General features: G+C 41.0%; 3 protein-coding genes, 1 non-coding gene and 1 pseudogene across 4 annotated transcripts; 3 read left to right on the plus strand and 2 right to left on the minus strand.

Moving 5' to 3' along the window:
• The first annotated feature begins 3,791 nt into the window (after positions 1-3,791).
• On the plus strand, positions 3,792-3,889 carry LOC142447490 (U6 spliceosomal RNA; annotated as a pseudogene).
• A 1,467-nt stretch (positions 3,890-5,356) lies between these two features.
• TRIM68 (tripartite motif containing 68) lies at positions 5,357-30,088 on the plus strand. The gene is made up of 7 exons (XM_075546170.1): positions 5,357-5,529; positions 9,940-10,409; positions 20,797-20,892; positions 22,972-23,232; positions 24,265-24,287; positions 25,149-25,249; positions 25,444-30,088. The coding sequence occupies exons 2-7, from the start codon at positions 9,984-9,986 to the stop codon at positions 25,992-25,994; spliced, it is 1,458 nt and encodes a 485-aa protein (XP_075402285.1). The 5' UTR covers positions 5,357-5,529; positions 9,940-9,983; the 3' UTR covers positions 25,995-30,088.
• A 717-nt stretch (positions 30,089-30,805) lies between these two features.
• Positions 30,806-31,780, minus strand: LOC142446902 (olfactory receptor 52I2-like). Its single transcript, XM_075548635.1, has one exon. It carries the CDS (start codon positions 31,778-31,780, stop codon positions 30,806-30,808), a length of 975 nt encoding a protein of 324 aa, XP_075404750.1.
• Positions 31,781-35,375: 3,595 nt separating this feature from the next.
• LOC142447732 (small nucleolar RNA SNORA33) lies at positions 35,376-35,507 on the plus strand. The gene has a single exon (XR_012784390.1). It is a non-coding gene; the product is annotated as a small nucleolar RNA SNORA33 (small nucleolar RNA).
• Positions 35,508-57,585: 22,078 nt separating this feature from the next.
• On the minus strand, positions 57,586-58,539 carry OR52M1 (olfactory receptor family 52 subfamily M member 1). The gene has a single exon (XM_075548636.1). It carries the CDS (start codon positions 58,537-58,539, stop codon positions 57,586-57,588), a length of 954 nt encoding a protein of 317 aa, XP_075404751.1.
• Between the last annotated feature and the right edge of the window lie 13,550 nt (positions 58,540-72,089).

Here is a 72,089-nt window from a genome sequence, read left to right on the forward strand (position 1 = left end):
CCTCTGCAGACCCACAGTGCCCAATGAAGAGATTTTCCTCAACTCTGCTTTCTAAGCTGTCCCTGTCACACTCACCACCAGCGCCTCGGCTCCAGGCTGCCTCCCTATATAGCCTCTCTGGGTGCCCTAGGGAGTATGAGGCGCCTTGGAGAGTGAACAATTTGGGGCTCCCTGGGACTCGAGGTGCCTAGAGGAAGCTGAGCCGGGTCACCTACCCAAAGGAGTTGCGCTCTGTGACTATCCTGAGGCAAACGCCGCGGGGAGGAATGGCCAGGGTTGGGAAAGAGAAGCTACCAACTAAAACGGAGATTGGGTACTCACAGAACTGCATCAAGGAGGATACCCAGCCTCCTAGCTGCAACTAGTCAAGATGCTTCCAGGAGGGCCTGCCCCTTGTTGGTGCTGCCCCCTTGCGGTCTCGCGGAGGATCGTGGCTGCTGCATGGGCCCGCAGCCATCACTGCAAGGATGATGCTTCCAGGGCCAAGCACCTGATGATTCCTGTCTGAGTGCCCGCATGACTCGACCCCTTAGCGAGTCGTCCTTCCTTCTATACCAGCTTTTTATTCCCTGGGCTGCTAACAATAGCGATCCTGCCTCTCCAAAAATACAGTTTAAAAGACACGTTGAGCTGCAGGGCTCTGCCTGGATACAGGCGCAACTCCCAGCCCAACCACTTACTAAAGGAATGACCCCATACCTGATGCTTCATTTTAAAAAGTAAAATTAGATCATGTGAATTTTTACATTTACTATGACTAGTCAAAATCAATGGCAGAGCCAATGGAGTGGAAGAAAATCCAGTTGTGAGCTGGCTATAGCCTTCGGAGGCAGACTATGTGGGGAAGGGAAGCAACAATGGAGAGCAGCACAGAAAGTCCCCGAGAGGGGCACAGCCAACACCAAACCAAACCCACTGCCATCGAGGTCATTCCCACTCAAAGGGCAGAGTAGACGTGCCTCTGTGGGCTTCCCAAGCTGGGCATCTTCACAGGAACAAAGAGCTTCCTCTTTCTCCCGCAGAGCGGCAGGTGGTTTCAAACTGCTGACCTTGTGGTTAGCAGCTCAAACTCATGACCCACTACACCACCCGGGCTCCTTTGAAAAGGGTATAAGCACGGGAAATAAAATGCTACAGGCTTCCTTCAAAAGAATTCGTGAGGTGGATTGATGAGCCACCCTGAACACAGCTGAGTGAGGAGTGCATTGGGGTTAATGAATACTTACCCCCAAAATAAATGGGGTAAATGAATATCAGGGGGCATTCAAGAATGTGTATGGCCTCAGAAGGAGAGAAGTGAGCATTATGAACTGACGAAGCTATAAGAGTCTGAACACAATTAAATGCTCACAGGACGAAGTTAAGAGAAGGACTCCAGGTCTCTGACGTCCCACAGTTCTAGAGGCATTATTCAAGGCTAACCTGGCAAGAGTCTCCATCCTGCCCCGCTACACAGTATCCATGAGAAATCTTATCTATTCCCAGAAACCAGGCCAGATCAAGATTCTAAGCTGCAGACATACTAATGTTCACTTTATGTCACTATATGACCCTCAACCCAAATACAGAAACTCTGTATACCAAAGGTATGTACGAAAATAAACTGGTCAGTATTCAACCCTTTCAAGAGACAGCCTATGATCAAGAACCATGGTATTAAAGGAGGAAGTCCAATTAGCACTCAAAGCCCTGGAAGCATTCTCTCATCAATTCCAAGCAATTGAGAAAACAACTATCTGGCCAACCAACTGGAAGAAATCCATATTCCAAATAAAGAGACTCAACACAATAGAGAAATTATTGAGCAATATTATTAATGTCACATGCACATGAACCTTTGCTGAAGATGATCAAAAATGCCTGCAGCAGTATACAGACATGGGGATGCCGGGACTTTAAGCCAGCATCAGAAGAGGACATGGCATGAAGGATGTCCTTTCAAAGTCAGAAGTATCTTGGCTGAAAGGAGAGAATACCAGAAAGACTTTAACTTGTGTTTTATTGAGTATGCAAAGAGATTCAACGGACTGTGTGGATCATAATGAACTAGGGATAACATTTTGGAAGAGCAGGAATTCCAGAACACTTCACTGTGGTCCTGAGAAACCTACACATGGAACAGGAGGCTGTCTTGGACCAGAACAAGTGGATATTGTGTGTTTTAAAATCAGGAAAATTGTACATCATGGATGTATCCTGTCATCAGACAGAATTTTCTAAAGAAACAAAGCCAGCGACAAACATATTTGTCTAAGGCAGAACTTGCTATCAAGAAATAAGTTTATATCGAGAAAGCAACACAGCCCAGTCCCTCATAAGTCCATGGGTTCAATGCCAGCTGGGGCCCTCTTCAGACTCATGCTGCTGCTGAGTGATGAGCAGGAAGGGGAAGCCAGAAGCTGGGAAATCACAGGCCAAGGTGCAGGCTCACAGGGTTCCCAGGTCCACAGGAGCATGGCAGCACCAGATGTGAAACGCAGGGCCCCATAAGCAGGAAGGCAAAGAACCACAGAGAGTTCTCAATGTCTTCCATAAAAAGGCGATACTCCCAAGGAAGTATCATCAGGTTGGACACCACCCCTACCTTCAGCCAAGTACATTGTCTAACCATCACAACACAGATCACCAATGACAGGCCTCCCTGTTTACCTGAGTTTTGGGTTCTTGAAGGGGCTCAGATCTGGAAGCTATTGTGATTTTCTAGCTTGTATGAATGTGGGAAGTAATAGGAAACTTCTCTTGGAAAACAAGATTAAGGAACCTCAGGGGAGCTGTGTCAGCCACCTTAGCAAAACGCTAAGGAAACTTTTGAATCCTGCTATAGAAACAGAAGCTAAGTACAGAGTAGACCGGCAAATCAGAATGTAGAAAATGTTGATGTTGAATATAACACATCTCGTTCAAAAGAGAGTAGAGGCTGTATCCCTAAACCAAGCATACTGTCAATTCTGCATGGGGTGCTTTAAACATAGGAGACAAAGAGGTGGAAAGGAAAATCCAGAGGGGTCGTAATATGCATAATAAATTTAGAGGGAGAATGATACTTCAAGAAATATCTAGTAGTACTAAACGGCAAATTTCTAAATTGTCCAAGAAAACAGACATATTTTATATGCCATTTCTTTAGAGAAGATTATCTGGGTGGGTGTTTTCCTCATTTAATTTGGGACTAATTGCATTACTCCTCATATTAGAGATTTACCCATGTTTTCGTTCCTAGACTCTAGAAAATAAACAATGGGTACAGATTGACAAAATGGGCACGTTCTGAAAACTTGAAACCATCAATCTCTCTCTCGCTCTCTCTCTCTGGCCCCCACCCCCCTCCACCCACTGGATAATATAGCATTTGTCATGAATGTCTTTATAGCTAGGGATAATAACGTGAAAATCTGGAGGTTCACATTTTGAACTTCTACTAAGGAAACGTTTTGTACTACGTACTATATACATCTTGTTGTAGGACTTAGTCAGGTTTTCTAAACTTGATGAATGTAGGGTTGACATTCATGGTGCGTGTCTGTCCTTCATTGTGGACACCCAGCATGTTGGTGTCCATAGACTGCCCAAAGAATCCTTCTTAGGTTTAGAAATTCATTTTCCTGCCTAATTAATAAATTTTGCTACCATAATAAATGCAATGTGTCATGTGATCTCTTGACTGCAACTTCCACAAGCATTGATAGTGGATCCAAACAAGATTATCTGCTACACAAGACCTCTTTAAAGGGTTGGCAAGCAAAGATCAGCAGACTAAGGTACACCGACCCAAGCATGGTATTTTTAATCACCTCATATGTATATGAAAGTTGTTGGAACGATACAGAGAAGATTAGCATGGCCCCTGCGCAAGGATGACACGCAAATTCGTGAAGCGTTCCATATTTTTCTGTACATAATACCAACCCTTTCATATTGGGAATATAATTTTTTGTTTTTCTAAATTAAATAAAATGTGCTCAAAACAAAAAATTATTAAAAATTTAAAATTTAAAAAAATTTATTAAAAAAAAAAGTTGGACACTGAATAAGGAAGACACAAGACAAAATGATACGTGCCAACTATGGTGTTGGCAAAGAACACTGAAAGTATCATGGACTGCCAGAAGAACAAACACATCTGTCTTGGAATTTTTCATCACTCAAAAATAACCGAACCAAACTCAGCGACCTGTTCAGACTTCCCAGACTGGTAAGCTTTACTCCAGCGGAAAGCCTCCTCTTTCTCACTCGGGAGTAGCTGGTGGTTTCCAACTGCTACCTTTATGGTTCGTAGCACAACTCATCACCCACCAGGCCACCTGGGGTCCTTTCTCAATTGCTGTGGTGGTTCTGAGGTAAAATCGAGTGGGTTCTGACTCATAGCGACCCTGTAACCAAAGAAGGGATCACCACCGGTCCCGCGCCATGCTCACAATCGTGTGCAAGTTTGAGCCCAGTGCTGCAAATGTTTGCTATTTTCATAGACTTTACCCTATAATTCAAATTGTACAAAGCAGCTAAACTTATTTTAAGATAGGAAACTGACTAGGGCATATTAGCTAATCTGAAGGGAAAGACCAAGATTTAAGGTTTTAAGAAGTTGACATTTTCTGGTCAAGATACCTATCATGCCTTAATCTTGCCTTAGCCCAAAGACCTCTCCTGTTTGTGGAATTGCTTCCTTGTCTTTCCAGACACTTACACTATAATGGACACTCGAAATGTGCATCACACACTTGCACCACCCCCACGCCCGGCCCCCAACCTCCTCCTTCGCCCACCATTCTCTGACTTCTTGTTTCCACTGGCCTCTGAACGCAATGGCCCGAGCGGAAAAGCTCTCCAACTCCATGAATTCTGGGTCTGAGCTTCTGAACAAATTAGAAGGGGCGAAAAACAAGGCATATTAACTGCCATTGTAAAGCGAAGTTGCGTAACAGAACTAGATCTGGCAAACCACAAGGAAAATGGGTTTAAAAAACGCATTCGCTCAAGCGCTACCGCCTGGAAGGCACAAGCTGAGCATCTAGGGAACAACTGTCTGCGGGAGAGGAAGCAGACGAGCACAGGGCTCTCTCCTAACCCGGGGCTAGGGCGCCTCCGGCGGGAATCTCCACCCTCCCACTGGTCCCTCGGAGGGCCGCCCCCGCTAACTACTGGGCCACTTCAACGCTGGAGGCGGCTCGGCGTGGAGAAAGGGACGGAGGAAGTGGCTGAAAGGAAGTCCAGCCCTGGGGCCCACGTCCAATTGGCTGGGCTTAGTCAGATCGCTCTCTCTGATTGGCTACTCCCCAAAGACGCCCCGATCCGGGGAATCTGGCGCCCGGGCGCTACCCGCTGCTCATTGGCTCCGGCTCAGTGGGCGGGGCCTCGGAGCCCCGCGGGAGTGGCCTGGCAGCGGTAAGCTGCGTCGCCGCGAGATCCCAGCTGATAGATTAAGGGTTTACGGGAGCCGTCGCTCGGGAAGCTGCCAAATTCGACCGTAGGCACCGAGGGTTTCTACTTTCGGTTTCCGCCGCGGATCGCTAGACCAGGCCGAGGAAAGAGGTAGGTAGACAGAGGTGCTTCTTCAGTGAGAGATCCAGCAAGCTCACCTACCCAGCCAGCCGGCCTGGGGCCCTGCGGCCCTGCCCCACGCCTCTCAGTAGCTTCTCATCCCTCCAACTCCTGTACCGCTCGCACCCCCTGACCTTTCCCCGTCCCCCCATCCCAATCAGTCTCTCTCTCTCTCTCTCTCTCTCTCTCTCTCTCTCTCTCTCTCTCTCTCTCTCTCTCTCTCTCTCTCTTTCCCCCTTTTCCCCCCCTCCCCCCTCTCTCTCTCTCTCACTTCTCTCTCTCTCTCCCCTATCTCTCTCGTCTCTCCTCTGAGATCATTTCCCTGTCCCACCACTCTAAGGTCTTTCCTGGACTGGCTCCCTACCCTTGCAAAAAGACAGTGGACGACTGCTTTCAGGTTTAACGTAATTTAACTGAGGAACTTACAACGTTTAATTCCTCTAAATGTGACCAAAGAATTTACGTATAATAAGCAATAAAACTGTAACTCAATGTGTTTCCAAGACTGTACGTGACTCAAAACCCAAACTCGCTGCCATGGAGTCAATGGTGACTCATGGTGAGTCCCGGTGGTGGTCTGGGACTGTAATAGTGACTCCCTGTTCTGGCTTCTAAGGAGAAAGGCCAGTCTCTCCGAGGAGCTCCTGGTGGTTTCAAACTGCTGACCATGGGGATCGCAGCTTAACATATAATCACTACACAATCAGGCCTCCTGTTGTAAAACAAACCTTATATTGAAGAGCTGCAGCTATTGGTGCCCAAATCTTCCGTGCAGAGCCATCGTTTTTAAGGATTATATGTTTATATTGCCTTTTTGTAATGGCTTTAGATCCAAATGGAGATGCCTAGGTTGTGCAAGTAAGTTTGCCATCTGTTGCTAACCCACAGGTTGGCAGTTTGAATTCGCCAATTGGCTTTGCAGAGGAAAGATCTGGTGTACTTCTTCCATAAAGATTGTTGCCAGGTCCGGTAGGATGAATGAACATTGCGCTGTACAGGGAAGCTAAGCTACCTTTGCTTAGCTGAGCACAAGTGCTGTTAAGTGTAAAGGGAGTGATTTTTGTGGGACTCCTCCAGTACAGAAGGTGTAGCGTGTGGGCTGACCACACAGGATAGGTTAGTGATTTATAAAACTAGGATGGGATATCCCACAGTTGGGTAGTGAAGATAGGAACAGGAGAAGCAGGACACAGGGAGGCCAGCTGAGTACGCATGGCCTGTAGATACCCTGCCACAGAGAGTTAGTTACTGCCCCATATAATTCAAGTAACCTCACCAGATGACTCTAAATCGGTGACTGCTCTCTCCTCCTGAATTTTTATCCCACCTTGACACCTAAAGGTTCCTAAGATAAAATGGTAGAACCCAGGCCCAAGTATCTGTAATAAGAATAATGGTATCTTCTTAGGGTTGTGAAACTGAGTTAAACTATATAGAAAGAGCTTGGATCACAATTAAATTGCTTGAGGGATGATAACTATTAGTATTAATGTAGAAAAATGTATTAATGTAGAAAAATTTCAAACCAAACTCGCTACGATTCCCACTCATGGTAACCCTATAGGACAGAGTAGAATTGCACCTGTGGGTACCCAAAGCTGGAACTCTTGACAAGAGGAAAAAGCCTCATATTTCTCTGAAGGACCAGCTGTCGATTTTCAACTGCTGAACCAACAGTTCAAGAGCCCAACACATAATCCATTCTGCCACATACTATTGTATGTTGTCATTGTTAAATGCCATCACATCGATTTCAATTCAAGGTGACCTTATGTACAATAGAATGAAGCACTGGCCTGGTTTACTCAAAATTGTTCTGCCTGAGCTAGTTGTTGCAGGCACTGTGTCATTCCATCTCCTGCAGGGACTTCCTCTTATGCTGCCCCTCTACCTTAGCAAGCACGCTGTGCTTTGCCAAGAATTGGTCTCTCCTGACAATATGGCCAAAGTACGCAAGACAGAGTCTAACCATCCTTGTCCCTAAGGAGCATTCTGGCTGCCCTTTCAGTACAGATACGGATGTTCTTCTGACAGGGCGTGGTACTTTGAATATTCTTTACCAGCACAATAATTCAAGTGCTTCAGTTATTCTTCAGACTTCCTAATCTAGTATCCAACTTTCTTTGTATATGAAGTGATTGAAAATAGCATGACTTGGGTCAGGCATACGTTAGTCCTGAGAGTCACCTCCTTGCGCTTCAGCATTTTAAAAAGGTCTCTGTGCCTGATTGACTCAATGCCGTGCTTCTGACCTCTGGATTGCCGTTTCCATGAGCACTGATTGTGGGTCCAAGCAAGATGAAATACATGGCCATTGCAATAAATGGAGAATACTAGATCAAGGAATTCCCTGGGCTCCTGTCTCTCAAAAAACGAAACAAAGCAAAACCCAAGCTTGACCCATGGCAACCCTAGGGGGTGGCCAGGTGCCATTGAGTTGGTTTGTGCACAGCCACCGGATGAGCTAACAGAGCGAAGCACTGCGTGCGTGGCCCTGGGCAGTCCTCACAATTATTGTTGTTTGAGCCCATTGTTTCAGCCACCATGCCAATTACGTAGCAAATTATAAAAACATTTTTGTTATCTAGAGCCTACGTCACAGGTTTAGTTGGTTTATTCACTAGATAAATGTTCACCACTTGAAAGCAGGTTTTTTGTAGGCATTAAGGGTGTAGCAGTGCTTATGCTGCTCATCCAGACGCTAGTTGGTAAGACAAACTTGCAAAGTGCATAAATAAATATTGATAGGTGAGCCATGAGTCAACCATTAACCACTCAAGTCTTTTATATATATCTAGAGAGAGAGAGAGAGAATGAGAGAGAGAGCGCGCGTGCGCTTTGGGGGAAAACTTCGGTGTCTTGTTAAGTAGTGACATCATCATTATGGGTTTGATCATCAGATATACTTTTGTTGCTGTTTATTTTTTCTTGTAAAAGTGTTGCTTCATCTCTATACCTAACATAGCACTGAAGGCTGAGTATATAATGGTATCTTGGTGAAAATGCAAATAATAGCTCTAATGATGCTGGACAGAGCTTTGGTGACATAGTGGTTTACGTGTTGGGCTCCTCACTGGCAGGTCCGCAGTTTGAACCTGCCAGCCACTGCAGGAGAAAAGTGAGGCTCTCTACTCCCGTATGGAGTTACGGGAGGGAGGTATAAAATGAAAAAAGAATCTAAGACAAAAAAAAACCCACATTATTCAATATCAATTCTAGATATGTTACTTATTACTTCTGTGAGATTGTTTTCTTACATTCAGAATCATTTTATTTTTTATATTAAAATAGGATAGAATTCCCTCTTCTTTGATGAAAAAGGTGATATAAGGCATTATTATACATTCCAAAATTTGCCAGTCAGAAAAAAAATTAGTTTTATAATAAACTTTAGCCAACAGATACTTATTAAATATCTACTCTGTTTAATAAAAGAAAAAGAAAATCCAGGCATTAATTCGATTACAAATAAAAAACAAACAAAAGTGTTATAGTCTCAAAAAGCCGCAGAGACCGCTCTGTCCTGTCCTATAGGCCGTATGAGTTGGAATCAACTGAATGCAAATGCATTTGGTTTGGAATCTTGGTGCTGAAGAAGTGAGTAGGAAGTCATGGATGAGAAGAAAGTACTACTGTTTCCTTTACTGTTCTGTGCAACACAAGGAAAGCATGCTCAGACAGCTTCTTATGTAGTGTCCTGCACCTTGTAGTGTACATAGAAACATACCGGAGAGAGTGACTGGTGCCATGCCTGCCCTTCTTTAGAATACTGAAAGTGACATTGGATGTGACCATGCCCAAATTCAAGAGAGACAATTCTGATTTGCAGAATGTGGCTGAGGTAGATGGGAATGAATAAATTCAAGAGAGACAATTCTGATTTGCAGAGTATGGCTGAGGTAGGTGGGAATGAGTTGGCAGAGTAAACCCTGAGGCAGGAGCATCAGAGATGTCCACATGAATGAACACTGGAAACAGCTGACTTCAGCTCATTGAGGTTTCCCCAAGATGTCCCTTATCTGGTATGAGTCACTTGGCCCCGTCAGAATTTCAGTTCAGCATTCCATTGCTTATTAAAGTGGGTTAATACAGGATCCTAAAAAAGAACTTGTTTCTCTAGAACAGTGGTTCTCAGCCTTCCTAATACCGTGACCCTTTAATACAGTTCCTCATGTTGTGGTGACCCCCCCCCAACCATAAAATTATTTCATTGCTACTTAACTGTCATTTTGCTACTGTTATGAATCAGGTGGCCCCTGTGAAAGGTTTGTTTGACACACACACACACACACCCAAGGAGTTGCGACCCACAGGTTGAGAACCGCTGCTGTGGACGCTGTACCTTTAACGGATCTCTCCGTTAGGTTTTTCTCTTACTTGTTTTCCTTTTTCTCTTCTCAGCCTCCACGACCTCTCCCTGGTTTTACTTGTTCTGAGAAGGCGCCATGGATTCGGCAGCTTTGGTGGAAGCTATTGTGGAAGAAGTGGCCTGTCCGATCTGCATGACCTTCCTGAAGGAGCCTGTGAACATCGACTGTGGCCACAGTTTCTGCCACAGCTGTATCGCTGGACTCTGGAAGGTCCCAGGAGAAGCCCACCACTGGGGTTACACCTGCCCACTCTGCCGGGCTCCTGTGCAACCTAGGAACCTGCGGCCCAACTGGCAGCTGGCCAATGTGGTGGAAAAGGTTCGCCTGTTGGGTTTTCACCCAGGAATGGGATCGAAGGGTGATATGTGTGAGCCCCACGAACAGTGGCTGAAGTTGTTCTGCAAAGAAGACGGTATGATGGTGTGTGAGGCCTGCAGCCAGTCCCCAGAGCACAAGACCCACACTATTGTGCCCATGGAGGAGGTCGCCTGGGAGTATAAGGTGAGAGAAGGACCCTGGGTGCCCCGGGCTCGCCTCTGTCCCTCCCTCCCTTGTCTGTCTCCAGATCAAAAACTTGACCAGGGACCCCAGAAGCAAAACATGCCTGGCATACTGAGCTCTGCTTTGCCTGGCCATCATGACATCCTCTGGATCCCTTCTCCACTCTCCTTCCCCGACTTCATCATGTTACTGCCTAACCCAAGGCTGGTTTCGGTACTGGGGATTTCAGAGAGGCCAGTTTGGTCTCAGCTAGGATTGTAGGTGCTCTGGATATGTTTGACGGTTGTACAGGTTGCCAACGCTGAATGTACTGGAACTTCCAGGTTCTTCTTCACAGTGCTAAAAGAGCGTCATCTGATACTGGATTGGTTGATTTACTTTAAGACGTTCATTTTCTGGTTAAAATGGAGGCTCAAAACTTGAAATCATTGTAATTGATTTTAGAACTGGAAAGGACTTAGGATCAGTTACTTAAGATCACGTGAGTTCAATTTAATGTTCTAAGGTTTTCCTAACGTGCAGGTGAGTTGGTTAGAAGAAAGGAGCCCTAGAGAAACAGCAATTAAGTACTCAACTGCTAACTGAAAAGTTTGTGGTTCGAAACTCCCCCACTGTTCCACCAGGAAAAAGATGTAGCAGCCTGCTTCCATAACCTCTCTGCTCTATTCATAGGGGCACTCGAAATCAGAATCAGCTAAACAGCAATGGGTTTGAGTTTGGAGGTTCTTTAGCATATGACCAAAGGCTGAAACTAGGGTCTTTTTTTTCCTTTGACAAGTGATTTACGAATCATCTTCTGCCTCATAGAGAACATGAATCACCTGGTGAACATCTTCCCTTGAGATACCTAGGTCATTTTCATAGTTACTCTCGTCATCTTCCAGACCTCTTCTTGCTCTGTCTTCAGGTAGGTACAATGGCATGTCTGTATCAGAACCATTACCCACACGATTCTCTAACCCAGTGATGGACTACTAATGTTAGTTCTTTCTTGGAGTATCACATAAATTACCTGAGTTATTCTTTCCTATAAAAGAAGAATTTCTAAGGAATTTAAAGCATTACTTAGCATACTTGTAAATAACATGGGGATCAAGTCTCAAGAAGTTTTTTATTGTTTTAAGCTAGTGTAAAGAGGAAATACAACTTAACAGAAGTTTTGAACAAAAACAAGGCTTAGGGGGAAGTAAACAATATTAAATGTATATATGAGAAAAAAATTCAGTAATCTGACATTCCATTTTGGGAAACAAGAATAAAAGCAAACGGAAGCCAAAGAAAGTAAATGGATAAAGAGAATGAAATTTATTCTGGACATCAATGAATTAAAAACCAGGATATTAGCAGAGGAAACCAATGAAACCAAAAGGTAGTTCTTTGAAAAGATCGGTAAAGTTGGGGAACTTCTAGCCAAGATGAGGACACCTCTTTGAACTCACACTGGACCTTCTAGCCAAGACGAGGACGCCTCTTTGAACTCACACTGGACCTTCTAGCCAAGACGAGGACGCCTCTTTGAACTCACACTGCACCTTCTAGCCAAGACGAGGACGCCTCTTTGAACTCACACTGGAAGTCATAGCTCTTTAAAAAAATCCAGGAAATAAAAGACATTCAAATTGAGAAGGAAAACTCTGTTTCCAGGTGACATGATTGTTCGTGTAGATCACAAATAATCAACAAGAGCTGTAAAAGAAAAAAAAGCGCAGGAACTAATAAGGTCATAGTATGTAAGATTAATAGACCAAAATCATTTTGTATACAAAAGTGCTTACTAAACTACCAGGAAAGAACAATTGGATTTTTAAATGACACGCATCAGACCATTTTAACCATATTAACATTAAAAAGACAAAACTAATAAAATATGTACAAGAGCTATAAAAGGAAAACAAAAATGCAAATGAAAAATAACAAAACTAAGTAAATGGATAGAACGACTCAACATTGCCTCGGCTTGATTATAAGTTCAATGCAATTCCAGTTAAAAGCATAGCAGACTGTTTTTGTTTGATGACTACTGATATGTTGATTTTAGCACTTATATGGAAAAATCAAAAGATCCAAAATAGTCAACACAGTATGATGAATACAAAGTTGGAGCACTAGCACAACATGATTTAAAGTTTTCAATAAAACTACAATGACCAATGCAGTATGGTATTGGTAAAATAATAGGTTAAAGGAGAACAAAACAGAGAACTAGAAATAGACCCACACAAATATATTCTGACCTTTGACAATGGCAATTCAATAGAAAAATGATAGTCTTATCAGCAAATGTGCCATATGCCTGTCAGGGGCTTGTTGTGATGCCGGAAGCTGTGTCACTTTTATTTTAAATTCCAGCTGGGCCACCCAAGGTGAGCAGGTTTCAGCAGAGCCTCCAGACTATGAGTAAACTATGAAGAAGGAGTAGGGTGCCCTCCGCTGAAGAATTGGCACTGAAAACCTTCTGAGTAGCGCCAGAACATTGCCAAAAACTGAAAACCTCGTGAGTAGCGGCAGAACTTGTCAGATACAGTGCCAGAGGTTGAGCCCTCAGGTCAGAAGGCATTCAAAATGCAACTGAGGAAGAGCTGCCTTCTCAAAATAGAGCAGACCATAATAATATGAATAGAGCAAAGGACCCTCATTTATCGATGGAACACTACTCAAAATGAGAAGAAAAGGATGCAAACATCTTTTACTATTTGGAGCTTGGAATGCATTCTGTATGAATCTAAGAAAATTGAAGGTCATCAGAAATGAAATGAAACACATAAAGATCGATATCATAGGCATTAGTGAGGTGAAATGGACTGGTATCGTCCATTTTTTATTAAATAATCGTCTGATTCACTATACCAGGAATGACACGGTCATGAGGAATGGCTTTACATTCATTGTCAAAAAGGACTTCTCAAGATCTATGTTGAAGTAAAATACCGACTGTGATAGCATAGTCTCTATTGACATTTAAGGAAATCCAGTCAGTACACTGGTTCAGATTTATGTACCAACCACTAAAGTAGTGATACAAAAATTGAAAAATTCTACCATCTTCAGTCTGAAATTAGTCAAATAGTAAATCAAGATGCATTGATAATTATTGGCTATTGGAAACAGGAAGGAAAAGTAGTTGGAAAATATGATTTTGGTAATAGAAACAAAGCTGAAAATCTCATTATAGAATTTTGCAAGACCAAGGACACCTTCGTCACATGCACCTTTTTTCAACAGTACAAATGGTGGCTATGCATGTTGATTCTCCTGGTAGAGTATGCAGAAATCAAACTAAAATGAGGCCGGGGGAAACTGAAACAAACCATCAGTTGCTTATGTGTAAGTGCAGGTTGAAACTAAATAAAATGAAAACAAGTTCCTGGGAGCCAAAATAAGACCTTGAGTATCCCACCTGAGTCTCTAGAACATCTCAAGAGCAGATTTAATGAATTAACATTAATAACAGATGACCTGATGAGCTGTGGGTTGACATCAAGAACATCATTCATGAAGAAAGCAGGGGTCATTAAAAAGATAGGTAAGAAAGAAAAACACAAAGTGGATGTTAGAAGAGACTCTGAAATGTGTTCTTAATTGTAGAGTAGCTCATGCAAATGGGAGGAATGATGAAGGCAGAGGGCTGAAGAGAAAATCTCAAAAGACAAGTGGAGAAAACAAAGTAGTAATGGAATGTACAGAAACCTAGATTTAGAAATCCAAGAAAGGAAGACATGCTCAGTATATCTTAAGCTGAGAGAACTAGACCAAAAGTTCAAGACTCAAGTTGCAGTTTTGAAAGAGTCAATGGGCAAAATATTGACTGATGTCGAAGCATCAAAAGAAGATGGAAACAATACACAGAATCCCTATACCAAAAAGTACTAATTGACATCCAATGGTAGCATCTGATCAAGAACTGATGATGCTGAAGGAAGAAGTCCAAGCTGCACTGAAAGCATCAGCCAAAAACAAGGCACCAGGAGTAAATGGAATGAATACCAATAGAAATGTTTCGACAAGCTGAGGAAGCACTGAAAGTTCTCATTTGGCTATTTCAAGAAATTTGAAAGACCACTACCTGGACAATTGACTGGAAAAGATCCAGATCTGTTCCCATTCTGAAGAAAGGTGACCCAACAAAATGTTAAAATTGTAGAAAAATACTATTGATACCATAAGCAAGTCAAATTTTGCTGAAGATCATCCAACAGCCATATTGACAAGAAGCTGCCAGAAGCGCATACCAGAAAAGGAAATGGAACAAGGGATATCTATGCTAATGTTACATAGATTCTGACTGAAGTTTGAGAATCCCAAAATGCTGTTTACTTGTGTTTTATTGACTATGCCAAGGCATTCTGTGTAGATCATGACACATTATGTATAGCCTTGGGACTCCAGAACACGTCATCATAATCGTGCAGAACTTGTGTCTGGAAGCATTGGTACAAACAACAAGGGAATACCTGATGGCTGAAAATGAGGAGAAGTGTGTGCCGGAGGCGCATCCCCTCACCACACTTACTCAGTCTGTAATGCTGAGCAAATAACCGGAGAAGCCAGGCTATATGGAGAACCGTGCAACAGGATTGAAAGAAGGCTTATTGACCAGTGATAGGCGGATGCCATAACCTTGCTTGTTAAAAGTAGGACTTGAAGCACTGCTAATGAAGACTGAGGACTGCAGCCTCCGATATGTATTACAACTTAATGTAAAGAAAAAAAAATCTTCACAACTGGGTGAACAGGTCATATCCTGATGAACAGAAATGACTGAAGTTGTCAAGGACTTCATATTGCTTGAATCCACAACCAGTGCTTATTGATCAAGTGATCCAAAGATGCATGGAATTGGGTAAATCTGTTGCACAAGACATGTTTAAAGTGTTAAAAAGCCAGGGTGCTACTTCAAGGACTAAGGTACACCTGAGTGAAGCAGTGGTATTTTTAATTGCTTCATATGCATGTGGAAGTTGGACATTGAATAAGGAAAACCATGGGGAGGTGGGGGAGCAGGGATCTATGCATTTGAATTATGGTGCTGGATAAGAATATTGAAAATACCTTGGACTGCCAGATGAACACACAAATCTGTCTTAGAAAAAGTACAGCTAGAATGCTCCTTTGAAGCAAGGATATCAAGACCTTGTCTCACCTACTTTGACCATATTAAAAGAAATCCCTGGGAAAAAGACATACTTGGTACAGTAGAGGAAGACCATCAACAAGATGGATTGGCACGGTAACTGGAACAATGGCTCAGATTAACAGTCATGAAGATGGCATAGGACTGGGCAGGGTTTTGTTCTGTTGTAGAGTCACAGGTCAGGACCAACTCAGTGGCACCTAACAGTGACACGGTGCTGAAACAGCTGCTCTCGCTGTTGTTGCTCAGAGCCATCGAGTTGCCTGTGCCCATAGTACAACAGAGGGAAACACTGCATTGCCCTGCACCATCCTCACGATTGTTTCAATGCTTGAGCCCATTGGTGCAACCACAGTGCCCATCTGGCTGCCCCTCCACTTTACCAAACACGATGTCATCCTCCAGGGACCGGGCTCTCCTGACAACATGTCCAAAGTATGTAAGATGAAATCTCACCATCCTCACCTCTAAGGAGCACTCTGGCCTCAACTTCTTCCAAGACAGATTCATTTTTCATGTTAACCGTCCATGGTACTTTCAGTATTCTTCCCTAGCACCACAGTGCGGATGCATCGATTCTTTTCGGTCTTCTTTAATTCGATATCTCATTTTCCCATGCATATGAGACCATTGAAACTACCATGGCTGGGGTCATGCCTTCCATGAGCATTGATTGTAGATCAAGCAACAACCTTTCTCCATATATCATGATGCTACCTATTGGTCCAGGTGTGGGAATTTTGGTCTTCTTGACATTGAGTTGCAATCCATACCGAAGGCTGAAATATCCTTGCTCTTCATCAAGTGCTGCAAGTCCTCTTCACTGTCAACAGGCTAGGTTGTGTTACCTGCTTATGGCAGTGTGGTAGTTACATAATCTGGTGTCAGTTTGAGAGGATTATGAGTGAAGGGGTGGAGTCTAGTCTGTCAGTCGGTTCAGAGCCAATGAGGCTTTTGTGTGGGCATGGCCTTCTGAGAATTCTGGGAAATCTGGTTCTTCCTTCTTGTAGCCAGGAGACACTATCTCTCTCGGTGCACTCCCTTGGAGACTACTGACAAGACTGACTTTCCGGGGAGACATTGCAGCTGACAAGACACATGGAACTACCCTAGAGCCCTGAGCTGGAAAAGCCACATGGACCTGCCCTGATGCAACCAGACCTCTCAAGGCGGAGAAACCACAGAGAGACCCCTGCCAGCGCTGAGATGCTTACAACACCACTGGATTCAAAGACTTTCTACCCACTGGCATGTGCTCATTCTGCATTTGGCATCATTGCATGTGTTTCGTGAGTCTGAAAGCATTTATAGATTGGTATCGGACATATGAGCTAATATCAGACTTATTACCTTGGACTGGGTTGGGATGTTTTCATAATGTACCATTACCCTTATACAAAACTCATATATACATATGCGCATTTATGAATTTGTTTCTCTAATCTACCCAGACTAACACAGCTTCCTTCCAATCTGTGTGCCTTGGTCTTCTTCATAGAATCCAACTTCTCTGATGATTTTCTCAGCATTATGGATTGATAGGTACGGTGAGAGGATACAACCCTGGAGCACACCTTTCCTGGTTTTCAACCATCATTTTAAACTTGATTTTAAAGCGTTCCCTGATTCCAGTGACGCATCTGCCTCTTGATCCGTGTACACATTCTTCATGGACACAATGAAGTGTTCTGGAAGTCCCATTCTTGTTAAAGTTATCCATAGTTTGTTATGCTCTGCACAGTCAAATGCCTTGGTATGGACAATAAAACACAAATAAACATCTTTCGGGTATTATCTGCTTTCAGCCAAGATCTTTTATCTCTTATTCCACATCCTTTTCTGAATTGGTCCTGAAGCTCTGTCAGCCTCCTGTCAATGTACTGCTGCAACTGTTGTTGGATGGCTGTCAGCAAAATGTTACTGGCATGTGGTCTTTTCCCATCGTTTGAGTATTCTCTTGGTTGAGTATTGCTCATTGGAATGAGCACAAATAAGGATCTCCACCAGTCAGTTGGCTGGGTAACTGTCTTCCAAATTTCCTGACATAGACAAACGAGTGCTACCAGTCCTTCTGAGCTTGTTAAGAGTCTTGTTTTGGGCTAATGCTTTCAGTGCATCCTGAACATCTTCCTTCCTACATTCTCATATGCTACATCCTGAAATGGTTTTGGTAGAGTGACTGTTTATTCTTTCCATCTTTATATTTCTTGCATCATTCAGTATTTTTCCCATAGAATGTTTCAATGTTACATCTCGGGGCTTGGATTGTGTTCTTGAGTTCTTTCCGTTTCAGTTATGTTGAGTGTGTCTTCCCTTTGGGTTTTCTAATCCTAGATCTTTGTGTATGTCATTATCATAATTGGCTTTGTCTTCTTAAGCTGCCCTTTGAAATTTCTGTTCATCTCTTTGACTTCATCATTTCTCCCAATCCTTAAGTACTCCACTATTAAGAGCAAGTGTCAGAGTCTCCTCTGACATCCACTTTGATCTTTTCTTTCTTTCTTGTCTTTTTAAGGACCTTTTATTTTCTTAAATGGTGTTCTTGATATCCTCCCACAGCTCATCAGGTCTTCTGTCATTCATGTTCAGTGCATCAAATCTGTTCTTGAGATGTTCTCAAAACTCAGGTGGGATCGACTTAAGGTCTCATTTGGCTCTAGTGGACTTGTTCTCTTTTCCTCTGCTTCTACCTGAACTTAACATAAGCATTTGGTGGTCTGTTCCACATGTTCACATGTTATCAGCTGCTAACATTGAGCTTCTCCATCGTCTCTAGATAGAAAACACAAATCAAATTAACAACATCTGTGTGACTAGAATATGGAGAAGGTAGACTCAGTGGAGAGTTAAAAAACTCACTGCCCTTGAGTCAATTTCTACTAATAGCAACCCCATAGGGTAGGGTAGAACTGACCCTTTGACTTTCGGAGACTTTAACTCTTTACAGGAGCAGAAAGCCTAGCCTGTGTCCCAAAGAGTGGCTGGTAGTTTGAACTGTGGACCTATGCTACTAAGGCTCCCCAAACTAGACATAGCTCATGTTCATTAGCCATTGGAAAGATGCAAGTAAAATTTAAAAGGAATTCCATCTCACCCCAGCTAAAATGGCACTGAGGAAAAAGAAGACAGCAAATTCTGGCAAGGATATGGGGAGCTTGGAACGCTTACCCACTGCTGGTGGGATTGTCAGCTTATACAACCGCGATGGGAAATGGAAGGCTCCCCAGAGGCACAATACTTACATCTTGGCTTTTAACGTAAACATGACAGTTTGAACCCAGCAGCAACTCAGTGGAAGAAAGGGATGACGGTAGACAATCATATGACGGGCTTGCAGGCTTTCTGGGGAAGCTCTGCTCTGGCTGCGAGAGCACTGTGAGTCTGAATCTGCTCAGTGGCAGTGGGCTCACACGTAAGAGCAATCATGAGGATGGCACAGGACCGGGCAGTGTTTCCTTTTTCACAGAGTCACTCAGTCAGAACTGACTTGAGGACATCTAAGAACAGGGTGTGCATGCGTTAGACTGAGCCCTGCACCATATGGGATTTTGTCAGAAGGAGGCGTTGAAGGAGTAGGACCATAGTCTTGTGGAGCAACCTGAGTCATTGCCGTAATATAGCTCCTGAAGCTTCTTTTGTACTTCCTGGTTTTTGATTAGTGCCTGGGGTCTTAAAAGGTTGCAAGCAGCCATTTGAGATACAGCTCTTGAGTTCTTCTCATGTGGAGCAAATCAGAAGGAAGGAAATCAGACTCAGAGAAGACTCTAGTCCACAGGGCTAATTATCTACATGAATCATGGCCTCTTGGATTTTGAGACCAGAAGAACAAAGTTAGCACCCAGCTACCCCTACTAACCAACCATTCTTGTCTGGGGCACAATAGATGGATCCTGATAAAATGGAAGAAAACCTGCAACAGAACTCAAATTTTTATAAAAAGTAACCTTACTGGACCAGATGCGACTACAGGATACCCCGGGTCTTCACTTTGAAATACTTTTTAAACCTTGCACCAAATCTATGGCCTTAGGTCACCTTTTAGCTAAATAACAGATTGGCTTATAGAATAAAGAATATCACCTGAGTACTGCACTTGCTTTAAAAATCATCTCTACTCATATTTCCCTAAGTGGGAAATTCTGCTTCCTGAGGGGAACTGTGAGCATCCAGGGAGGCTACAACGGCAGGTCTGATCCGTACACCATATCTTGGCTTCTGGGCTGCGGTACCAACATTTTTAACTCCCTGGAAGTACTGAGTGGGTTGGGTTGGGTTTGGTTTGAATTTCTGGACAAGGGCTGGGAGGCCAAATCAATGTGAGAACCTCTGATTTATGTGATAAAACCAAAAGGTCAACAATCAGTAAAACAAAGGTAAGAAGGAAAGGAAATATAGGAACTACTTTATTAAAAACAATCAGAAGTAATGAGAACACTGATACATTGCGGGGGGGGGTATGTTACTAATGTCACTGAACACGTGTACAGAAATCTTTAATCCTTACACACTTTTAGATGACTAAAATCCAGAATTCTGAGAAAAATATAAATACAAGTGAGGCAGTAGAGCAGCAGGTACTTTTGCTGTTTGCTGTTGGGGATGCAAAATGGTTTGGCTGTTTGGAAGATGTTTGGCAGTTAAATACAAACTTTCCATAAAATCCAGCAATTGCGTTCTTGGATATTTATCTGATTTGAAAAATGTTTGTCAATTAAAAAACCTGCACAGGGATGTTTACACCAGCTCTATTCAGAGTTTCTTCAGTTCTGATAAGCTCCCAGGAGATGTTGATGCTGCCTGATCCCCTTGGATCTCATTTTGAACAGCAGTGTTCTGAGAGACCTTGTGGCATCATGGTCTCGGCATTGAGCTGTGAAACTCAGTGGTCAGGTCTACTCGCCTGCGGGGTCCAAGCCTATGAGTCAGTATCTACTGTGAGTCGGAGTCGACTTGATGACAGTGAGTGTGGTTCTTTAGAGAAGGCCTTGGTCTGTAAGGATGTCTAAAAGCATGGATAGGAAAGTCCGCAGTGTTTTTCTGGCAAAGTGTGGAAATGGCCTTTTTCTTTTTACTTTCCAGACACTTAGAGATGGTGAAAAGTTGCTCTCAACAGTGAGCTCCCGTGGACGGGGGCAGTCGGAGCCTGAGTAGGAATCCTCTGATATTCCTGTTTCTCCCAGCTGTCAGACACTGGTTTTCTCCTCGTCTCTGCCAGCACTGGGAAGGTAGCCTCATGGGGTTTTTTGTCTCTTGCAGTGGAAACTCCATGAGGCTCTGGAAGATCTGAGACAAAAGCAAGAAGAGGCTTGGAAACTGGAAGTTGCTGAAAGAAAAAGAACTGCCAACTGGAAGGTAGATTTCCCTGTGGGGGAAAGCGTTTGTGTCATCTCTGTGTTGCCCTGGAACTAACTGTGAGACAAAAGATGAAGTTGGAAGTTAGCGAGCCAAACGTTCTAATAGCATCTTTGTCAGGTGTGTTGCTTTAGACCACATAACCTCTCAACTCCACCTTTCTCAGGGATGGAGGGCTAGCCTCTGGTTTTATGTCCTTATATGTGAGAAAGGAAAGGTACACATTTCCTATATATTAGCTCATAGTAGATTGTTTCCTAGAGCACAATTTCCAATCTGTTGCCTCCAGCAGGTCTATATTTGATGACAGTTTAATTCTTAAAGTGGTATTAGCAATGGGGAAGGAAGGAGGGAAGGGTGGTATTGGAAAATCATCTCTGAACAATAAAATAAAGATCAAAAAATATGACCAAGGCAAAGGGGCTCACAGGAGGTGCCCAAGAGTGAGAGGCCACGAAAGTGGATAGTGTTATATTCACAGCCTTGCATTAACAGTAGTGATAAGCAGTAATCTGAGCAGATACTCAGATAGGTGGACTTGCAAGCTGAACAAGAGTGGGAAGATGAATAGAGCTGTACCCACAACTATATGTACCAGGAACTTTAAAAAATTTGTGGGGAAAATGGCATTATCTTTAATTCCATTTTCCATTAATTTTTTGAAGCCCTCATATATAAGTTTGGCAGGAGATATTTCTACATATGCATTTGTATGACATGCAAATATATCCTTATCTATGGTAGAGTATACAGGGGGTACAATTATGAAAACTTCTTAGCAATAACCAATCACCTGAGGGAATAACTCACTGAGCATGTGAGCTTAGCACCGTCGTCTCAGGAGATATCCAGGTCAATCAGTCTACCTGTGTTAGAACAAAGACAACGTTCTTCATCTACTCTGGTGACCAGCAACTAGTCTTAAAAGCTTGGAAACAGCCATCTGAGGTACAGCAATTGCTCTCCCCCCTGTCCAGAGCAAACCAAAGACTCAAAGAAATAATTAGTCAAAAGAATGAATGGACCATATACACCTTGGCCTCTACTACCCTAAGGCCAAAAGAACTAGATGGCACCCAAGGACCACAGCCAACTGTTCTGATCTGGATCACAATAAAAGGTCCTGGACAGAGTGGAAAGCACATGTAGAAAACATTTAAAAACCACAAAGACCAGATTGACTGGTTTCGCAGAGACTTGTAGAAACTCTGAGACTATGAAACTGTGACACACTTCAAACCTGGAGCTGAACTCACCCCCAGAAATCACTTTTCAACTAATCAATAGACAGACCTATAAAATGAACTAATACCCAGGTGGAATAAAATCCTCAAAGTTGTCCATCATAGCAGACCAAAACAATAGCAATTTGCCCCAAAACAAAGCTCAGCAGGCAGAAAGGGGCAGGAAAGAAGGAAAAATGGAAATGAAAAACCCAAGGAGGAAATGGGAAGAATGCTATTATGTTGAGAGATTTACAACTAATTTCATAAGACTATATACACCCAAGGGGATACCCCAAAAAAACGGGGAAAATGTGTACCGTGAAAGCTTTACCCAGCAGAGCTTTTTTCCTGTTTGTTTTGTTTTGTTTTGGGGGTACCCCATCATACATACACACATATATGGAGATACACACACACACAAACTAAATGAATAATTAATGCAATTACCTCTGAAATAAATTTTTGGCCTATTACCAGATCATCAGAATTTTTTCATAGACAGTAACATTGAACTAACCTAAAAAGCACAATGAATTGATATAATATTATCAAGAAGCAAAACCACATAATGGTGTAAAGTTACAGCTATGACACATCGAGTGATTATTTTAAAAAAGGAAAATAGTCTGTAGAATACAGTACCCAAATAAGATCCTGGTTGGATCCTGCTGGGGCCCAGAAGCACGCATTGTGGCTGTGAGAACAGAAGGCTAAGAAAACTGTACCCTGTCTGTTGTCTCTACATCGCCTGGCACGTGATTGGTACCGAAGCCTTCCAGAGCAGTATGTGTAGTATGTGCGCGAATCCGACATTAACAGCATGAGGACTGATTTCCTGATGTTGCCTCTGCAGGTCCAAATGGAAACTCGAAAGCAGAGTATCATTTGGGAGTTTGAGAAATACCATCGATTACTAAAGGAAAACCAGACCCCAAGTCAGCAGCCACAGGTGGAAGCAGCTGCAGCTCTGGCCAGCCTAGAACAGGAGGAGAGGGAGACGATGCAGAAAGTGAGGCTGAACCATGATAAGCTGGTCCAGCAGAGCCAGGTCCTGTGGAGGATGATTACAGAACTGGAGGAGAGGTCGCAGAGGCCTCTCCGGTGGATGCTGCAGGTGAGTAGCAGGCTTTCATGGAACCCCACGTGGGAGCTGAAACTAGCCTTGGGCTTGAGGAGAGAAGATTAGTTAGTCGTCAGTAGGGTCTAGCACTGTGGTCCATCAGGCATGAGACCTCTATCCCAAGCTGACACCTACGGCTCCCCTAGGTCTCTTTGGCTGGATGAGCAAGCCCATTGTAGCTCACTAAGCAGTGTGCTCAGGCAGCTCTTCCATCACACCTGTCTCCTCTGGCCTTACAATTTTGAAATGAACCTAAAAGCTGCCAGTCTAGAGAAGTTTAGCCTACTTAGCTACCCTCCTGTGAGTTTCTCCTCTGTACACCTTCTTTCTAGCTTGAGCATCTGCTTCGCTTTTCTTTGAACAAAGTCCTTCTCGGAGTCCGGTGCGGGGCCTCCCTGAGTGTGTTAGGCAGGGTTCTCTCGAGAAAGCAGAGCAGGACACTTAGGATAGATTGATATAAAAGGATAGGTTGATATAACAAGAAGGAATACAGCAGCTGATGATTCCACACAGCAGCACAGAGGTCTTGGTCCAGCTCACTCCCACGGGAAAGTTAATATCACGAAGATCCTTCCAACTGAAGCAAGCTGCGGGGCCAAGGTCAAGGATGCAAGCCGTGAAGTGCCTGGTGGGAAGTGCACTCTTCCCACAGGCAGCAGGCGGCACGGTGGGCACAATAGCAAGCAGATGAGATGTAGCAAAGCAGGTCACGATGGAGTGCCAAGGTGCAGCGATGCACAGAACGGGCGCACAGGCCACCACAGTCCCCGGTTGGTTTGCCTCGGCCCACAGGTAGCACAGAACAGCTAACTGGCAGCAGCATGCTAGTCCACACACCAGGGTGAAAAAGAGAGAGGCCAGCCTCCTAAGAGCGTTGTGTCTCGATCGCCCTCCAATCATGCTGCGACCTGATCGACAGGCAAAACTCCACCCACATGTTCCTATGGGCGCCATGTTGGCACCAATAAAAGCCCTAACTCACACTGAGGGACATAACTCATGTGACATGTTCTTTTTTCTTTCTAGGGTGTTCAGGAAGTCTTGAACAGGTATGTTGCCATCATTACAGCGTCTGGGTGTCCCTGCAAGCCAGGCGGTCTTGCCTGGGGTCCGACACGGGGAAGGAGCATTGAACCTTCCTTACAAAAAAGCAGGTGCTGAACTACATCTCTCATTTAATAAAAAAAAAAAAAGGTTGCCATCGAAGAATCAACCCCAACTCAATGCAACTATGTCTACAAAGCGAATGACAGTGGCACCCCATGTTCTGCTTGCCCGGCTGTGCCTTCCCTGGGCAGCCAGCCCTTGCTGCAGCGTTAGAGCCCGCAGCACCGTTGCTCTGGCCAGGGACTCCCTGGCCAAGGAAGCCTAAGATGGTCATTGCTCTAGCCAGAGACTTTGAACTTTACCTGGAGAACCCTACCCCGGACAAGTCTGTCCATTTGAATGGGTTGAGCCCAGAATTCAAGGATTCCTCTGTTAGACCAATGGTAAAACAGTTGAGACCCAGTCAAATGAATACCTGCTTTTCTTCTTTATTCGTGGCCAAATCTCAGATATCACTAATCTGACTTTCAGGTAAAGTTACAAAACGTGTGGTTTCAATTAGATTGTCTCCCGGGAGAAAGGGGGCCCTAATGTGTCCATTAGTGCTTTCGTCCTTGAGTCTCGGCCCTGCTTCTTTGTAGCGTGTCACATGCACCTTTCTCAACGTCATCCATACCTCTAACCGGCCCCACACCTTGGGAATGCAAGTGTTCTCATGTCTGAGACTCAGACCATTTTGCCTGGTGCTTCTGGGGAGGAGTTCTCTCCTCACTGACCATGTCCTTGGCCAAATCCCTCTTCCAAGGAAGGCTCAAGGGCAGAGCCAGGAATGCAGGCCCCAAGCCATACCCTTCCTCTACTAGGAGCAAGGCCTGGAGCCTACAGCAGCTGGAACCAGTCTCCCTGGAGCTAAAGACCGACTGCCGTATACTGGGACTTAAAGAGATCCTGAAAACGTATGCAGGTAATGGATTCAGAGAGGTTATAATGGGCAGTGGGAGGGACCCCTGGCACATGAAAAGGTATAATGTTCTCAGGATGCCCCACCCCACCCCACTCTACCCATCATTGAGCTACCTGTGGTTGTCTTTATCTGAGAGACCTACCCTAGACTCCCAGCTCCGTATCAGTCTTACCAACCAGGATCTTTTTCTGCAGCGGATATAATCCTGGATCCAGACACTGCTTACTCCCGACTCATCGTATCCGAGGACAGAAAAAGTGTTCACTATGGAGACACCAAGCAGAAACTGCCTGACAACCCTGAGAGATTTTACCGCTACAATATTGTCCTGGGCAGCCAGTGCATCTCTTCAGGCCGGCACTACTGGGAGGTGGAGGTCGGAAACCGGTCAGAATGGGGTCTAGGAGTGTGTAAGGAAAATGTGGACCGCAAGGAGGTGGTCTATTTATCCCCCCACTATGGATTCTGGGTGATACGGCTGAGGAAGGGAAATGAGTACCGGGCAGGCACTGATGAATACCCACTGCTGTCCTTGTCAGTGCCTCCACACCGGGTGGGCGTTTTCCTGGATTATGAGGCGCATGATATCTCCTTCTACAACATGACTGACAACGGCTCCCACATCTTCACTTTCCCACACTATCCCTTCCCTGGGCGCCTCCTGCCCTACTTTAGTCCTTGCTACAGCATTGGCTCCAACAACAGCGATCCTCTGACCATCTGCTCCCTGAATGGAGAAGACTAAGACAGTTGCCATACTAGCCAGAGACCTTGAACTTCACCTGGTTCGCAAGGGTCTTGGAGACCCCTGCCACTGACCAGTGTCCCCTTGAGCTGAGCTAACCCTGGAATCCAGGGATTCCTCTGCTCGACTCAGTGGTCTCATGCTGTTAGGATGAAGCCTACAAGTAAACTAATCATGTAACAAAGTAGAGGCTAACTCAAGTGAGTATCTCATCTTTATGAGGGCAACATGGTAGGGCTGATGGTAGGAATCAAAGCAGTTCTCAGACAACTTGGCTTAAGGATCAGAAATATCACTATTGTGTAGTTCATGTCCCATCCCCTCATCACTCTCCAGTGCCATAATTAGTCAAGGAGAGGGACGACGAAGTAGATCCAAGCACCAGGAAACCCTTGGGATAGGGTTTCCCCAATAAGCTAAAGGAATATTGTCTGTGAGAGCTGGTTACTGCTAATAACCACCGAGATACTCCACCTGAAATCCTGCTGCTCCTGACCAAACCATGTCTGACCCAAGCTCTCTCACCTCCTGGCTGGAGAATGCAATGTAGCCAAGAATGCAGGACTTCTCCAGACCCCTCTGGAAGTACCATCTGAACAAAGCATTTGATCTCAAGACTGTGAAGAGACCTGTTTCCTGATCCTGCCTCTTCCTTTAAGTAGCGGGATCAGAATACCCATGAACCTTAATTTTAATTTTCACTTTGTGGTCAAGAAAAGTGAGATGACCTTAATGCAGCAAATTATTTTTCACACCCCTCTTAAAGAAGATGACTGTAAAATATTCTTCATATTCAGATGAAATAATATCTGCAGATTCACTACTTTGGCTACGTATCTGCCTATCATTCATTCCATTTGGGCCTCAAGCATCTCATGTGTGACATTTCTTGGGTTTCCTCATTAGAAAAATGGATTTAATAACGGCTCCCCTCCCTTACAGGCTCCGTGTGGATCACAGACTCATTCTGTACATTTGCTCATTTCTCAGGGATGGAGGAAGGCAAACATGGTTTCTAATGTGGTGACCTTCCCATCTCCACATTGTCCAGTCAGCATGGTCACAGCAGTGCCTTTTTCCCTTAGGACCTCTCCTCTCCTGACAGCCCAGAGCTCTTCAAACAAAAAGGCACCCATACAAGTGGCAAGCTCTGAGCTGCAGTAGAGTGTGCATCTGATTAATGTTTTTATTTAGGTTAGAATGGGGACCTTCACCTCAGGATTGGGAACAGGAATAATCCAAAGGGAAAACAAGGAATAGGATGGACAACTCATCAAACCAATTTGTCTAAAGCATGAGTCTTTGCAGTTCAAAGCAAAATCCCCATTGTCCTTGCAACTACATGCTATTCTCCCAGCCCGTCTCTTCTTTGACTGCAGAAAAAGGACTGAAGGAAGGAAAGTGTGGGAAGAAAGGCGAGAAGGAGTTGCAAACATTGCCTTTTTAGCCCACTGTGTTCTAATGACAGGAATTAAACCCGATCTGTGAAGTTCACCTTACAGTGCTCGCTGTGTGTAGCAAGATGAGTTGTACAAAAACCAATTCACTACTAGTCGCATGAGCATGATGTGGGAATATCATGGCTCGGAACAAACTGCGATCAAGCATTGCATAATTACTGACTTTGCTTAATAGAAGAAGGTCCAATGTGTAAGAGCATTGCATACTGTCTGCGTGATGCTGTATAGTGCAATCTGTGATGTAGTTCTAGCTCGAAGGTAGTGAGGAGTGGGTTAGTATTAAATTGCAAAGTAGATAACAGGTTAGACAAAGACAAGAAGCAAACCAGAACTCAAAATCCCACTGCCACTGAGTAGACGCCTACTCATCGCAACCCTCTGGAGGGTTTCGGAAACTACGTCTTTGTGGAAGCAGGCCGGCTCACTTTCTTCTCGGCAGCTGCTCCACAGTGCGACCGAGGGTTCCTGAAGACAAAAAGCAAAGGAGCTCTAAATTACCTGTAATAAGGATTAGCAGAAGTCAGGTTTCTGCTTTGGGTTTGGGGGCTCTTCACATAGGGAGGAGGGAAAGCAATCCAAAAAGGTGCCAATTATACGCATGCTACGTAGACACATGCTTCCGAGTTGCTCCTTGAGCGTTGCCGATGGAATGGAAGAAGTTTCTATCCGGTCTTGGCAGAGAACTGAGCTGGTCGTAGACCTGATCCTGAAGTGTGTTGAGCTATGTGTAGGGACTATTTGTCTTTGTGTGTGTACTATGTGGGAGATTGTATATAAGGATGAGAAATAGATGTTTATGAAAAATTAGTAGGAGTCCAAGGACTAAATCAATGGGTCCTTATTATGGTTTAATTGGAACAAATCTTGTATGGTTCATAGAAAAAGAATATTACTTGGTAATAAATTCATTGGAATCTAGAGTAAATAAGAGTCAAGTGACCTCATTTATAATATATGATTACCTTTTTTTGGTTGGTTGAGTTTGTTTTCCTTTATATAACCTGACTCGGTTGCTGTGATTACTTGCTAGAGGAATTACACTGTGTAGTCCACCTTGTTTATTTCTATGAACAAGGAGATTGAAGTTCTTAAGTGTATGAGAACCTTTTTCTCTGCGGCTTTGTTACAGTTCCCATCTAACCTATGAAAACAAGGACTGCATTTGTCTGATTCACCACCATAGCCCCAGTCAATCATATCAACCATTCGTATGTATGTGTATATATTCATATATGGATATATATATGTACACACACTAAATCCTTGTTAATTGAGAGCTTCATTAATATGCCTAGAGTCAAAACAAAAATAAAACTGTTTTTGGCCTTGTAGGGGCATGAAAAATGGGAGAATAACTATAACCAAGTTCAAAAACTGGGAGAAAGATGGGACTTAATACTCCCTCTAAACAGTTACAGCCTCAGAAACTCCTGGGGACCACCCTGCCATGTCCTAAGGGTCTCTGAGCAGCATCGATTCAATGGCAGTGAGTGAACTCATAAACTAACTCAATGGATCATTTCTTTTACTGTAGCCTACAAAAGTGTCCTAAAGGAGAAGACTCAGGAAGCCGCGCCAAGGGCAGAGAACTGTCAAGACTCCCTGTGATGCCAAAAGCAGTGCCTCTGACTCGGTGGCGAGGGGCACATCACGACAAGGCAGAGGCAGCTTTGCCCGTCCTTGTTTTGCTGTGTGTGCAACTGAGTCCACTCTGGCTCGTAGCGGCCCGATGGGACCTAGGTTTCCGAGGTTGTAATCTCGAAGCAGACTGCCACATCTTCCTCCCATCCATGCCTCACTAACAGAGAAACCAAGTGATACCTCAGCCTTGAGGGGTAAAAATAGAAAAGATGGTTTCGTTTTCTTTTTACTGCCTGTGGGGCCTCAGTGAATCATAATCGTGTTCTCAGAGGGTGATTCCTACACTCCTGGTATTCAAGAATAGAGATAATACCTACTTGGTAGGTAAGCAAATCCAATATTAGCAAATGGTATGTGTGTTAAATGAACAGTAGCTCCATTTGAAAATGTTATCACATGGCATTATTAATCTATGTAAGACTGATTCGTCAGTCTAATTATGAAATTAGGAATTCATCGCTAGTTGGATTTTTTATACATTACAATATGTCAAATATCATACTAAATGCTTCCCATTCATGTTTTATTTGATTTTTAATACTGTATGAATTAACAGTGTTTCATTTGTCAGCAGAAAGACAATATTGGGACTCACATTAACAAAGTTTCTCACACTTTTAGTTTTAATACTTTTAGAGAATTATTTTTTATTCAGATTTTCAAATGTACCAGTGTTGAATTCATCTTCTTTGATTATATATAACTGTCATTCGTTGAAGACTTTTTGAAGACAGGACATCGAAACTGGAAACAAATACCTTGTGTTAAGAAGAGGAATAACAGTTTAACTTCACTATTTACATTATTCTCTTATTAGCCTTTCCATCCCAGAAAGCTTCGTCTTAGATGCGCCGCAAGAAGAAAGAGCTGTGTGATGCTCAGCTCCTCTCTTTTCTGTCTCACGATTGAGTTACATAAAGTGGGACTAGGATCCAAAGAGAAAGACACGCAAAACTAAACTCCTAACGATTTAGCTCTGTTGCTTACAAAATAAATAAACTCTGTTTATTTACAAAATCAATACATAACTAGTGAACTTATTCCAAACAGCCTGACAATAGTAGGGTAAATTAAAAGATGTGGAAAAAGCATCCTACAAAACCTAATAGGATGTACCTGGTTTCTGGAATGAATTGGAATCAAAGGTAGGACTCAACACTTCGTTCTCCCCTCACTATAAAGTGACCTTTCTCAATGACCCCAAGTTTGTGTCACAGGTAAACAAGTTTCTGGAAAACTCTTGATTTGAGGGGGGGGATACATGACCCAAGTCGAGTGGATTCAGTGGGCCCAAAAGCAGCGCCATGTATAACAGCTTCTCTTCTATAATCTCAAAAATAAAAGGGAATTTTTCAGGAAAGCAACCAGGTGTGGGGCAGCCAAACGGTGGTTTTCTCCTGCAGAGGAACTGCTAGACTGTGGGTTGGAAATACAGGGCAGAGCACACTTAAGGAAAGGAAAAAGCCCGAGTTGATAGTCTTTGCTCAGACCCAGCTCTAATTCAGACAGCAGTTGGTTAAAGCCATTAAAAGCAACGTTAGAAACCTAGAATCCTTTCACTCAAACTAGAAATCGAAAAGGTATGCAACATTACTCTGAAGAGATGCATCTTAGAATTTCTATAATCCAGGTTTACCAAACCAGTTCTATATGTCTATAAGGCATCTTTGAAGCAGACTGGGATACCCAAGGTCTGGACAGATTTGGGGTTCATGAACCCAGATTGACGTCAAAGAGGCAATGCATTAATAAACCCCATATTCGCTCCCGTATTTGTTTAGTCCTCAAGCCATAGATGATGGGGTTTAGGGTGGGTGGGATAACCAGGTATAGGTCCGCTAGCAACACTTGCGTATGCAAGGGTACTAAGTCTTTCCCTAGCGAAGCCACATAGATGGATGCCATTCCAGGTAGGTAGTATAGAGCCATAACCCCCATGTGGGAACCGCATGTACTTAATGCTTTCAACTGAGCATTTTTTGAGGAAAGACCAAATACAGCTTGGAGAATCAGGTTATAGGAGGCAGCAATGAAGGCCACATCAGAGCCCACAATAATGGAAGAACCAATCAGACTATAGAGACTGCTGGGCATCGGGTCAGCACATGCCAACTTGGCCACAGCTATGTGCTCACAGTAGGAATGGAGAATCACATTGGAGCCACAGAAAGGAAGATGACTCACCATCCAACTCAATGGAGTCATAAATACGATTGCTCGGACAATGATGACTACAGCCATTCCCGACATCTTGTGAGGGGTGAGGATTCTCTGGTAGTGTAGGGGCTTGCAGATGGCTATATAGCGATCGAAAGCCATGGCCAGAAGCAGCCCAGACTCCACAGCTGTGGCAGCATGGGCAAAATACATCTGAGTGAAACAAGCATTAAAGCTTATGTAGCTGTCTCCTGCACAGAAGATGCGCACCATCTTGGGTACTACAGAAGAAGCCATAACAATGTCCACAGCAGCCAGAACACACAGGAACCAGTACATCGGCTCTTGTAGATTGGAATCCATCCAGATTACGGTCATGATGAGGATGTTTCCCAGCAGGGCCACGAAGTACATAGCAGTCAGTGAGATAGCCAGCCAAAGATGTGAGGCCTGCCACCCTGGGACACCCACAAGGAAGAAGCTGGCAGGGGACTCCATTGTATAGTTGCATTGTAGCCCCAGCATCATAGATAGCACTGTGATCCTGTTCATGTATAAAGTGATATAAGAGGAGAGAGAGGTCCAATCCAGAAAAGCGTGTTCTTAACTAGGTAGCGTATTGAGATGGTCCAGTAATCATCTCAGTTAAGTGGACCATAGGATCAGGAAACTAATATCTGACAATGTTAATTTGTTCCACATTCCATCCTCTTCCATCTTTACTGTACAAATTTCTATTAACCTTTCAAGGATTATAATGGGAAGTCTGTGCTCTATCTTAGCCACTCTTCCATGCCCAGGCTAAAGGACTTGTCAGCTTTCCGATGCTGACCTCTTGGATATAAACAGGCACTTTTAATAAATGAGCACTGCCTCTTTCCTCTCTGCTGATGAGGTTATTATATGCACTTGTGTGTGCTGCTTATACCAAGTATGATCCACAGTTGTGCACAAGTCATAGAGGATGAGAGCATTCATTCATTTCCACAGCGAGTGGGCCGAGGAGGCAGTTTGTCTTTCCCCTTTCAATTCTCCGCTCCTGATGCTTAATAATGTTGAGTGAAAGAAAGAACTTCACGTGGATGAATATGTCACATACGGTATTTTCAGTACAGTGCCTAGAACAACAAGGGAAGCATCCTCCTGACTGAAGAAATAGATGAATTCAGGAAAATGATTTGGAAGACAAAATCACTCTCCATAGGAAATAACTTCCTGGAGATATTTATAATCTCTACCATGACATTTCAGCCTATGTTTCCTGTTGAACCAAGATTAATAACTCCCAAATAAAACTAATGGTTACTTTATAGATATACCCCCCAAGTGGATTTTTATGATCATTCAGTGTGTCTTATTCCATCTTCATGATAAACCATCAAGACATTCTAGACAGCGAGAAAATTTGAGCCTTATTAAAAGTATTTTTCTTATTTGTAAAATTAGGCAAATATCGCTTTTATACAAGTCATTAGGAACAAGTGGAAAAAGATTAAACATTTGTTGATTTACATAACAAGTAGGTGGTAAATTTGAGATTCAAATCCAGTTTTCCAGCTCCAGTAATACCTGCTACCCCCAATTGTGGCCATCTGTCCGAAGATTAATAAAGCAACAACAATGGAGGCTGGAAGGAAAATAAATTAGGAGCCTTACTCAATCGATAAAACATCTAATATTCTGTATAGCTAGACAATATTGGTTCTTATCCATCTTCTGTCCAACTCCGATGTTACCAAATTACATAGTATGTAATAAGAGAATGGGCCAGCACTCAACTACCACTCCACTCCTGTGTGATGTCTCTCTAGCTTCTTTCATTCAGAGGGTGGATGGTTTCCATTATTCATTGTGTCTACCTTTTCGACATTTCAGCCTGGATTTTCTATTGAGCTAGGCTTAAGTGATAGATTAACTACAAATAAAACTTTGGGCCTACTTTTTAGATATACTCTCCAATGGATATTTGTGGTTATTCAAGCTGTGCACATTTCCCTAGCCATCTGAGAATACCTGCAGAACCCTTCCTCCAATGATTTCACTCAATCTTGGGAATATTGGATGAACTTCTTTAAGGACAGCCTAGCTTTTACTTCCTGAAAGTGCAGCATAGAAATCCTACATATGTCAAAATTTGTTGTTGGTCCCACATCATAAAGAGGCAGAATAGCAAAGTGGCTAAGAGGATTTGTTCTAGATTCATACTTTCTAGACCAAAAATCTTATTTTGTCACTTGCTAGATGTGTACTTCGGGCAAGTTATTTAAATTATCTAAACCTTAATTTGCTGATTGGTGCGATGGGAATAGTCCCCACTACATAAAGATATTTTTTAGATTTAAGTGAAAACTGTGTGAAACTGCTTAGCTTAGTACATAGGTGATCAATAAAATGTACCTAATAAAAAATTAGACTATTTTTCCTACCTACATCTGTCATTCTGTATCACTCCAAAAAGCATATTCATATGTCAGTGCGGTGCCAGGGCAAATATTTTAAAAGTTCATCTCTACATGTGTGAAGCTTTTATTTTCCCATGATCTGTTGCTGAGGATGTTCCTTCTAGTGGCAGTGCACAACCAGATTCTTTGTTTCATCAAACAATGATTAAGCATTAGGCATTAAAAACTGAAAAACGAAAGACTGGCTCCTCAGTCCTGTTACAACGTTAGAATATGACTAGCAGATTATTTCAGTTCCTGGGAAAGATCACCGGCCACTGAACCTAAAATCAAGGTCCCAGGGGATGGATCAGACCATGGCAAAGAGAATGGATCCACTCTTTGCTCAAATCTTCACTGCCCTAATGTTACATCTCTAAAAGCTTGAGCCTGAGCGATCATCACAGCAACTTGTATTGGTTTCGCAGTAGTTATGTCTAACTCAAGAGCTGTTTCCTAAGTATCTGGGGATCCAGAGGATGCTTAGTCTACAAGCAAGCCTTCAGACAAGCCTGCCCTTGGATATCACTCCCTGAAACCTTCAAAGCCCCCGCCCCCCTGAAGAGTTCCTTTATCCTTTGGATACTGCCTTTACTTACCCCTTTTTAACTTCTGGTCAGAGTTCTGATCCCTTTCAGAGTAATTGGGCAAATCAGATTGATGGAATTCAGGCCTGAGAGTCCCATCAGCTGCAATAGACGTTTTCTCTGTTACCCAACCACTAATCACATTTCCCTGCTCCTCAATCCTAACCATGTGACATATATCTGTCCCTTCTGTTTACTTCCTGGAAAATCCTACCACTGATTGACTTTATGCCTGTGCACCAATAGCAGCCTCAGTGGGCATCTAAAAAGCCAAATTCTTTTTTTTCCAATGGAAGGTTTAGTAGGATATTGTTGATTTCATTTCTTGAGATGGGCTATGTAAATATATATAGTATGTTCCTTAAAAATGAAAAACAAAACTCCAGGTTCCTTCTCCTTCACACCTAGTGATTTGAGTGGCTTTTAAAATTTTTTTTAAGGAAATATACTTGGAATCTTTAGTGACAATTAAGCTCATCTCAAACAAAATAAAATTTTAAAGGCAAATTATTGAGGCATGGTTGCAAGCTGTGGTCTTTACTGAGAGCACAACAAGAAACAAAACCCTCAATATGAGAGAGACTTTATCATGGAACTTACTGGATAGTAAGTTAGTGAACGCTGCATCACAGTCAACTTCCAAGAGCTTACTATATAACAGTACTACGTGAAACATCTTTGGTGATCATGCAAAGTGGAAGGAAAGATTTTTTGATGAGGACAATGGTGAAGAGTGAAAATATTCTTAATACCGCTGTATGTCTTCTAGTCGTCAAAGTTAAGTATGTATCAGTGCTTAGAGAGCAGAAGAACTGGAGGCACCAGAATGTCTCCTCATTCATCTCTGATCTAGAGTCTTCCTTCTAGCTGCCCTGCATAAGTCCTCCTTTCTTTTTGTTCACTGTTCAATCTATTAGTACTGGAACTTTTCTTGTTATGATCAATAGTGATCTCCATTAATGACATTGCTAATTCAGCGACTTCATTATTTTACATGGCCTCTCTAACATGTAACATTACTGCCCTCTTCCTCCTTTTTCAGTTAATTGTTAAAATCATTTTTCTTGAAGTGTAGCATACATCGTGTAAATGCACAAATAGCCATTGATTCTGCTTACATGAATGTGTTTCTGCAGGAATTTTTTTTAATTGGCAATAATAGGAAAGCAATGTTATGAGCCTTAAGGATAATTGAGGTCATTAAGGTCGCTGAAAGTAGTTACAGTTAATTTTCAGGAAAGACTTTAAAATTCTGTAATTGATGTGATCAAAATCTACATTGTTCTAAGCAAACTTTTTTGTTTTGAAGGGGAAAAAACAGATCTCAGCTCTATAGTTTGATCCATTTGTATAGTTAATATATGTAAGTCACAGCCACTCCCCAGATCAACAGGCAGGCTTCCTGCTTCCTGATAGTTGAGGTACACAGCTCTTGCAAGTGCTCTGACCAAGCTTTCCTAAGACCCATTCCCCACCCAGCACTTGACTCTACCTTCACCCTTGCAGACACATCTACATGAAGGCCTGGGACATCAATTACTGAAGACAAACAGAAAAAAGTAACTTTAAGAGTCATAGGATTTGTATGGGAATGGATACATAATCTAAATTAAAATGTCTCAAAGGTAAACGCAATAATGCATAACTATTTGACTAGAGCCTTTCTGTTTACAATTATGATAACTGCTCCTGAGAGTCTCCCTCCCCTAGCCAAACAAACTCATGGTCAGCTTGTTTGTTTGTTTGTTTGTTTGTTTGTTTGTTTGTTTGTTTCTACTACCCCTCCTCAGACCCTAAAAGCTGGCTCCCCACCATCCTAAAGATGAACACCCTGCTTTGAATCAAAGTAAATAAAAATGTGTTACATGTCCTTCTTCCACCTTCCCCTTCTTTTATTTTCAAAAGAATGTCTGTCAGCAAAACCCACCAGACCTGACCAAGATGTTACTGTGAGATAGGAGTTTATATTCTCCTTTCTTGGTGACCCTTGCTTGAGACTCCACTAGCCTGACACCCAATCTCCACGGCATTTACCTACATCTCCGAAGCTTTCTTTATTCAGCTGTCTCTGATGCATCTATCCCTGGTAGTTCACATTCCTTTCACTCAAAAGTAAGTAGGATTTATACAGGACCCTCCAGAAGGAGCAGAATGGAGGTTGATTTGATGTCGAAGATGAGCAACAAAGATCCAAGGAGAAGACTACTGTCATTTACAAATGCCTCCCACTGTGAAGCCTCTTCCCCATTGGATTCTCTATCTTCCTGTCTTTTCCCTAGACACCAAGTTTCCTTTGGTCTCTGCCAAGAAACGAAAGATTGTAATTGCTCCAGAGACTAGATTTTCTTTGTCCTAGCCCCTGAGGCCTCCGACAAGGCAGATGGTTAATGGATGAAAAGTCTTTTGTTTTCTCAAGTCCTCAGAACACATTTAGAATCATAAGTGCATAGTCATGCTTGCTGGGGGGGAAAGCCCAACATTAGTTAGATCCATGAAAGTTTTGGGGGGGTACCCTGCTAAGTTTCTTTCCAAGTTATCTCTGTCAATTCTCACAGCCTTTATAAGCCCCATTACTTCTATATTTTATAGATGGGGTATCAGTACATAGACAAAAAGCTAGTCAGCCAGAGAGTCAGGATTTGAAATAGAGCAACCATAATTACCATATATACTTGAATATAAGCCGACCCGAGTATAAGCCGAGGTACCTAATTATCACCTGGGAAACCAGGAAAACTGACTGACCTGAGTATAAACCAAGGTACCAAATTATTACCTGGGAAATCAGGAAAACTGACTGACTCGAGTATAAGCCGAGGTACCAAATTATTACCTGGGAAACCAGGAAAACTGACTGACCCTAGTATAAGCCGAGGTACCAAATTATTACCTGGGAAACCAGGAAAACTGACTGATGCGAGTATAAGCCGAGGTACCAAATCATTACCTGGGAAACCAGAAAAACTGACTGACTCGAGTATAAGCCTAGGGTGGAAAATGCAGAAGCTATTGGTGAGTTTCAATAATCAGAACAAATGAAAATAAAATTACTAAAAATGGAGACATCAGTGGGGAAATGTATTTAAATATTTATTTTAAATAAAAAACATAAATAAAAGGACAAGTCATTTAACATTAGTAAACTAGCACAGTAAATGGAAAATAGGTTCAACAAAAATAATAAGGTATACACAATGATACCTTAAGATTACTATTCCTGAGCTCAATCAGCAACCAAGCTAAAATGTAAAGAGTTAAAATTCTTCATAACTGGATGCCTCATCATCATCCGTATCCCAATGCAGAGCTTCAGCTGGTGGGAGGTCATCATAGACGCTGTCCTCACTGAGATCGCCGTCATCACCATCACTGCTGTCATTTTCATACAAAGCGCAGTCTTCACTGCCATCCATAGCATTACTAATACTACATTTCTGGAAGGCACGTCGCACCATGTCTTCTGGAATGTCTTCCCATGCATCTTGAACCCACTTTACTATTAACTCTATGTCAGGCTTCATGAAACTTCCTCCTTTTGTTAGTCGGGCTTGACCAGATGACATCCATTCATGCCACATCCCTCGCACATGGTCTTTAAAAGGCTTATTCAAAGATACATGTCATAGGATGGCTCAGATTGCTGAGATGTGAGTAAATAAGCATACAAAGCCTTGCAGTGTCAGCGGGCGAGATAATGGGCACTTGTCCCGTTACCTCGGGAGGGTGGGGGGGGCAGCAAGATGTTACACCTTGCTGGGGTACCGCTGACCCATGTATAAGCCGAACCCCAGTTTTCAGCACAAAAAAATGTGTATATATGGTAATTTATGCTTTGTTGTAGAACTTATACGTGAGTATATACGGTAATTTATGCTTTGTTGTAGAACTTATACGTGAGTATATACGGTAATTTATGCTTTGTTGTAGAACTAGCAACACTGTAAATCTCTCAAAGTCCACTTCACAGTTCAATTTCTCATTTTGCCTGAAGACTCACAGCGGGCTTCATTTATTAAATATTTCTTAAGAAAATATATTACGTACCACTATTTGAACAAAAAAAGAAAAAGAGGATATAGTGAAAGCCAATTCAGTAGGAGTTAACCTTTTCAAATTATGGAAAGGGCATGGACTTTAGCAGAAAATTATGAAAGACCAAAGTATTTCCTGGGTAGAGAAATAGAGAGTAAACCAGAAAAAGGTGCAGGATACTTGAAAGAAAATTTTTTTTAATTAGGCAAGAAGAGAACATATGGCCACATTTTAGAAGAACAAGAGTTTCAGGAGGAGGTGGGTACAGTGAGGGAGCTGGGGGGGAGGGCAGGGGGAAGAGGGGTTAAAAGGGAAACGATGTCATGGAGTCCAGGAAGAAAGAGAATGGAAACTGATTGTGGTAGCAATTCTGCTTGACATATGAACTAAGGAATGATAAGGTATATGTATTAACTCTCGATTAGTAATATTTTTAAAGGTTATGACTTTACAGGACATCATCATGGGATAGGAATGAAGTTGAAAGCAAAAATCCAACAGGCAGGATATAAAGTTCCTTGTTTTAATGACAGATGATATAGAAATATGAAAAATCAAGAGAAGTGCTGAATGGTCTCAGTTCCTCAGACCCTCAATGGAAACACTGCAATTGCTAGTGATGTAAATGGTAAGAAACCGGCAGTTGCATATCTGAGAGGGATTCTGTGCTCTCCTTGGCCTGATGGGTGACTGGTGGCTTTAAGTTCAATTGATCAGGCTCAGAATCTACTGGATATCACTCTATCACTTGGTTATACTGTGGTGGCCTTTGTGTTACTATGATGTTGGAAGATATACCACCAGTATTTCAAATACCGGAAAGTTACCCATGGAGAACAGATTTTCAGTGGAGCTTGCAGGCTAAGAAGAATGATGTAGAGTTTACATTTCTTCAATAAAAATTTCCTAACGAAGCCCTTATAATATCAGTGGAACCTTGTCTGATATATTGCCAGAATATGAGACCTTCACGTTGGAAAGCAATCGAGTTACAACTGGGAAAGAGCTGTCTTCTTATAGTAGAGTCAACCTTAATGATGTGGTTAGAGCAAAGCTTCTGAGACTTTCATTTGTCATGTGGCATAACTCAAAATAAGAAAAATAACTGCAAACATTCATTAATAATAGCATGGAATTTACAAAGTATGAATCTAAAAAATTTGAATATTGAAAGTGAACAAAATGCATAAAGATCACTGTCTCAGGCATTAGTGAACTTAAATGAATTAGTAGTGGCCATTTTGACAATCATACAATCAAACTATGCTAGGAATCACAAATTGAAAAGCGTTACCATATCATTAATCATCAAAAGGAACATTTTAAGATCTATCAAGAAATAGAATGCTATCCACGACAAAATAATATCTATATGCCTACAAGAAATATCAGTTAATTCAATTTTTCCAATTTTATACATCAACTATTAATGAAAAATGTGATGAGATTAAAGTTTTACCAGCTTCTGCATTCTAAAGTTGATCAAATATGTGATAAATATCCATTGATAATCACTGGTGACTGGATTGTGAAAGTTGGAAACAGAAGAATCAGTAGTTGAAAAATACATCTTTAATGATAGAAATAACACTTGAAATCATGTGATAGAATTTTGCAAGTCCAACAACTTATTAATTGTAAATATCTTTTGTTAACAACATAAACCATGACTATGTTAATCGAACTGACCAGATTAAATACACAGAAATCAAATTGACAACATCTATGGAAAGGGTTACAGTTAAATATCATCAGTCAGAACCAGGCTAGGGGACAATTGCAAAACACTTCAATTTCTCATATGCAAATACAAGTGGAAGCTGAAGGAAATTCAAGCAAATCCATGAGAGACCAAATATTCCCTTGAGTATATACAATCTGGATTAAAAGACTGTCTCAAGAAATACCTATTATGCACTGAACACTAATGACCAGATGAATTGTGGAACAGAATCAGGGACATGACAACAATGAAAGCAAGCAATCATTATAAGGAAAATTAAAATATCAACATGAATATCAGAAGATAATTTGAAGCTTTATTTTTAACATAGAGTAGCTAAAGGAATGGGGGAAAATGATGAGTTCAAAAGCTGGATGTATATTTAAGGTCATTAGGTGCATGAAAGCCAAGATGGATAACCCTTCAGAAACAGTAACAGGAGTAATGGTTCCTGAGAGTACTAGAAGATAGGAGGGGAGGGGGGAATAGCTGGCTGGAACTGCTTTCCAGGAGTTCAAGAAGAAAAATGTTTTGAAACTGATTGTGGTGGCAACTGTATAGTACTGCTTTATGTGATTGAATTCTTAAATGTTATGATATCTTTAAGAGCTCCCAATAAAATGATTATTTTTTATTTCAATGAGTGACTTGAGAAAGCAAAGTGAGAGTCTAATGAAATGTACAGAGACCAAGAATTGAAGTGTAAAGAGAAGAACATGCTAGGAATTTCTCAAACTGGAAGAATTGAAGAAAATTTCAAGCCTTGCATTGAAATATTAAAGGATTCAATGAGCAATATATTGAATGATGCAGGAAGCATAGAAAAAGGAGGCAATATACAGAGGCACTGTATCAAAAGACTTGGTCTACAGTCAACCACTTCACTTCAGGAAGCAGTATATGATGAAGGAAAAAATCCAAATTAGATTGAAGATGTTAGCCAAAAAAAATCTCCAGGAATTGGTGGAGTATCAATTTAAATGCATTTCAATAAATGAAGGCAATACTGAAACTGTTCAAACATCTATGCCAATAAATTTGGAAGTGACCTACTGACCAACTCATTTGATAATATCCAAATTTTTGCCTAGTGTGAAAAATAGGTCAACCAATATATTTGTGTAAATTAGCAAACAATAACATTAAAATCACATAAAAGTAAAATTTTGCTGAAGGTTATTTTTAAATGATTGTATATCTATGAGTAACTGCCAGAAATTCAAGCTGGATTTTGAACAGGGCATGGAACAAGAGATAACATTGCTCACACGAGATGAATTTGGGCTTAAAAAGAATACCTCCGTTTTACTATCAGTAAAGCACTCTACTATGTGGATTATGAATTGTGGATAAAAGGGACATGTTGACATGTGGTCAACATTTTAAGGCTAAAAGCACACACAACAAACAAAAACCACACAAATATTGACCTGGCTTTTTAACTTTCAGGAAAAATGTCCAAATCCAGTCTCTTCCCCTCTCACTACACTATAATATAACCTAGTCCAGTGTTTCCCAAAGTAGGCAGTCCCACCCCTGGGGGGCGGGGGGGCTGAGGCAACCCAGAGGGGTTGCAAAGGCAGATATGTACACTTTATTCTGGATTATGGGCTATAGCACAAAAGCTCTTAATTGCCAGGAGGTTGCTGAGTAAATTTTTTTCCCCTGGAAATGGAGCAATAGGTCAAATAAGTTTGGGGACCTATTTAGCCCAAGGGAGAGGATGAAACACTTAAAAAGAGATAAAAATCTAGCTTCAGGAACACATATGCCCAGTAGATTTATTAAGATTACATACACTGCTTGATATAGGATTTACAGTTCCTAAAAGTCTTCTGCCCCAAATATTACTTAGATATTTCAGAAGACAGGAGCAGATTAATAATCAAGATAAGCATGGTCTTAGTTGTGCTTATTTATAAATCTGTAGTAAATGATTTCACATGGGATTCATTAGATACTGAGATGAAACATTATGAAGAATCTTTCTTTGTATTATTTAAGGGTATGTTTGCCTGGAATCATGTATACATAGGAGATGTATTTCTTTTCATTCCTCACTCATTGCAGGCCTTCCACTTGTCATGGTAGCCAGCCTTCCAATAACTGACTTTCAGACTGAGTATTTGATCTATTCTCCACTCTCCAGACATTATTGGTTAACATATCCTCTCGGTTTGAAAAGTAAAAGTATTATAACAACGTGTCGTTTAAACAAAAGGATTTACTATCTTTTAACCAGCCCTATAAAATCTCAGTTTCCTCATTTGTAAATTGAAAATATTTATAATACATTTTCTGGTTTAAGAAATAAGAGTGTGGAGGGAGGGGGGGAAAAAAGAGGACCTGATGCAAAGGGCTTAAGTGGAGAGCAAATGCTTTGAGAATGACTGGGGCAGGGAATGTATGGATGTGCTTTATACAATTGATGTATGTATATGTATGGATTGTGATAAGAGTTGTATGAGTCCCTAATAAAATGTAAAAAAAGAAAAGAGGAGAAAAAAAAGAAAATGATTAGAGCAAAGAATGTACAGATGTGCTTTATACAATTGATGTATGTATATGTATGGACTATGATAAGAGTTGTATGAGCCCCTAATAAATTGTTTTAAAAAAAAGAAATAAGAGTGTGACATGGAAGAGTATCATATTGCCTTGTATAAAGTAAGTGTTCAATAAGCATTCATCATGATTATTTATCAAAAGGATCTTTGCTACAAACAGAATACTATATGTAGTTTCTGAAGATAATAAAATTTCGTTTGCTTCAAAAATTATCATGGTTTGCCTTGTTATTCTGTAGGATCACTGTGCGTCAGAATACACTTGATAACAATGAGTTTATCTTATTTTTATTCAAAATATTCCCACACCTGTAGTGTAAATATCACTGGGGAACTTGTTAAAGTATATAAAAATTTAAGCTCTTTCCCACATCTACTTAATCAGATTTTGCATTTTAATAAGACCTCCCAGATGAATTATATACACAGCAACATTTAAGGCTCATCATTACAGACCATAAGGAGCCCTGATGCTAATATTGGTTAAATGTTGAACTGCTAACCACAAGGTCATCAGTTCAAACCCACTAGTAACTTTCAGGAGACTGATCAGGCAAATATTCTAAAATGGTTTGTGGTGATGATGGTACAACTCCTCTTGATGTGCTTGAACTATTGAATTGTATGATATGTGGATTATATGTCAATTAAACTGTTTTTAAAAGATGTACAGCCTCCGAAACCCTAGACAAGGTCTCTATGAGTTGAAATTGACTTGATGGCAGTGAGATTGCACAACATAGGAGTTCTGCTGATGCAGTGATTTAAAAACTCAGCTGCTAACTGAAAGGTCAGCAGTATAAAACAAACCAATGGCTCTGTAGGAGACAGGTGTAGCAGACTGCTTTTGTATAGATGCATAGCCTTGCACAGACACCTTATGGGGCAGTTCTACTCTGTCCCATTGGGTTACTATAAGTCAGAATTCACTTATAGTTTTTTTTCCAAGCAGCATAATAGAAGCAATGGGTTTAGAGTATTATAGACCATTATTAACCAACCATTACTAGTCATTGCTGCAAGAACTAGGACGATGGCATTAAGTCCTAGAACACAGCCAAGACAATTCAGAGGCTTGTACTGTAGCTGATAAGATGACACGTAGCCACATATTTACAAACTAATGGCGTGCCTGTTAGATCAGTTTATAGTCTTTTCAGAAATCGAAATCCATCCCTCAAACTGGTCCAGGACATGTATTGGACAGTTGAAGAAAGTGTAAGCATGAAGGAAAGAGCTGTCCACTAGTGTCCAGATTAGCCAACAGTGGAAATCTGGGACAGCCTGCATGTAAGCACTGAGATCCCAGGAACGACTACGGTTCTCTGTCTCAGAAACTAAGTGCACAACCACTCAAACTCCCTGGCATCAAATCCATGCTGACTCATAGCAACCTGCTTTGGGTCTCTGAGACGATAACTGTTACAAGACTGTAAGGGGACCAGACGTCCCGCCAGTCCCGATTGTTGGAAAGAATGCACGACAAGCTAGGGAACGGCGGGAGAACGGGAAGGGAATATACGATTTTCGGCTGCCATGTGGCTATTTCGCCAGGATATGAGTTTTAAACTATTTTTGTTAATTTTATAATGTTAAACTTTAATAATAACAATTAATTGTTGAGAACTGATTATCAAGAACTGCTTATCAAAGTTCGCATTGCTGATCAGTTGTTAGAATTCGGCAACAATTGTTTGGACTTAATGAACAATGGCATTTTTTTGGCAACGACGAAGACATTTTGTAGCTGTCTCTCAGACGATACACATTGTACGTGCTAGTGCTAGTTAAACAAGTGATGTCAACAAATCAGCTACTCAGATAATTTAGGTAAGTTATTTATTTATTTAATAGCAACATAAATTTTCTTGAATTTAGCAGACAGTATTCGTATTATGTATATTTTATGGGGCGGCAAAATTCTAGCACCGGCCTTGAAAGTGACACGACTTATGTTATGGCAAATTCAGAGAAAAAATAATACAAATTAGTATTGTTATTATTTAGAAAGAAATATAGGATTAAAATTACAATAGTTTTTAAAATATAGTTACTTTATAACAATCAAATTAATTTAATTTATAAACTAAAAATAAAATATGTTCATGTAATTGTGTACCTACTGGCTGTGTTTTTAAGCAATATGTATATAATAATTTATAATATAATTTTAATTTTTTAAAGATTTTTTAACATAATGAGTAAGAAAAGAGAATGCAAATTCAACGATGATCTAAGAAGTGAATTTCTTTTTATTAAAAAAACCAAAAGCGATTACATGGTAAAATGTGTGAAATGTAATGGTGAATTTTCTACTTTGCACAGCGGAAGAATGATATTTCAAAGCACTTGGAGACACAGAAACATGAAAGATATTTAAATACGGCTGTATTTTCCTCCAAAAGACAGGGATTTTTTCGGAAAACAACTTATGGAGACGAAGAAAAGAACTTAGCATTAGCAGAAGGACTTATGTCTTTTCATGCTATTAATCACAACCATTCCTTCAGATCTATGGACTGTACATCACAAGTTGTCAAAAAGTTATTCAACCAAAAATTTGCCTGTGCCAGAACAAAATCCGAGGCAATTGTGTGTAATGTGCTTTCCCCATACGCATTTTCAGAATTAAACAAAAATCTAGAAAAATTAATTTTATATCCATATATTCTGACGCATCTAATCATAAGGATATCAAGTTATTTCCAACCATTATTAGATTTTTTATTCAGAAACTGGAATAAAAATTAGAATTTTAGATTTTGTTTCTGTGCCCAGCAAAACTTCTGAAATAATTTTCAGTTCCATTATTAATATTTTGGAATAAAACAATTTAAAACATAAAATGATTGCATGTTGTGCAGACAACACGAACACAAATTTGGAGGAAAATCAAAAAGAGGTACAACTAATATTTTTTATAAATTAAACAAAAACCTTACTCAAAACATTATTGGTATTGGTTGTGCAGCGCACATAATACATAAAGTCATTCAAACAGCTGCTGATTTGTTGCCCATAGATGTGGAAAATATTGTTATTAAAATATATACTTATTTCTATCTATACACCATGCGTGTTGAAATGCTTAAAGAATTTTGTGAAACTGTGGAAGTCGAATATCAGAAAATACTTGGATACAGTAAAATGCGTTGGTCAGCTCTTTTGCCAGCTGTCAAAAGAATTTTAAAACCATACGATCCTTTGAAATCCTACTTTCTTTTTGTTTTGATTTTCTTTTTTTTAAACATTTTATTAGGGGCTCATACAACTCTTATCACATTCCATACATATACACTTTCTATGACAGAATAAATGTCCTAGAATTTTAGAAGAGTTTTTTGAAAAAGAATCTTCAAAAATTTGGCTAGAGTTTGTACACAATCAAGCAGCTCTTTTTCAAAATGCTATAAAACTTATTGAAGGTGACAAAATTTTGGTAATCTAAGTAGCACATGAAGTTCATAATTTAAAATTTCAGTGTCGAGTGGTTAGAAAATAATTTTCTTCCATTAACTATCCGTAATAGTATAAGCTAGCTAGAAGAACAAAGGGCAATAAATCGTGCAGATATCATGAATCACGTTAAAAAGTTCTATAGTAACTGCATAGATTATTTAGAGGGGTGGATGGTACATTACAATGATATTGAACATTGGGTCTTCATTGGGTTACATTGAAACAAGAACTTAATTGGAATCATGTGCAAAAATCATTTGATCATATTACTCAAAATTTCCCATATACTAATATTTCCAAAAATAATCTTTTTAATGAGGTATCATTATTAAAATATATTGATAAGGAAAAAGTTAAATCTTGGGCATCAGCAAAAATCACAATAGAGAGCAAATGGTTAGAAATATTTCATCATTTTGAAACAAACCATGTTCCATACAATAATGCACTAAAAATTGTGGAATATGCGCTATCCTTACCAGGACCTAATGCTGCAACTGAATGTGTTTTTTCTATGGTAAATTAAAAGTGAACATCAGAAAAATCACAATTAAGTGTTGAGACTTTGAAAGCCATTTTATGTGTGAAATATAATTTAACAAATTCTTGTGAAAATTTTCATGACCTTTTAAACAATGACAGCAACCTCCAAAAGAAAGTCACTCCAATGAGAAATATGCCAAAGAATAAAATAATACTGTACATAATTTAATGTATTATATTTGTAAATTTTACTTATGTTAAAATTAAAAATATATATTACTATACTATTTTTGCATTCTATGTAAATTTTTGTTGCTCCATATAGACCAATTTTTTAATGAATAACCCCCCTCCCCACACCCCACCTCACTCCCCGCCATGGTGTCCCCCTTTACCAATGTTAAATCTGGTCACCTTATACAAGAGTAGAAAGCCCAGTCTCTCTCCCATGGAACTTCTGGTGGTTTCAAACACCCAACACATAACCACTATACTACCAGGGCTCTTTCATACAACCACTCGGCAAAAACTTTATTTGGATATGCCACCTAAGCATAAAAGCAACTGTTAGGTTTATATGTGTAGACGTGTTTATATGTACACACCTTTATGCATTCAAGTAAGTATTAATACGACACCCTATTTCAATCTCACAATGCCTTTAGCTTGAGCAAGTTTTTATGAAGGAGCCCTAATATCCCAACAGTTATAAGCTCAGCTACTAACCAGAAGGTTATCAGGTTGAACCCTCCAAACCACAGGAAAAACACTCAAAGATCTACATCCATAAAGATTTGACGAGTCAACTCAAGGGCACCTAAAACCAACAGTTTTCATTAGGATCCTGTGCCCATATCAGCATCTCCCAAGGGAAGAATTTCACTTTATGGGGCAGACTCAATACCACCTACAGAAAGCCTACAAGAAGCCACATGAAAATGTATATTTATTATGCAAAAATATGCACCAGGGTTTTCCAAGCAGCAGAATAATTCTCCTTAGAGCTCTATCACTTTAATAAGTCTCTTGAGGTTGTAGTTCAGATGGGACACATCAATTGCCTGAGGTATTTGGCCTTGTGCCATGAGGATCTATTACTTCTAGCTCCCTCCATGCCTCCTTCTTTAAGGTTTCCATGATTAGAAAGTTAAAAATTTTTGGAATACAATTGTTTTTGTTAAAAACAAAAATTTTTCAATGAGAATTCACTTTTTTCCTAAATTTATCTGCTGCTCATATTTTAAATTGGATAGTGTTGTGATGGCTTTGACTTACATGTGTCTGAATAATGAGATTAAATATTGAGACTGTGCAATGTTTGTGTGTCATCAGTTTATGGATTTGTGTTTATTTCTTTCTCATTTTATTTGTCTATATTTATGTACTTATCATGGGTTTGTATTTCTTCATTTATCCTCAGTATTAATTGAAGAATGCTAGCAATGCAGTGGTGAAGTACTGGGTAGCCAACCAAAAGGTTGGTTTTTGATATAGTTAAAGTTTATTGTGCCAACCTTGCTGATAAACACATGTGGGGTTAATTGAAAGGCAGAGAGATAAATGGCTTCATGAGCCTCACCTTTCTAGTTCTTGGGTCTCTTGCTTTCTGATGGTTCGGACCAGGGTGCAGTTGACTTAGCCAGTCTCTACTTTAGCTAGCAAGGCTCACTTCCTGCAAGACATCCCAAGGAGAAGCCTCATGGACCTACCCCGATGCAGCTCTGGGTGCTGGAGCAGCTGTGTGGAGACCCTTGCCAGCACTGAAATGCTTACCCATTCACTGATTCGGCTTTCCTCCTGTAGTCAACATCATTATGTGTGTTTTGTGAGATGGAGGAGGACTTTGTGGATTGGTGTCGGACATATGGGTTAATGTTGGACTTGTGGGTGTGAGCAGCACTGGGTTGGGATGTTTTCTTGATGTGCACTTAGCCTTTATACAAAACTCCCTCTTATACATGAGTTTCTGTGGATTTGTTTCTATAATGTACCCAGAATAACACAGACTTGGAAACCCACCAGCTACACCATGGACAAACAACCTATCTGCTCCCATAAATATTAGTCAAGGAAAGCCTATGGAACAATTCTGCTCCATCCTATTGTTAGGAGTCAGAATCAACTCAATGGCAAAATGAAAATATTAATTATATTTTACAATTATGCTCCTATTTACTTTATGATTGCACAAAGAAAACTATCCTTATGAGCATGGTAACCACAATAAGAGGCTTCATACTACCATTATGGAAAGTTGGAGAATTTATTCCCTTCACCTGCCCCCCAAGTCCCTAAGAATTTGGGAATAAAACCTTGAATATATCCTGATTTCCTAGAGAATTCATATATAATCCTGTGATAGTTAAGGTTTATTGTGTCAAGTTGGCCGATAAACATATGTAGGATTAATTGAAGGGTGGAGAAATAAATGGCTTGGTGAGCCTCGCCTTTCTTGTTCTCTGGTCTCTTGTTCTCTGATGGTCAGAGCAGTGTGCGGCTGCCTTAGCTAGTTCTTTGCCCCAGCTGGCAAGGCTCACTTCCTACGAGACATCCCTGAGGAGAAGCCATATGAACCTACCCTGTTGCAGCTCTGGGTGTTGAAGAAGCCATGTGGAGACCTCTGCTAGTATTGAGATGCTTATATGCTCACTGATTTGGCTTTCCTCCTGCAGTCAGCATTACTGCATGTTTTTTGTGAATTTCAGGAGGACTTTGTAGATCGGTGTCAGACATATGGGCTGATGTCGGACTTATGGGCTTGGACTGGACAGGTTGAGATTCTTTCTTAATGGATGAGGTAACAGAAGCAAAACACAAGATCACAGACCTCACCAACAGACTTGAAGAGGCAAAGAATCATACCAGCAATCTTGAGGACAATCAGAGGACTTCCACAAACAGGAAAGACAGTCACAGAATAAAATCAAAGGCAGAAGAAAACCTGAGAACAATGACAGATGCTATGAATAGGAACAATATTCAAATCATTGGTCTACCAGAACAAGACACATGAAGACGTCAACAGCTAAAGTGGGGAGGGAATTACTGGAAGCAAATATCCCAACCTTAATGAATTAGGATATGACATTCATACAGGAAGCAGAGAGTTCACCAACTAGACTAAACCACAGGAAGAATTCACCGTGACATATAATAGTAAAATTATCCAACTTCCAAGAAAAAGCAGCAAGAAAAAAAAAAGGTGATCACATACAATGGTGCTCAGGTAAGAATATGTTTAGACCTATAAGCAGATACCATGAAGAGGAAGTGTGATTGGAGTAACATCTTCCAAAAGCTGAAAGAAAACATGCCAACCTGAGAATCCTCTACCCTGCCAAACTATCTATTAAGATAGACAGTGAGGTAAGAGTCTTCCAGTACAAGGAAAAACTCAAAGAATACAGCATAAGACACCCAACCCTGTGGAAAATCCTTGATGACTCATTGTGGTCAGAAGACCAACAACTACCAAACACAAGCAAGAGACCACCATGTAGCACAACTCCAACCAGAAGTCAACATGCCAAAAACAACTACCAAGATAACATTGCCTCAGGGGGGAAAGAAGGCAAGAATGAAGGCCCCCCCAAATAAACATAGCTCACTGAAATGAAGGGAGATAGGAAAATACCCAGCACAAAAGGTATGAGAGGACACCAATGAATCCACTGATGGTGGTAGTAACTCTGAATGTCAATGGCCTGAACTCCCCCATTAAAAGACAACAATTAGCAGGCTGGCTCAGAAAACATAACCTCCAGAACTCTATCCAAATGCAAAATTATTCACATTCGTTTCAATTGCACATGGCTCGTTTTTTTAAAATAGACCACATGCTGGGACACAAGTCAAGCCTGAGTAAATTTAAACACATAGAGATCACTCAGACATCCCTCAGACCACCACACCATAAAGCTGCAGATAAATAAAAGGATGACCTGAAAAACAAGGACAAACCATTGGAGGATGAATAACCATCTTCTGCAGCACGAATGGGTACTGACCCAGATTATAGAGGAAAATGGGAAGTTTCTAAAAACTAATGAGAATGAGAATAAAATATACCCAAACCTATCGGATACAGCAAAAGCAGTTATTAGGGGAAGTTTGATATTGATTAATGCATATATGAAAAATGAAAGCAAACTAAGAAAAATAAAGAGAGAGTGAAGGACTAGACCTCATACTGGCACAACAAAAGCCTTGAGGATGACATCCCTGCATGGAGCTGCTAAGGCACAGAGAGGACCATAGGGCCAACAACATCTCAAGACATGCTATCCCCTTGCTGGAGCATACTGTGACAGTGATGAACCAAGAAGGGAACGTAAGAGCTCAGCAAAGGGAGAAAATCCAAGCCACAAAACACCCAAGGAGCCCCCAAAATAGACTTCACACTAGGAGGAACAGTTCCCAGAACCTGTGGGGAAATAGTCATAGTGGTCAGTTGACAGACCTGGAATTATGTATGCTTCTTCATTTTTGTTTTCTCTTTTTCTTCAATCTTTTGTTTTCTTTTTGTTTTGTCTCTGTTATTGTTGTATTGCCGACCTATATAAGACAGGCAAGGAAAGCAAGCCCAAGGAGAAGCAAAGGGACCAACAATTCCAGAGGGATTGTGGGGAGAACGAGGAGGTTGGGGAAGGGAACAGTGAGCAAACACTGCCATAGACAAGGGAACAACCAGGGAATTAAAATCAGCAATGAGGAGGTGGATACAGAGATCCTGGTGGTGTTGGAGCAACAGCAATCTAGCTGAGAGAAATTACTAAGAGGCAGAAAAAAGGCAAGTATGATGGTGCGGCAAGAGGAAACTAAAAGGAAACAGAAAATATCTAGGAAGCAAAGCTATGCATATAGGTATAAACATAAGTATGTATATATGTAAATATGTTAATTCATAAAAATAGAGGTATTGATCGATATACATATATTTATATGGCAATACATTGAGGAAATGGATGGTATTTGGGCCTCTGTTCAATCTCTCCCTCAATGCAAGAACACTTTGTTCTAACAACCTGGCATTCTGTGATGCTAACCCTCCCAACACTATGGGTTGGGAAGGGTTGAAGACAAAATGGGTGTGTAAGCAAATGTGGTGAAAAAATCTGATGGTGCCCAGCTACCAAAAGATAAGAGGTCTTAAAGGATTGGTGTTAAACAAGTGGCCATCTAGCAAAGAAGCAACAAGCCCATATGGAAGAAGCACACCAGCCTGTATAATCATGAGGTGGCCACAGGATCAGATAACAGGCATCAGAAGACCCAAAGCAAAAAACATATTGTTGAGAACAAGGCGGGTCAGAGCAGAGACCCAAAACTCATCTGTCTACAATAGCACATCCCCTCACAGAAGGGTCACAAGGAAGGGATGAGTCAATCAGTGTGCACTTTAGCACTGATGAAACACACAATAGTCCTCTGGCTCTTTGAGGCTTCCTCACCCACCCACCTCCAACTATCATGATCCCAGTCCTATCTTTCAGTTCTGCCTAGATGAAGCATATACACTGGTATAAGAGCTCACCACACAAGAATCCTGGTCAGATAAAGCCCTCAGGAACAGAAATGGGAGTAGTGATACCAGGAGGGAAGGGGGAAGGGGTGAGGGAAGGAAAAAGGGGGTAACCGATGGAAATGATCCATGCATAACCCCTCCCCCTTCTGTGGGGGATGAACAACAGAAACATGGGCATAGGGAGACAGGGATCAGTGTAAGATATGAAAATAATAATTTATAATTTATCAAGAGTTCACGAGGGTGGGAGGATGGAGGAAGGAGGGAAAAAAAGAGGAGCTGATACCAAGGACTTAAATAGAAAGTAAATGTTCAGAAAATAATGATGGTAAAATATGTACAAATATGCTTGATATGATTGATGTATGGATTATTATAAAAGCTGTCAGAACCACCAATAAAGTGATCTTTCAAAAAGGTGTGTGTGGGGGGTTCTATCAGTTGATGTCCTCTCCACATTGTATTAGACCAGGTTGACTAGAAATACAAATTCATTGCCACTCATTTATGTGTAAGATTTTATATAAAGAGCAATTGCATATTGAGAAAACATCCCAGCCCAATCCAGATTGTCTATAAGTCTGATATTATCCCATATGTCTGATACTAGTCCATAAATGGTTCAACTCCACTCTGTTGCCCTTTCATTGTGTTCTTTTTCTACCATTTTTGTATTACTCGTCTGGATTTATATATGCTGACTTTATATAGTTTCTCTTTTTTTAAAAAATTCTTTTGTCAGTTTGCTTTTGTAGTAGCTTCCTGAATTATGTGAATTTTTTTCCTGGTTTGTTTGTTGCTGTTTTTTTTTCATCTGAAGCTTTTTAAAATCTTTAAATCTTTCCGTCAAATCCTTGAAAGCACCTAAATACCATTCTTTACATTCCTTGCCAGGCTGTTCAAATGCTATTTCTTCCTCAGTAAAGTTTTCTGACTGTTTTGTTCACCTGCTTGGACCATACCCCTTTTGTGTATAGGTGTGAACTAAAATTGTATGTTTTATCCAAAACTTTGTGGTAGTAATATTATATTTGTATTGAACTAGACATTGTATGTCGGTGTAATCTTAGGTGCTTCCCACCTAACCACTTGTCTCCTAATGCACTTGGTGTGAAAGGAGTTCTTTGTTCACTGTTATGTAGTGCAGTTGATAGAAGGTTTGACTGGTGTGGTCACTGTGCATCATTGACCAGATGGTACAGGGGTTGGTAGTAGCCCACATCTAGTGTGTGGGATTTCAGGGGTACTGATGTGTAGGCCATGTGGATATGATTGCTAAATCCTGACAGGTGAAATTATGGAAAAGAGAGAGAGGAGAGGTAGAAAAGAGAAGGACAGAAAAGTTACAGCAAATGATAAATAATATCTAAGAAAAGCATCAAACGCCACCAAAAAATGGTATTGTTAACATGGTTTCCTTTTCAGCATTCTCTATGCTGGTATAGAGTAATCTGACTTTTTTTAAAAGGTATGTTGACCATGCGTCCTTCTACTTTTCTGAATCTTTGTTAGTTCTAGTAGTTTTCTTGTTGAACCTCGGGGATATCCTATATATAGGATCATATCATCTGCAAATAGAATTTTACTTCTTTGCCAATTTTTGGATGACTTTTATGTCCCTTTCTTTCCTTATCTTGGTAGGACTTCCAGTATAGTATTGACTAGGAGTGGTAATAAAGGACATCTTTGCCTGGGTCCTGGAACTGATACCAGTCTTGTTCTCTTGAGAATAATATTTACCATTGGTTTAGTAGGGATACACTTAATTATGATGAGGAATTTCTTTTATATCCTGTTTTGCTGAACATTTTTATCAACAGTGGTGTTGGATCTTGTCAAATGCCTTTTCTTCATCAATTGACATAAACCCAGCAGCAAACCCCTGGGCCTGAAAGATGTTCTTCTGGGAATGTCCTTTACCATTTTAAACCTGCATAAATTCATCTATATCAGGTACCATAACCCCAGAAAATAGATAGGTTGTTAGGAATTCAATCTGGGTCTGGTGTCCCCTCCCCACCCAACCTGTGAGTAATTTGACTGGAAGAGGGCGTTACCCTACCTATGTCACTCTGAAAGTCTAATGCATGATCTCTGTTCAATAGCACTCCCAGAATGGAGGTGCAGTCTGAATAGGAAGCTACTTATCTTATGGTAAGAATGAAATAAAAGTTTAACTTGTTATGTTGCTAAAGATGAGCAAAAATCATTACCTATAAATGTTCTAACATTGAATCGTTAGTTTGCAGCTTAGAATTTTCTTTTAAGTAATATCTGTAAAATCAGCAGCTTACATTTACTAAGAGATTGTGGTCAGGGTAGAGAGAAGGGTGGGGTATGCTTGAGAAACACTGAAGGAAGATGGGACGACTAAATAGGGTGGAGCTCTTAAGACTAAAATTTAGCTGAGTGACTAAAGATAACCTCTTCTGAAGCTGCAACCATGAGTGCTTCTGGGTCTGTTTCCTCTAGGAACTCAAAGCGTCCCAGAAGTTCTAACCTTGCAAGTACAAAGCAATTAATTCTACATTCCTATGCCTCTACTTTCCCAATGGTTTTTCTGGGTTCAAGATTTAGGATGCAGTTCTCTGTTGCCATGACTTTACACCTAGGGCATGGGGAAAGAAATGAAACATTTTGCATAATTAAACATAAAATTATCTTTTTGGTTGCATGAAAGCAAATCCTTGAAGCAGATGCCATGATGGGTATGCCGTTATTGGGTATGGTGGTGGGAGGTGGCTGTAAGAGAAAACAGAAAGGGCTCTTTAGTGACTGGAAGAACCATCAGATAATAAAGAAAGTAGGAAAAATCTAGGCTTTAGTACATTTCTTAGAAAATTTCCGAAAGGTGGACAGGGAGTTCTCCAGCCAAAGATATTCATTAGTGGATTCCAGTGTATATCATTGGAAACAGCCTAATTTAACACCATTGTGCTCATTCACTAAGCAATTTAGGGTAAGTGGAATCTTGGTCCAAATGGAGTGTGTTTCAGAGCACAGCAGCTGAGACTATAAGTCAAATGTGCCCTCTACAGCCAGATCTTAGATGCACATCCTGATAGCCACCCCAATCCATTCTTGTACTGCACAGGTGTCTCTCCAACAGATTTGAGGGCCAGCTCCTCCATAGTTCTGTGGGGTTCTCTTGCTCAGGGGAACTAGAAGAAGAAGGATGCTGTGATAAGCCTCATCTCTGAAGTTTGTCTCAGAACCACGACTATTGCTGATCCTCTTCCACTATCTATTTGGAATTCTTCTCACCATCAGCAATCCTACTGTGGTCCATCTAGTGAAATAATCCAAACTTTCATTCCTGTGCTAATTATGTATGTCTTGTTAATTATGTAGGTCTCACTTTTGACTGCTGCACGTGTATATTCATAGTTACCGTGGGGCAAGGGAGTGTCAGGGGGTGCCTAAGCGAATGATTTGTCTTCCACTTATATTCTTCTTGATCTATTGTATAAAAGCTACCTTACCTTTTCCTGTAGGTTGAGATCAATTACTCCGGCCAGTATGGTAACTCCTCTTTTCCCTTGCTAGTCCCATTGCACAAAAGTTCAAAATATCCTGATGGCATCAGAACTGGTGGTTCCGTTGGCCCGTTGTTATATCCTTTGGCTCGAGTGAGCCCCCTTCAGGGTTCCATCTCTATAGAGCCAAGAGTTTTGGGGACCCTCAGTGTATCTTTGGAAATGATGGTAAATAGGATTATTCCTGCTTCTAACCTTTGGTTCCTGGACGCATGTATTCTTTTTACTGGGAATTCAGCACCACGTAATAATCTCTGATCTTATCTACGGAAGCCCAAAGGGTGACACCCTGCATTTTTGACGTGTTGCCTTTAAGCTGCTACTCAGCTGTTTTCAAAGGCTAATCTAGGATTCTCTGAGGCCAACTTCTTCTGGTTGCTGAGGTGTGTGATACTACCAGTGTAGGATGGACATGTTCCCTATCATGTATACCACCTTTTCTGTTAAACTAGTCCCTGTTCAGATGCTATGTCACAAGGGATTCATGACTATCAATATACAGTAGAATCCTCAAAGAAGGGTGTTGGCCATGTCTGTGCGCGTGAGAAAGACAATGCGCACCAATATCTATGTATGTGAGTCACTGACTTTTCCAAGAAAAAAGCAGCCCAAGGTCAAGTGGAAGAATAGTGTCATATCTGGGTTTTACCATTGGCATTTTTTGCTGACATGTTGGACATTAAGAGACAATAGTAGTCAAACTTGGTCACTTGGAGTATTCATGCTGGGCTCATATACGGTCTTTATTTATGACATTCCACTCAGGAACATATGATGCTAATCTAAAGTTACCACCAACGGAATATAGCTAATGCCAGCCAGCAGAATTGTTTGTTTACTTGGTTATCTGATGTTTCTTCTATGGCAGTTGACTTCTGGTGATACAAAACTCTTCACAACTTCCTAGCCCCCTGAAAAGGCAGCAGACCATTGTCATTGGACACAGATTTACATTCTCATTTGGGGCCACTTTTTCGTGCATGGAAAGTGGATAATCAGGTGCGACAAATGGAGTTCCACCCATCGGGAAGAATTTACTTCTCTATTCATTCAATGCCATTTTAAAATTTTTGGCTACAATGTAACTTCCATTTATTTTGGGCAATACCTATGCAACTCATCCATAAACCAAGTCTCCCCTGACTTATTGTGACCCTATGTACAACGGAACGAAACACTGCCTATTCCTTCATCAGACTGCCAGTTGTTCCTATGGTTGAGCCCATTCTCTAGCCACTGTGTCAGTCCATCTGTTTGTAGGCCTTCTTCTTTTTTGCTATCTCTCTACTTTACCGAGCATGATGTCCTTCTCCAGAGACTGGTCCCTCCTGATAACATGTCCAAAGTATGTGGGACATAGTCCTACCATCCTTACATCTAAGGAACAGTCTAGCTGTAATTCTGTCAAACCAGATTTTTCTTTTCATTCTTCTAGAAATTCATAGCCTATTTAAATTCTTCACCAATACCATCATTAAAAGGTATTGATTCTTCTTGATCTTTCTTATTCATTTTGCAGCTTTAACAAGCATATGAAATGATTGCAAATGCCATGACTTGGGTCAGGTGCACCTTATCCTTTGAAGGGACAGCTTTGCATTTTCTTAACACTTTAAGAAGATCTTTTGCAGCAGATTTTCCCAATGCAAAACATTGTTTGATTTCCTGATTGCTGTTCATTGGGTGTTGATTATGGATTTAAAAAAAGATGAAACTTCTGACAACTTTAATCTTTTATCCATTTATTATCATGTTGTTTATTAGCCCAGTTGTTAGTACAAATTCAAAAATTAGTAGCTTTATCTTATTTTGAGCTAATCCATTTTAAGAACCCAGTATATCATGAACAGGGATCCTACAGATGGATTCAAGATCTGAGAGGCGTAAGCTCCCAATTGGAGAGGCAGGCTTCTTTTTAAATAAAGATTTATAACCCTTCTTTTTTTATGAGCATGTTTGGAAAGGAAGAAGGAAGCAGTAGTCATCTGCTTTTCACCTCTATTTTCATGATTTGGAGAAGTCTTTCTCGGATCTGCTTTGTGCGGACAGCATAGACGATCGGATTGAGGATTGGGGGAATGAGAAGATAGAAATTGGCCAGCAGAGTGTGGACTGGAGGAGACACATAGTGACCAAATCGGTGAATAAGGGAAGAAACAGCAATGGGAACATAAAAAATAAGGATGGCACAGATGTGAGAACCACATGTCCCCAAAGTTTTCAGTCTGGCCTCAGGAGTAGCTAGCCCCATTACAGCCCGGAAAATCATGACATAGGAGGCAGCAATGGCTGCTGAGTCCAGAACCAGCACAAGAAAGCCAATACTCAGTCCGTAGACATTGTTGACCTTGCTGTTACCACATGTCAAAGTAACTAACGCCATATGCTCACAGTAGGAGTGTGATATTATCCGGGATTTGTAAAGAGGCAGGCGAAATCGGATCATCAGAGGCAAGGGTCCAATATACAGTATGCCCCGGAGAAGGGCAGCCAGTCCCAAACGACCCACCACCTCATGGGTGAGCACTGAGGTGTGATGCAGTGGGTCACAGATAGCCACATAGCGATCAAAAGCCATGGCAAGGAAAATTCCTGACTCCACAGTGGCAAAGCAGTGGATGAGAAACATTTGGGCCAAGCAGGCATCCAGACCAATGTCACCGGTGCCAAACCAGAAGATGCCTAGCAATTTGGGCATAGTAGAAGTTGAAAGAACCAAATCAATGACAGCCAGCATGCACAGGAAGAAGTACATGGGCTGGTGTAGGCTGCGCTCAACTCTGACCACTGCCAAGATGGTCATATTCCCCACCACAGCCACCAGGTACATGGAGCCGAAAGGGATGGAAAGCCAGATGTGCAGGGACTCCAGCCCTGGGATGCCAATGAGCTGGAAGGAACTGGGTACCCAGCAGGCATTATGAAAAGTGAGCATGGCTATTTATAAATGAATATTCTCATTTGTGCCCCAAAATGCTGCAGAACTTTTTTTCCTCCTCTGGAAACAAAAGAGAAGCATCTTTTACTCTTAAGCATTATAGTATATAGGATTATTGAATAAATAAGATACTATGCAATGAGTCTCTTCTTTCTTGAAAGAAATTACAGAAATGATAATATCATAGTCATCATGCTAGTGCTATATTATAATGTGCATTAAAAAATTCCAAATACAAGTCAACATAAGTATTTAAAAGAATAAATGTACAAGTATCTTTTGGTAGTATGATCCTCAAGGAGTAGCATTCTTGCACTAGGGAATGCATTAAACTGAGGGAGACAGATACCTATTTGGTCATTTCCTGACACAGATAGGCTGTGTGGTGGCTCTTACCATTAAAGGGGAGGGTTTCACAGAGGAAGGTCTCCTGGAAAGAAAAGCAGACCCACTAAAGTGGGGAGGCAGAAGGACAGAAGGATATCTCGACGCTATGTAGACTATGGCAACTCAATATGTAAATTTGGAGTCAGCATGAACTATTGCACGAGTTGACATCATGTCTAAACTTCAGACAAAAATCACAAGGCAAAGGTGTGGACTGGTGTAGCTAGGACTTCACTAGCCCAGATCAAGGTGATTTCTGAAAGACTAAAGCTCATGGCTGCAATTAGGTTTATATATGCCTGAAGCTCAAAGACAGACTCTTGTAATGATCTGTTTTCTTCATGCTGGCTCCATGTGAAAGTAAGAGGCTAGAAATGAAGATAAGTTCAGCAGAGAGCGGCATGAAGATGCTGCTATTGTCTGGTCCCTTCACTCAGTTCATAGCAACCCCATGTAAGCAGAGGAAACACTGCCATCCTCACAACTGGTGTGGTGTCTGAGCCCATTGTCGAAGCCACTGGGTCAACCCATCTTGCCCAGGATCTTCCCATTTTTTTTTCTGCCTTTCTACTTTACCAAGCATGATGTCCTTTCCCAGGGACTGGTCTCTCCTGATAACATTCCAAAGCATGGAAGAAACATCCGGGCATGACTCTAGAAGATGTAGATTATGCCAAAGGAGAATTGTTGCATGCTCAGGATCCAGAACAAACTGACTAGAAGGGGAATGCATAGGAGAAAAAATAAATAAGCAGATTTTTGTTTTTTGTTTGTTTTAACATCTAAAAGATCATACCACTATATGTTACCTAAGTTCCTAAATATATAAGGGAAATATAAACAAAGGAAAATGTACGTAAACAGCTTATTCTTCCACATTTGAACTTTGTTAGATTGGATCTATTAAGTCTCTCTCTCTCTCTCTCTCTCTCTCTCTCTCTCTCTCTCTCTCTCTCTCTCTCTCTCTCTCTTTTTCTCTCTCCCCCCCCCCTCTCTTTCTCACTCTCTCTCTCACCCTCTCTCTTTGCCACTGAGTCAATGCAGACCCATGATGACCCTATAGGGCAGGGTAGAATCGCCCCCTCTGAGTTTCCAAGACTGTAACTGTTTACAAGAGTAGAAAATCCCATCTTTCTCTCATAATATATATTACATATAGATAATATTGTGGAAAATATTGACGTTTTCAAGGATTTCATTTTACCTGGATCCACAATCAAAATTTATGGAAACGACAGTCAAGAAATGAGAAGACCTACTTTACTGGACAAATGTGCTGCACGAGGCCTCATTAAACAATGAAAAGAGCGAAGACGCCACTGGGAGGACATTTGCAGCTATGAACTGTGCCTAGCGTGAGCTACGCTGTTTTCCATCACCTCATCTGCAGGTGAAAGCTGGGACATTCATAAGGTTAATCAGAGAAGAGTTGATGCATTTAAATGACGGTGTTGATCGAGAATATTGATTATAGCATGGGCTTCCAGAAGAAGGAAATGTGTCTTAGAAGATGCTCCTTAGAAGAGAAGCCAGCAAGGCTTGGCCTCGCGCTCTCTGAGCAGTTCCTTGAGAAACACTCCATGCTTGGAAGAAGCGAAAAAGACGAAGACCTCATTGAGATGGATTTACACCGTGACGCAACACAGGAGCAATGGTGAGGAAAGCGCAGGACTAGACAGATTGTCCTTCTATTGTGGGGGGCTCATTATAACCAAGTTGCGGGCACTTACTGCAACAACAAAGGAAGGAGGGGACATAGGGTTTTCTTCCTTCTCTACCTTCAGACCCTGGCAGTGGAGTATTTAGGCCAATCACTTTATCCCATTAGTTACATACCACTAACCTCACTTCACAACAAACGTAAATTCTCTAGACGACAAGATGATGTGTTTGTTTGTTTGTTGAGGTTTGTGAGGGGCGGGTTTGGGTGGGGGGGTTGTCAGAAGGATTACATGAGAATGTAATGCCTTACACACAGGAACATTCCGTGTCAGCACCCTTTATTCAATCAGTGATACTAATGTGCAAAGCCAAAAATGCATGCAGGAGATTGCAAAGAACTTTGGAATGCCTTTTTTTCTAGGGAACAAGGATGAGGGTCCATGTAGCCCCGCTGTGGTGACTTTATCCCATAGAACTTTTTCTCCACGAGCCAGGCTCCTTTTCCTTTGGAAGATCTTCACATAAGCAGACTATTGGTGGTAGATGTAAAACGAGAGGCTAAAAAGGCTGAATCATGCACTGGGGTTGGGAAGGGGAGGAAAGGACTGCTGAGGGGCCAGCCTGTGACTGAAGTGAGCCGGTGGGGTGTCATGGGAGGCTTAGCTGATAGGAGACTGACTTGGCATCCTTATCTTTATGCTGGTCTTTCTCCATTCGCCCCTTCGGATTCTTGCTGTGACCTAGAAGCTGACTTTTAAGGGTGGCATCACCCAGATTCTCCTTTCTGTGGTTCCTAGCTAAGTTCACCCCGGAGATGACAAAGTAGGGTGAGGGTTCTTGAGCATTTAGCTCCCAGCTCTCTTCCTGTGAGGTACATTTGATAGTGTCTGTGGTTTTTACAACATCTGCTAATGTCACCTTCCCTTGTCTGGTCATCAGGCGTAGCATAGGTATTGGCTACTTTCTGCTGTTCATCACAGGAGCTGCATCGGTCCCCAAACCTGCCTGTGTTTCTGTAGCTAGTCCTCCATTGAACCTTTCCAATTGGCCCCTTTCTTCTGCCATTTGTCTTTTCATGTACACATCAGACAGAGTCCCAGCAGTATTCAACCTTTGCCTAATCTTGGTCTTTTGCCAAGCTGATTCCTCAGCCCACATGCTTTTAAGGACACATCATAAAAGGCGATCAATTATTTTACAGAATCAATTTTAGTGTCTCTGATGATCAACGGCAGCATGGTCATCTCCTTGGTAGTGGATTTATAATTAAAGGGGAACTTCTCTGCCTCTCTCCCATCAGTCATAAAGCGGCTCTCATACTTTGAGTGATATATTATATTAATCAAAGGTCTAAATGAAGCAGTCATCCAAGGAATAATAGTTTTGCTTCGTTCCTAAGGGGAGAGTTCTCCAGTGCCCATATCAGCCGGACCTGTCCAGTAAATCGTTATTCTGTTTCCGTGCTTCCCCCTTATCAATTATCCTTTTCATCTGTTAACTGACTAAAATGATTTCCCTGCAATATTTCCTTCTGGTACCATTTGAGACCCATCACTTTTGAGTAATACACTGTGATCAGTGGTCTCTTTCTGGGCTGGGGCAAGGTGTCCACATTGCAGGAGGGTATCACAATACTCAAATGAACAGATGATGCTAAATGTATACCTATTTAGTTACAGGTAAAGTACTGACTTCTCCAAAAATTAGTCCTCTGATAATCACAGCCTTTGTCAGATCCAAGCGAATATCTCCAGTCCTCCGAACTGGCCCGAAGGCCTGAAGAGAATGGATTTCATTTTGACCCCTTGTTCCCTTCCCTGTACCTACCAAAGTGGAGAACTGTTTCCACGATGGCTGTCTCATCTCAATCACATCTCTTCTTCTTCTCATCCATCTCCATGAAAATAGCAGGAACGAAGAAATGTACTTTGTTGGCTAGATGGAGGGAGGCTAAGCCTTGGGGTCAGCTTCACTGAGCTCCATCCTTTCCCTCGAATCCCAACGAAGTGTGAATATCTCCTGGACATTTCTCTCCCTAGCCAGAAGAAGCTCCCTACATGTATTTGAAGGAGGTGTCCGCAGCTCCTACTCGGTAGTAGTATAAAGGTGTAAGATTTCACTGCAAGGCAATCTCCTGCTGATGTTCTCTCTTCTCATACATATTCCAGGACTTCCGGCAGCTTTTGCCACCTCCTATGCTGCTCGGTACCTTCCTACAAATCTGTTTTCCCATTCCCCAACTGCTTCGTTATGTTGTATTTGAGAACGGGCCACGGCCTTTTCTGGAATTGTAAGGGCACAGCAGCTTCCTAGTTCCCTCCCCTGGCTCCTGCAAGGAAAGTCTGCCTTCACTTTTCATCTGCGCTCCCCGCCCTCCCTTGCTCTTCTGACTCGATCGTGCTCAGAACTGCCTGTTGGATACACAGGGGCTTCAAAAAGTTTGTGGAATAACTCCATTACCACTCAACTCTATTTTTTTCCTTGAACTTTTGAAAGTCCCCTCATATATATTTCTCCAGGCAGAATGTAAGTTCTCTGAGAGTCAGGATAATGCTGTGTTGTGCCCATGCTGCCTTACTTTATTTAATGAGTATAAAATATGGTACTTATTTAAATCTGGAAGTGTTTAAGACACAATGATTGGCTTAGTGACTAGAAGCCTCTTCAGCATCTTTGTGTGTAGATCTATGTTCCATCTTTTATAACTTTTTAAATTTTTATTTTATTTGGGGCTCTTATCACAATCCATACATACATACATTGTGTCAAACACATCTGTACATAGGTTGTCATCATCTTTTCCAAAACATTTTCTTTCCACTAAAGAATTTATTCTGTCCAAGATTATGTTAGATTTATACAAGAGCAAGATCAAAAATGGGCTGTCCCAGGGTCCCAGATCTGTTCACCCTAATAGACTGGGGATTCTTTCTGATGACCACTCTTCTTTGATGAATTCCCCATTAGAAGATACTCTTACCTGGGGTGGATTATGTCTTAGATGGAGAGCCTAGGGCTCTGCAGATGCCTCCGAGGCCTCGCACTTATAAGCATTCTTCTCAGGGACGTAGGGGATTCCATTTGGACTCTCCAGCTTCATAGTTCCCTCAAAAGACCAAGAAAATCCCCAGGCTTGGTCCCAGAAGGGTGGACATAGAATCTAAAACTGAGCACTGCTGTTTGGCAGGTCAGGGCCAGCCAGCGGGGACTGAAGGAAGTGGCATAGTTTTTGTTTTGTTTTTTCAGTTTAATATATTTTAATAGAAAATTTATAGGAACAGCACAGAAGACAGGGAACATTAAAAACACTTACTTGCATGTAGGACAATTATTTAGAAAAGTATAGTGAATGGATGGAATCTACTGTATGATCAAAATGCTACAAACGCCATTTAGTTGCCCTCAATAAGAAATTTACTTTAAAAAATCCAAATTCTAGCATTGTCCAGAAAAGTTTAGCAGGTTTATTTATAATTGTCATAAAGATGAACTGCTGAATCATGTTCACGGCAACATTTTGACTCAAATTCATGCTTTATGTGCTCTCATTAAATATAAAATTCACACACAAATGAAAACGGAAAAACTGCCAATGCCTCATTTCTGTCCCCTATTTTTCCGTTCACAGTCATTGTCTTAGGTACCTTTTGACCCCATGAGGGAAAACAAAAAAAAAACGAAACCTAACGTTCATAACTACCTTTTTTTGGTTGTTGTTGTTTAAGAATGAAACGTTTCCCCTCACAGTGGATTCTCAAACACGTTCTCCACATGTGCGGCACCCTAGGAGGACGTCGTTGGGCATAACTGTTCCGCGCCGGGCATGGATGGCACACAGACTGGCATCTTCAAACAGGTCGGAGAGACCGCCCTCCCGTGCCGCCTGCAAAGCACCAATAGCAGCGCTGGGGCAGCGCAGGTGTGTTTCCAAGTCCTGAGCAATTTCATGCACCAAATGCGGGAAGGAAAGTCTGGGAATCGGAAGTTTGGTGGATTTCTGACATCTACTCTCAAGAAGAGTCGCAGGACCAGGCCAGTGACGTGAGGTTCCCCCACCTCCGTAGCCAGCTGCGTCCTGGGCGCTCACCCCCAACTGACTTGCTGCAGGCAGTCTGCTTTGTAGGAGTCAGGCGAGGACACCTCCTCATTCAGCCCCCTACTCCCTCACCTGGAGCTCAGAGCTAGAGGTGGCGCACCTTGGAGCGCGACCACGATGTGGCCCTGACCAGAGCATTCTTTTTAATAGAGTCATAATCCTTAGAATCCAGGTTCTGTTCTTGTTCCTTGCTTATGACCTTTGAATAAATCTATTTTAATTTAATTTTTTATTAGTTAGAATTTAATCATACAAGGGGGAGTGCAAAAATGCTTCTTCTTTTTTTTACATGTGAGAGAGATGTACATTTACAGTTCATTCCACAAGGTCAGACAGTTCATCAAGCTTTCTATTTAGAGGTTCTGAAAAGATTGCATAATGGTGTGTGACAGTACAAGGCCTGATTGGTGGCAGGCAAAGAACTGGTTTTGCCTCCATGACAATGCACCTGCTCACACAGCCATCCCAGTGCACCGGTTTTTGGCACACACACACACACACACACACACACACACACAAAACAACCCAGCATACCTCTCTTACCCCACACATCTTACTCACCTGACCTTTTGTTTCTGTGAATGACCAGGAACATGACAGGACAGCAACTTGATGACATAGAAGAAGCTAGAAAGAAAAAAAAGAGGGAGGTGCTGTCAGCCATCCAAACAGATGAGTTTGAAAGAATAGAATCGCAGATTGATAAATGTATTAAGTGTAATGGAGAGTACTTTGAAGGTGATGAGGTTGGTTTGTTAAAAAATTGAAATACATAGCTTTGAAAAAAAACAGTCCATTCTTTTTTGGGCCCTCCTCACATATCATATCATTTAATAGCTCAATCACATCCACCAGAATTGTCCAATTCCTACCACAATCCATTTCCAAACATTATTTTCCTACATGGATTCTTGACATCGTCTCCCCTTCACTCCCCTACCACCTGTACCCACTTCCTCCTGAAACCTTATTCTACTTGCTGCCCCATATGTTCATCAGTCCTGGGTTTCATATACTGAAAAATGGGAAAACATATAACACAACTTCAAGCGGGTGACCTGAATGACATAATACCTCTGAGATACACCCTAATATGAACAGACAAAAACAAACCAAACATACAGAAATTTTTAGAAACCAGCTCAGGTCTGGTATGCATCTGAGGGGGGATCTGCTGACAAGGTTTTAACTGTTCAAGTCAGATATATGCCTTCGATCTTCTATAGTCAACTCTCTGATGCACTCTGTTTAGTTACCACTTCCCTCCTATCCCTCAGTTGTGGATAAAGGGAGTTCACTGGAGGCTTATTTCTATGTAGCTCCACTAATGCATATATTTTGAGGACACTCAGTAGAATCCAGAAAAAGATGAATACCCCTTTGGTTATCAGACACAGGGATTAGTGCTCAGCCTGGCTGTAGCTCTCTAATAAAATAGGGTTTCTTTAAACAGCATTTCGAGATTATAGTCAGGAGTCCCGAGGTAGTTTTAAGACAAAACAATGACTATCCTCTCAAATTTCTATATTCTAATTTTATATTGTAAAGGAAACCACAGCCTCAATAATTATAGTGGGTGTCTTCAACACTCCATTCTCTGAGAAAGATAGGTCACAGGAAAAGAAACTCAACAAGGAGGCTAGAGATCTAAACACTACAATTAGACAATTTGACCTTATAGATATTTACAGAGATTTTCATCCAAATACAAAAAAAAATTCACATTCTTCTCAAGCCCACATGGCACATATTCAAAGAGAGACCACATGCTGGGGCATAAGGCGAATCTACATAAATTTAAGGACATTGATATATAGACCTCCCTCTCTGACCAGTGACAAAAGGAAGATGAAGAAAACAAGAGCAAACAATTGGAGGATGAATAACTCTCTACTGCAAAAGGAGTGAGTACTGGCACATATCAGAGATGAACTTAGGAAATTTCTAGAAACCGAGAATAAGCACATGACATACCAAAACTTATGGGACACAGCAAAGGCAGTTTTCAGAGGACGTTTCATAGCAATACATGCACACCTGAGAAAGGAAGAGAGACTCATGATTGATATGCTGGCACAAATTTTACAACAACTAGAGCAGAGTCAGCAGGACAATCCTACTAATAGCAAAAGAAAAGCAATTATAAAAATCAGGGCTGAAATTCAGGAGAGGGAAAATAAGAAAACTATGGAAAAAATTAATGCGGCTAAAAGTTGGTTCTTTGAAAGGATAAACAGATCAACTGACCACTGGCAAACCTAAGCAAAAAAATGAGGGAACAAATTTCAATAGCAAGAATAAGGGATGAAAGAGGGGTCATTACAATAGACCTTAATGAAAGCAAAAGGATATCCTTGTTTGGGGCTAGTATCTTCGGTGGAGCTTGATCATCTTCTTCCAGCACCCTTGGCTCTTGCTCATATACTACTTACTGAAATGGTTGAATATGGATTAGTTGGGGTTAGTTTTTTGTGGTCGTTCCAATGACTGTGTATTCTTTCAATTTTCTTTTGATGCTTCCTGCATCATTCAACATTTTGTCTATAGCAATATATTAGTGCACTGCTTTTCAATTATATTGACTTCAATAGAGTTACCCTTATTAGATTTTATAGATGACCCATCTTGCCCAAATTGTGGATCCTGAATAGATTAATATTACTTTTTTTCTTCTCCAGAAACAAACATATTAGACATAAAGCATCATCATTAGGTCTCACTTAGTTTGTTCTTAGTCTTAGCAACCCCATACACAACAAAAGGAAACACAACCCTGTCCTGTACCATCCTCACATCTGTTGTTATTTTTGAGCCCATTGTTAATTCCGCTCTTTGAGCATAGCCTTTTTTATCAGTGGCCCTCTACTTGACCAAGCCTGACATCCTTTCTTAGGCATTGGTCTTTTCTGAGAATATGTCCGAAGTAAATAAGATGAAGTCTTGTCAACCTCAGTTTTAAGGAGCATTATGGCTGTACTTCTTCCAAGAAAGATTTTTTTGTTCATCTGTCAGTCCATAGTACTTTCAATCTTCTTTGCCAAAGCCATAATTTTAATTCATCAATTGTTGAGTGGACTTCCTTATTCATTTTCTAGCTTTCGCATGCGTATGACATGATTGAAAACACTATGGCTTGAGTTAGGCATACCTTAGTACTTAGTGAAGCATCTTTGGTCTTTAACATTTAAATCTATACTACTGCCCAATATTGCATGATGACTGTATGATCTTGATATATGTTGCCTGGGTGTTTCTCATCCTTGATTATTGCCCAGATGTACCTTGAGTCCAAATGAGACCTCTAAGGGATTTTAAGTAGCAAAAGATAAACAATCATTTAAAGATAAAAATGTTGACATTAGATCATAGAAAGAACAGGTCCAACCTTAAAGGCAGGATTAGAGCAGGCATAGTATTTAAAACTCTGTTCTTGAATCTCACCAGACACATGGGGCCTCTTGGTGTCCAAGATCTTGATGTTCGTGGAAAGCTGAAATATAGACTCCATCTGATTTCTTATTCTCCTTTGTTTACATATTGGTCTAATTTTGCCATACTTTTCTCCATATTGCATAGGAGAATTAGAATATCATGCAGGTTACCCTGATACAGACACAGAGAAGAGTAGCAAGGACAAAAATAAAGAAGCACAACAAAAGAGTTTCTCACTCAGGAACAATGTGTTTCACCAAAAGGCAGTCTGTGAGATGTCAGTAAGGATGATCCAAGATTCACTTTGTGTTGAAACATATGTAAACAACCAGAGAGTAGAGACAGCAGCAAGTGAGAAGTAATTGTTAGTAGTGAAACATGAAAACATGGGCAGAAGCTGAAGGTCTATTGGGGCATCTTGAAGAGTTTGGACTTCGTCTTTCAGACAGTGGAGATGGTAGAAGGACTGTAAGAATATGAAAGAATAAGAACGTGGGACATGGAGGCAGAAAAAGAGGTGACAAAAATATAAAACATCAAGGACTTTGAAATTTATACTCTATGTGCTTGGTTATAAATTGTAACTCAGTAAGAGAAATCAGTAACCTAGAGAACTGATAGTGTGTGAAGTAGAAGGACATGGACACCATCTCAAAAACAGATGAGACTTTGGAGGAATTTATATGTCAATACATTCTATTCAGAGAAGTCTCAACATGCCCTCCAGATTCTCAGTCAAACAGATGTCAATGCAGAGATAGGTCCCTTCTACACTCATTATGGTCAGTGCTGACTTCTATTGAATTACACATAATTGAATTAGGTCAATCTCATCTCTTGCATTCCCAATTAATCCAAGATTCCAAGAAATTTAAAAGAAAGTAAAAAAAATATAGCCCTAGCATCCACACCCACAAAATTTATTGTCATCAATGTCTTATGTCTCCTTTCAATCTTGATTTCCTAGATAAAAATCAACATAAATCTAATACCAAAATATGAAGATTAAATTCCCACTTTACAACTTCTCAGTTATCTCTGCCCCAGCCACCTGGAGCATGTCCATGCTCACAAAGTAAAAAGGACACTTAGAGGTGACAATTGTACTTTTTCACAGCTCATTTTTAAGTGAAATGAGTTTTTCCTATAAATTTAAGGTAAAAATTGGGCCAAATTCTTTTTGACATATGGTTATAGAATTCCCTCTTCTACTATATTTACTAAGCAAAACAATGCCCAATACATAGATTTCAGTGAAACCTGTTGCTATTCAGTAGGTTATGACTTTTAGCAACTCTATAGAGTAGGATAAATCTTTTCTTTACAGTTTCCTAGTCTGTAAATCAGACAGCTTCATCTGACCTCTGTGGTGCAGTTGGTGGGTTTGAACCACTGACGTTATGATTGGAAATGTAATGCTTAACATGCTGTGCTACCAGATCTCCACAGATATATAAATAAATGATAGCTATAGATAGATGATAGATAGATAGATAGATAGATAGATAGATAGATAGATAGATAGATAGATAGATAGACAGACAGCCAAAAGGCCTCAAACTTCTGAGTCTGTTTTTTTCTCCATTTTTACCACATTCTTTACTTCCCCTGTGGATCCTGCACTTCCCATTTTGGATTCCACATGTTGGCAGTTGTATGAGATCTACTGAACAGGCATACACTTTCTCCTTAATGTGACACTCCATCTTGGAAGGGAGTCTTAGACTGTTAGTAACATTGAGTTCATAAGACCCCAAAGCTTCTTCTATCTGAGGCCTGAGCATCTCACTCAGTTTCAGTTGATGTGCCAGCTTCAAGTTCCTGTTAAATTTTGAAGTTTTTCAGTTCTCAGTCTTTTAAACACCCTACTGCATCCCTTCACTTCATCTTACTCAGATGCTGACATCAAATTAGTCTTGCCATTTAAATTTGCTTTAGATGTTATATGTGAGTTCTTGATTTTGTCAACGTAGTTTATTTATCTACTTCTATGGAGGATTTAGGAAGATTAGAAATGTATGCTGCTGCAGCTGTTAACCTCCCAAAATTGATTCCTTTATCATCCTTCCTGCCTTTCTCCCACCGCTCACATTCACACAATTACTGAGCAGTCAAAGCTAGCCATGTCCCGTTCCTTAAGTAAACTCTCACCTGTGTTCCTTCTTATTAGAATATTCTTCCACCGCTCCTCTGTCTTACAAACTCCTGCTTCATACTGGGGAGAATACACTAAGAGTAGCAAGATAAGCCAACAGTCACCATAGTAAAGAAATAATAAATATTAAATCTGGATAAATGAATAATGAACAAAACAAAAACAGAAAAACGATAGGAATGAACAAATCTCCATAAAAATAAAAATCCGTCACAAAGAAAACTACAAAGCACTACTACAAGGAAACAGTCCTCTCCAGCTGCCACTACCGACTGCCCTGAAAGTGCGAGAAGGCCTGGGATAGAGTAGGAGAGAAATGTGGAACAAAACCCAGTCATAGAGCAGGCTTCCTGGTTGGACAGAGACTGGTAGCGCCCTCTCTACTATTACTCTGACTCACCTTCATATGTGGAACTATACTCTACCCTGGCTTAATTTTCAGTCAAACAATGTAAGGGGAATAGTAACACTAGGGAGGTAGGTCCACCTTAGAATAATCAACAATCAGAAATCAAATGGGCAGCATTTTCCCAAGGGCAAAGTTCAGAAAGGACAGGGAAGAAGGAGGAAAAAGGAAACACAGAGGGGAAAGTTAGATAGGTGATGTTACATTGAGGGAATTGCAATAAATGAGATGAAACAAACAGTACATGAGTCGCTGAATGTAAAATTGGTGATCTGCTCTGTAAACATTTACCCAGCTCAGAATAAAAAGTTTAAATTTAAGATAAAACAGGAAAGAGACCCATATAAATGAAAGAATATATACCATATTCATGGATTGGGAGATTCAAACTAATGAAAATGTCAATACTAACCAAAACAATCTATAGATAAAATGCAGTCCAATCTAGATTCTAACAACATTCTTTAAAGAGAGGGAAGCACTAATCCCTCCTTTTATATGGATAAGCAAAGGACTGCTAAATTCATAGAAAGTAGGAAGCCTCGCAATCTCTGATCTTAAAAACTCGAATACCTAATTCTAGGATTCAAAACAGCCTGGTAACAGTTCAATGACAGACTTAGAGTTCAGTAGACCAGAACTGAGAACCCAGTAGTACATCTATCCATTTACATATAGAAGATCTTTGACAAAGGACGGAAACACATTAAAGAGTGAAAATATTGTCTCTTTAACAAATGGTGCTGACAGAACTATATCCAGCTGCAGAAAATTGAAACAGCACTCATATCTCACATTATCTACAAAACAAACTCAAAATGGATCAAATGTAAATCCTCCAACTATCAAGATAATCAGAGAGAGTCACACATCACATCTTGCAGTGGGCGCAAAGGACTGATGCTTCAGCCTGAGCACCGCTTCCATTCAGACAACATATACCACTGTGTTAGTGTGTTAAAACATTTGTCATTGTGCATGTTTTCTGCTATTTATTTCCTTGAAGTATCATAATTTTATTTACTGTATTATTTTAATATTAATGTACCATATATATATTGTGCTTAGTTGTTTTAGAGGTATTTCCACAATGTAGGGCTATTAACTTTGTGTTAAAGTCCTAGAAAAATTAATTTGTAAATGTAATTTGGGGGTCTCAGAACCAATTATTTGTTTTTTCGTTATTTCTCCTGGGAAAAAATACTTTTCCATATTTAAGCATGACTTTGGAACAACTTGACTTTGACACCAAGGTATCACGGTACTGCTATATACACAATCTTGCACTGAAGATGGTACATAAGTAAATATATGGATGGATAGACATGCAGGCTGAATGGTGTGGGAAGCTACCCATGAATATATATACGGGTTTGACAGAAGATATTATATTCGTATATTTATCTTTA

The sequence above is a fragment of the Tenrec ecaudatus genome, chromosome 4 (genome assembly GCF_050624435.1).
Source record: "Tenrec ecaudatus isolate mTenEca1 chromosome 4, mTenEca1.hap1, whole genome shotgun sequence".
Taxonomy (NCBI): domain Eukaryota; kingdom Metazoa; phylum Chordata; class Mammalia; order Afrosoricida; family Tenrecidae; genus Tenrec; species Tenrec ecaudatus.

Excerpts from the sequence above, each read along its gene's own strand:
- TRIM68 (XM_075546170.1), top strand. The coding sequence starts at position 9,984 with ATGGATTCGGCAGCTTTGGTGGAAGCTATTGTGGAAGAAGTGGCCTGT. Across the intron at positions 23,233-24,264 it reads CTCTCCGGTGGATGCTGCAG|GGTGTTCAGGAAGTCTTGAA; the intron begins GTGAGTAGCAGG and ends TTTTCTTTCTAG. Across the intron at positions 24,288-25,148 it reads GTTCAGGAAGTCTTGAACAG|GAGCAAGGCCTGGAGCCTAC; the intron begins GTATGTTGCCAT and ends TTCCTCTACTAG.
- LOC142446902 (XM_075548635.1), bottom strand. The coding sequence starts at position 31,780 with ATGATGCTGGGGCTACAATGCAACTATACAATGGAGTCCCCTGCCAGC.
- OR52M1 (XM_075548636.1), bottom strand. The coding sequence starts at position 58,539 with ATGCTCACTTTTCATAATGCCTGCTGGGTACCCAGTTCCTTCCAGCTC.